Source organism: Lygodium microphyllum, chromosome 9, assembly GCF_053477565.2.
Source record: "Lygodium microphyllum isolate KBCC chromosome 9, Lygodium_microphyllum_v1.1.10, whole genome shotgun sequence".
NCBI classification, from domain to species: domain Eukaryota; kingdom Viridiplantae; phylum Streptophyta; class Polypodiopsida; order Schizaeales; family Lygodiaceae; genus Lygodium; species Lygodium microphyllum.
The window spans coordinates 34,602,284-34,674,372 of record NC_141143.1 but is presented as its reverse complement, the minus strand read 5'-3'; positions in this window follow the sequence as shown (position 1 = coordinate 34,674,372).

Here is a 72,089-nt window from a genome sequence, read left to right as displayed (position 1 = left end):
ATTCCACTATCTCAAGGATATGTGGAGAAGCACATTGTTTACATGTCATGGATTGCTCACTACGAGTCCTGACTTTTCTATTATCTAACTTGAAATAGAAGTTGTAGAGGGGCTCACTAGACATTAATTGGATTTCTTGTCTCAGAAAATAAATGGGCCAATGACTCTCTGCACTGACTACGAAAGGATTATGACCACTCCACAAGATTACCACATCTACGAGCGCTGTATGTGTGTCATCTCGGATATCTTGATCCAAGCTGATCCACTCCCCTCGCAAAAGTCGCCATCTTCTATATCGAAAGCGAACGCACAGAGTTTGTCTAGCAATGAAATACCTGTAATAAAAACAAAAATAATGGTAAGTGATCAATGCGACTAACATAACAATTCATCTAAGCGAGACCTATGTCAATTAAATCAAGGTATGCAAAGTAGTAAAAAAGTTTTACCTGAATGTAATATCAGATTGGTTGACCCTGCACTCAATCGTCTCATCAAAATGTGTTCTTTTGACTTCCCAAGACTCACCCAATAGCTGACTCATCCATTCCTCGGATGGACACTTGCATTGATAAGTAATCTTTGTTTTCTTCAAAACATCACATGAACCAAACAAATGTGCAAACAATGAGAATGGAATAAACCAATTAAGATGCACATCTTTGGAGCCTGTGGTGGGTTTCATAGCACTATTGATGTCAGATTTTATCTTCGACTTGCAAGCTCCTGACAACTCCAAGCTACCAATGAACCATTCACCACTAGACAATGGCGGCAATGGGACATGCTGCAATCTCTGGCTTTCTACCACATACAATGAATTATAAAAAAAGATATTTTGAGTGGCAAGTTGACTTGTAGAGGTATTATCATAGATCAAAGAACCTATCTCTTCATGCCAAACATGTATCTTGCCGCTTAAACATTCCACATTCTGCCATTCATGCAAAGTCGATGGATATAGAGCTGTCAATCAAACAAGACTGAATTAGAATACTGCAAAGACTTTTAAAAACAACTCTGATACAAAAGAATAATCAATGATAAAATTTAACAACTTACTGTTTTGTTTATAATTTGCAATGTTGTTCTCGTCGTGTACAGAGATTTGTTTATGCGTATAAACATGTTGAATCAACACTTCTGTTACTGCACTTGTGCCATTAAACACTTTTCTGAACTCTAGAATTCTACCTTTCCAATGTTTGCTAGGGTTTGCAACATCCTTGCGCTTGACCTTGAAACTCCCTCGAGTACTTGGGTGCATCAAAATCCAATCCAACTTATAATACTTATCACAAATCCAATTACCGCCATTATCTTTCCTATTGAAGACCTCCACTGCAAGTATGCTACTGATATTTTTCCTCCGTGAAGACATCTGTAACAACCAAATACAAAAGTTACCTATTAACATGTGTATAATTTGCAAATGTTATCTCCAAATGAAATTAAATTTAAATGGATCAATTTAAAAAAGAAACATTATACCTGTAATTTCTTTCACAAAGATCCCTAGATATGTTGAACAAGAAGTTGACTTATAGCAAGACCATTGTTCCTTCACTGACAAATTCCTGTAGTACAAAAACAAAAGAAATATTGGGTCAACACATACATATAACTTATATAGGCTTTGTCCAAATGCATTGAAATTTAACCATGGAACAGTAGTAAAAAATGGCAATATACCTGTGGCTTTCTCTGCAAAAAATCCCAAAGATATTGTAGAAGTTGAGTTCTTAATAAATCATTGTTCTTCACCCTCGGAGATTCTTGGAGTAAAAAAACAAAGGAAAGCTCAGTATGCATGTAACTTGTATACATTTTGTCTAAACGAGATAAAATTTAACAGTGGAGCAACAAAAAAACAAGACAATATACCTGTAACTTTGTTTACAGAGAAACCCTAAGATGTTGAAGAAGAAGTTGAGTGTTCAAAATCCCAAAGATGTTGTAGAAGTTGAGTTCTTAATAAATCATTGTTCTTCACCCTCGGAGATTCTTGGAGTAAAAAAACAAAGGAAAGCTCAGTATGCATGTAACTTGTATACATTTTGTCTAAACGAGATAAAATTTAACAGTGGAGCAACAAAAAAACAAGACAATATACCTGTAACTTTGTTTACAGAGAAACCCTAAGATGTTGAAGAAGAAGTTGAGTGTTCAAAATCCCAAAGATGTTGTAGAAGTTGAGTTCTTAATAAATCATTGTTCTTCACCCTCGGAGATTCTTGGAGTAAAAAAACAAAGGAAATCTCAGTATGCATGTAACTTGTATACATTTTGTCTAAACGAGATAAAATTTAACAGTGGAGCAACAAAAAAACAAGACAATATACCTGTAACTTTGTTTACAGAGAAACCCTAAGATGTTGAAGAAGAAGTTGAGTATTCAAAATGTCACTATTATTGACTGTAAGAGACTCCTAGAGCATCAAAACAAAAGAAATTACATGTCAGAGAATGCACATAACTTGCACAGGTTTTCTCCAAACGAGATAAAACTTTACCATAGAACATCTATGGAAGAGAAAAATATACCTGTAGAGTTTTGTGAAGAGAATCTTAGGGCTTTGGTAAAACAAGCTCTGCTCTCATGAAACACATGAATCTCTCTCTGTGCTTGTGTAAATCAAATGAAATTTTACAGGGTTACAGACATGGCAAGAAACAGTGAGGCTGTAAAATTTCGTCAGGAAAGAAGAAGCGGGGAAAGAGATATGACAAATTTGAGTTCCGCCTAAAAAAGAGGGGGAAACTGAAAAGGGGAGAAAAGAAAAGTCAAACATAAAAAATAAGAAAATGAAAATTCGAGGCACAAACTTCCAAGAAGTGACAGCTTTGTACTCCCCTTTTCCCTTATTTTATTGCTGAGGGAAGATTTGGTCCAAGATATGGCTAGAAGATTCATGTTACATGAATCTGGAATCCCAGCTCTCTCATTGGTTAGGCCTATATTTGTTTATTCACTCCTTAAGGGGCAAAAAAGAGAGTCCATAATTCTCCTAATGAAATGTCTGCGAGAAGGGGATGCACAGGGCTGTCACGTCAAAACTCACTTCTGGTAGAGTGAGAAGGGGTTCATATGGAAAAAACACAAAAAATAGAACCGAAAATATATTGAAAATTTAATAACAAAAAATATAGCAGTCAAAATAGGGTGGAGAAAAAAAGAGAAAATATGGGGAAAGACTGGTGGGACACAACGGTCAAATGAAACCAGAATTTCGGTGAAAATAGGGCATGTTCACATGGAAAAGTGTTAAAAATATACACGAAAATGGCCCGAACACGCACAAAAATTAATATCGGATGAACCATGCATCGAAAGGACAGGGCGTAAAAAGGAAAAATTGCAGGGGGAAGATGAAGGATAGGGTTGTCATGTCAGATTGTTGTTCGAAAGCAATAAAGGTACATTCACATGGAAAATCGTCCAATTTACGGGAAATGCTTCAAAAATTAATAACTTAAGAATCGGCAGTCAAAACAAGGGTTAGTAAAAAGGAAAAGTGTACCGTGCAAAGGGACAAATAGGGCTTTAAGGTTGGATGGGGGTCTCGGTGAATGTAGGATACATTCTCATGGAAAATCATCACAATAAGGGATAAAGGGAAAAAGAGAAAGAACGGCCCCAAGGGTGGGTTGAACATGGACGAGTGGATCGGGAAGGGACCTCATCAGGGTAAAATGAGGTCAGGGCATACATGCAGGATTAAAGTAAGGCATATGTAGGGGTTATGCATCATAGATGCACAGGGACTCGTCTCCACACTAAAAACCTTAATGGACAAGGTTAGATGCAGCAACACAACCTAGGACTCGTCAATCGACTGGACGCTGGCATCCCCACACTTAAAACATAATGTACACTTGCAATCATAAGGATAAGGTTAGAAAGACTTGGCCCATTTCGTGTATGGTCGAAGGAACCGTCACTGCTACAAAAGGGTTGGAGTCGGCTGTAGGAGGTACCACGGTTCGCTCCAATGTTCAGCCAACATGGCAAGGACCATGTAGCAACACCCAAGGAGGTAGCTGGTTGATAAATCCCATCGGGGTAGGTGTCGTTGACGAAGGATAGTCACTCAACTCACGGGTACTCAAGAGGATGATAGAATAGTCGCTCACCCCATGACGCACATCGCTCAATGAATAAGCATGAAATCCCATAACTCACGGCCGGTGTAGAATTGAACAAGGGGAAACTAATTTAGAGGGAGTATGCTAGTGTGCGAAATTGATGGTGCATTCATGCGTTCCACCCATATGGCATAGGTGCAAGGAGGAAGACCAGGGAGCCTTGTAGTGCAGTGCACAAAACAAACTGGTGTGTCTTGTGACGATGGCAAAGACCCATCCCATGGGTGCATAGGGAAACAGAAACATACCTAGCGCCAATTGTCATAACGTCCCTCAAGCCTCACCTCTCAATAATTGATTGAAGAAACACGAGTCACACTTAGCCCACCCTCTATCTCACTCTCTGTTGAAAGATACAGGAGGGCAACCCGTTCCTGAAACCCATTGATCTAATCTTTACTATCACTTGTGCAGAGGTTGTATGCCTTGTGCACATTTGATGGTGCAACTGTGCATCCTGTCCTGTGCCGGCATATAGTGCAAGAAGGAAGGCTAGGGAGCTTTATGGTGCAGTGCACAGGAACAAATCGTGCATTGTGCATTGAGAGGCCCATCCCCTGCGTACAACACTCAAGTCACACATCCCACCTCTCTCTTGATTTGAAGGGAAAGACTGGTCACTCAGCCCACCCTTTGTCTCACGCTCACTGATAGATACAAAGGGCAGCCCATACACACATCCCCCATCCTGGTAGGATGAAAGCTCACATCACTCAAGGGGTTGATGATGAAGATCGTGTCGACTCTTGTTGTCATCAGGATATTGAAGACGAAGCATTCCCAAGGAGGCAGCCAACAAGTCTGATACTTCAATGATTTGTAAGAAAGGTCGTCTGTTAAGAAGGGCAGATGGACTGATATTGCAGAGACAGCGCACCAAGGGATGTGGGTTCAAATTACTTGCTAGAAAGGTTCTACTAGTGAGTCAACTATCCTGAACTGCAAGGTGTTACCACCTTTTCCACTGTCAGCTTCCCACCAAAGGGTGTTTCCACCTTTTCTTGAAACGAGGCCTGTTATGACAGGGAATTTCTTCATTTTCTTCCATAACAATTTTTTTTTCTTTCTTTTCTTTCTTAATAAAGAGAATGGTAAAAATACCATGTGTCAGGACCAACCTCACACCGTTGGTGGATCAGACGAGAAGAGAACACGGTAGGGTTGAGAGGTATCTGTGAGGGGCTAGCAGAACGAGACTACCTCATGAGGAAGATCATAAGGGCTATCAAAAGCACAAAGAGAATGACAATGTGACTCCCAAAAGGGAGAGGGTAGGTCGACTGTGATTGTCAAGATCCCCAAGGAGGGAAGTACTTCTTCAAACGATAGCCATTTATCAGAAAGGGATCCTCAAAAGCATCGACAACTTGCACTTGGACAGAGCCATTAGGTTTGACAGCAACTACCTTGTACGGGCCCATCCACCTTGTTGAAGCTTGACAGGAAACTTGTGAATCTCGAATTAGAGGCTAGGATAGGATTACCCTCTTTGAACTCCTTGTGCTTGATGAAACTGTCATGATAAGTCTTGTGTCGTGTTAAAATACTGAGAATGCATGCTATGGAAGATCACTGATGAGCAAATAGACAATCATAATGATGCAAAAGCATTGACAAGGAAGAACTAATATTATCCAAGCATAATGCAAGTACAACTGATTGATAAATGGCTTATTGAATGAGTGTGGGGATGAGTGCCTTTTATAGGCTTACAATAGGTGGTATTGGTAGGTGGAGATAGGTGGAAAGGGACCATGGTATTCAACAACCATGGTTTTAATAAACTGTGCATACATGACCTAGTCTAAGGCTTTATTTGCAATTTGTTTCTTTGCCTTGTTTGTCCCATACAAAGAGGCTATGGTGGATGTGATTACACATTTCTCAACACATCGCGCTTGAGTGGTTTCCATACATTGTAGGGCCATCCTCCAAATCTCATCCAAACATTCCAAGTGCAAGAGATGACATTGCAGTGACTCATCATCTCCCAAGTGTTCTTTAACTGCTACCTGCAAAGAGGGCAATTCCAGCTCAACAGGGAAGATGACTTCTGTACCATACACTAGCTGGATAGGGGTCTATCCTGTAGCTACCTTATGGGAGGTTTTGTATGCCCAGAGGGCCTCTATAAGTCAATCATCCCAATCGTGACGATGTGCGGCAATCGTTCTTGTCAAGATTGAGCAGAGGATGCGATTGGTGACTTCAATTTGGCCATTGGCTCTAGGGTAGTAAGGAGTGGACTTGCGATGGCGGATCTTATATAGCTCTATCAGCTCGTCCATGATTTTGTTAAGGAAATGAGTATCTTTGTCAGTTACCAACTCAAGGAAACTACCAAAACAGATAATAATGTTCTCCTACATGAACAGAGCTACATTGTTACCATCAACCCACTTCAGAGCTTTAGCTTCACACCACTTTGTGACATAATCCATACATACTAAGATGTATCTGTTTTGCTTCCATCTGGTGGGTGGATCAATGGGACCCACAAAATCAATCCCCCACTTCTCAAACGGCTTTAGGGGAAGAATAGTTTGCAGTGGCATGGCACTTGTTTTGGTGGGTTTCCCCATTGCTGACAAGCATCATATCTCTTGCAATAGTCATATGCATCCTTGTGGAGGGTCGGCCACCAATATCCCACCAACAGAGCCTTCCTAGCTGTCACTTCTCCTCCGAAGTGTCCACCACATGGTTTGTCATGGTATGCTTTCAATAATATGCTGATTTCATCTCCTGCAACACATCTTCACAATACTTCAGCTTTGCCTCTCTTGTACAATGCACCGCCTAGCAAAGTGTAGGGGGTTGATTCTAACATAAGCTTCTTCTTCTCATGGCTTGAGATGCCAAGAGGATATTGTTGAGTTTCCAGGAGGTTGGCTATGTCTGCATACCAGGGAGTAACTATTTCAACTAGAAACAAGAAAGCATCAGAAAGGTCTGGATCATCATGTTCCTCTCTTGCAACTTGAGGGATCCGTGATAGATGATCGGCTAGGACATGGGAACGGCCAGGCTTAGTGACCACTTCAAAATTGAACTCCTGGAATAGGAGCAACCATCTCATCAGTCATCCTTTGACATCTGCTTTATTCATCATGAAGGACAGGGCTTCATGATCCACGTAGAACTTGAAATGCGTTGAAAATAGATAGTGTCAAAACTTCTCCAGTGCAAACACCATTGCTAAGCACTCGAGCTCTGTCACTGTGTAGTTCTATTCTCTATCAGTGAACTTTCGGCTTGCATAATATATTGGTTGATCTAATTTAGAGGGGGTCTTTTGACATATGACAGCACCTAGCCCTTCAACTGATGCATCTGTATGCACATGAAACTCCTTCATCCAATCAGGAGGCTGCAAGATAGGTGCTTGGGTAAGGCATTGTTTTAAGGTATTACAAGCTTCTTTGCAGTCACCAGTCCAAAGGAAATCCGCATCTTTCCTTAGGAGCTTGTGCAGAGGGGCTGCCTTGGTTGCAAAATGTGCAATAAATCTTATGTAATAGCCCACATGGCCAAGAAATCCTCTCAATTGCTTGAGGTTTGTTGGTGCTGCCAAGGCGGCAATCTTCTCAATCTTCGCCAGGTCTGTTGTAATCCCTTGTGCAAAGACAATATGGCCCAGAAGGACTCTTGATGAGACACCAAAGACACATTTGTCAAGATTGAGAGAGATCCCATACTCTCGGTATCTGTTAAAGCATTGCTCTAGGTGTCCCCAACGCTCACTGATTAAGCTATAAACATAGAAGTCATCAAGATACACCACAATAAAATCATGCAAATGATTGTGGAAGGCAGCCATCATTACTCATTGGAAGGTGGCAGGAGCATTACAGAGCCCAAATTGCATCACTCTATAGGCATAGGTCCCCCATTCTATGGTGAAGGTTGTTTTGGATTGGTCCTCTTCTGCGATTTGGACTTGGTTATATCCGTTGAATCCATCCAAGAGGGAATAGAGCTCATGGTATGCCACTATGTCCAATAGTTGGTATGTGAAAGGGATAGAGAAATGATCCTTCTTCATCTTCGAGTTCAGCTTCCGAAAGTCCACACATATTCAAAGTTTCCCATTCTTCTTAGGTACTACCACAATGGGCGAAACCCATGTGGGAGCTTTCGCTCAACCGCCAAGACCCAGGGATCGCTTATTACTTTAAGCGTTCCAAGCCGAGCACTAATGGCTACCTCTCACATAGTCGACGCGCCATCCATATCTACGGGTGTAGTGAGCTTACCTCCATGCCGATCGAGTTACCTCCTCTCCCGCGCACTCCGGTAGCTCCACGATCCAAGTGCAAGCTTCAAGCAAGCTCCATCCTCAAGCTCCACGCTCCAAGCTCCATTGCCGCGAGCAAGAGAAGAGAAGAGAAGAGAAGAGAAGAGAAGAGAAGAGAAGAGAAGAAGAGAGGAGAAGATGGAGAACTCCTCCTCCTCGGTCCCTCACCCTCACACACTCACTCCCTCACACTCTCACACTCCCTCTCTCAAGCACAAGCTCAAGCAAGCAAGAAGAAGAAGAAGAAGAAGAAGAAGAGCCACTTTTTGCCACACACAAGAATGAGCTTCTCATTCACTTTTCAACTTTATATACAAAACCCTAAATCCCTTTTGGGCAGTCATCCCCTTTTCCCTTTTTTACATGGCCGACCATAGCCTAGGCCCTTTTTCCCATTGTCCTTATATCTTCCTAGCTTCCTTTCCACCGCCATCTACATTTACAATTTGCACGGTGAGAGCCTGCCGGCGCTCCTTGAATTAAACCGCGGTGTGCTTGCGCTTTTTTACACAAGTTTTTTCTTGCGATTTTCCTGGTGCGCCTTTGCCTTCCATTTCTCTCGCCTTGGCCTTTGTCTTTGTCTTTGTCTTTTATTTTAGCTTTCTGGATTTTCCACTGCCTGGCACTCTTTTACAAGATTTCAGGGTGCACCTTTGTATTTTAAAATGCACCTTTCCCTTTTTTTAGCTACCTTGGACTTTTAAGATTGCCCTTGTGCTTTTGGCCTTTTCTCCTCTTCTTTCTTCAGTCGAGCTACCTTTTTTTCGCCTTTGCCCTGCATCTTTTGTATTTTCTTTTGATTTCTTCGTGTTGGGGTTAACATTATCCCCCTCCTAGACGAGTGCCAGTCCCATGGCACTCATCGTCATAGGTAGCAGGCGGTAGCATGCACCGAAGTCGTGGGTGGCAAGGACGGTTGTGGTCTGCCTTGGGGGAATTCTAAGGGTGGTGCGAATGAAGGTCATTGGGGCACTGGCTGTTCCGAGTGGCTTGGTGATATGATTGTTGTAGGGGACGATAGGGTGACTCTTTGTTGGGAATGGCCACTCATGGCTGGCACGGGGGTTGGTGTGCGTGGGATGCTCTTGGTGGAGTGTGCGCGTGATGATTCTCTGGTGATTGGCATGATGGAGTGAAGGTCGCAAGTTTAGAGTTGAGCGTTGATGTAGAGCTGACGGCGCTTTCGTGGGAGTCTTTAATACCTACAATTGGAAAACCCCTCATGTGGTCTCTCCCTAAGGGGTAGTGCTAGTCTTCTTATCATGCACAAGACATATTTGGATTAGTTTGGGAGACAGGTCAAACTCTAAGCAAGCCTGGAGTATTGTCCTGCACTTGAGGACCCAAACCGTGTATAGGTTATAGTGTGAATATTAAGTGAGTACATGAGCGTATTTGGGTATTATGGCTTGGTTCTGTGTATAGCAAGGGGCTAAGTGGATGGAAAAAATTGTCGATGAAGACAAGGAGTACACTTGAAGATTGCTCGAGACATCATTATGGTCTTGTCAAAGCAATGTAGCATAATTGAGCTCCTTGATGTCTTAGCTTTTGGTAGCTAGTGGCTACTTGTAGTGCTTGAAAAGTATGGTGTACTTTTCCCTTGTCTTTCATGCCTTGCTTACCACTGTTGATTGTAATGGCATTGAGATGGAGTGCAAAAGAATTGTGCAAGTGGTTCAGGGTGACAGGTCTAACCATAGGGGAGGCGATCTCCCTAGGTATATCCTACCCTTGATGTGCCCTGAACAATTGTGGGGGATGTACAAAGGGCTAGGGGATTAGGAATGGAGCCAGCCGACTAAGGCACTGGACGCACCTGATGTGAGGGCCCCTAGGTGCTGTGCTGTGATCATGGGTGCTTTATATTTTTTGTTCTTTTGTTGTCCTCTTTTTTTTTTCTTTTGCCGTAGTACAACCATTGTAATATGCGGAGGCTATGAGCCTCTCAATAGGTCGGGACATGTCAAGCCTCGGAGGCTCAGAAAATGGATATGACCGTGATGATTTGGCCCTAGCCTTGTTGTTAGGGGAGCCATTGTTGCGATATCGGTACGATTGTAGCTCCCCCCATCGTGAGTGTAGAGAGTGACCCAAGAAGAGAGTGTAGCCCATGACTATGCATGGGTTCGTGTGATGTGGGCACTCACAAGGTGATTGTTCGCGTTCAGCAGCATGACTTTGTGGCGATTAGTGCACGGTCGTGGTTTTGTGGTGACCCAGGTGTTGAACATGTTTGCACGAAGACCTGTGTTATCTTGCATCCACTTGTCACGTCGTGAGAGCACATGCTTGATTTCATTAAGTAATTCAACAGATTAATTATGTTAAAACATGACTTTTTGAAATGCTATGATGTTGATTGCAATGCCCATGCGATTGCTTGTCAAAGGTGTGGCATACATTAACGATAGGCAGAAGAAGTTATACAAGTGGGGAGTTGCCCTTTCACCCATCAAAAGACAAAAAGTTAGGATTTGATAACTTGTTAAGCTGCTCATAAATCCTAGGGCTTAGTCGATTTATACTAGGCGGGGCGAGTCCAATTGGTTGGGCAATTGGGCTGGTGCTAGTGCGGGATTGTCATGAGGTCGGGCAAGGCACATGTCGGTCGGGACATGGAAGGTATAGTCTCGGGCCACCACCATTTCCAAAATGCCTTTAAATAATTCTTTGAACTCTGCCTTGTCCCTAGCCACCTTTCCTGCCCTTGGGCATCTGGTGCTTGTGTGCTCGTGGGGGATTTGTGCAATTGGTGTTGCCACGGCTTGCACACTTAGCTGAGCTTTGACTTTCCTGGTCTGAGGATTTTTAGGCCTTCATCCGAGACGGTGCCGTTTAGGTCCACATTTCTTGGCATATCTCTTGAGAGTGGGCACATAGCGCACCGGCAAAGGGGCGCGTGCCGCATGCTCTCGTCGTCCGCAAAGAGCGTCTATGTACGCCAACTGGTTGTTCTCCATGTTTTCCTCCTAAGGGCCTACAAGATGCAATCCAAGGGTTAGGCTTTGATACGGAATAAGATTATTCGCATAGGAGGGATTTCAGTGTGGGTTGTCCAACGCATATGACTAGAAGAGAAGGTGTGAAACATGTTGTGCTCATTGTAGAGGGATGGCCCCCGTAATGGTGTCCCTTTAGCCTCTAGCTACTTAGCAGATCTTGGCTCATGCCGAGTTACATCGATCAGTGGTCCTGCGTTTGGAGGGCTCATTGTCGGAAGGATAGGCCAGGAAGGGAAAAGTGTATAGAGAGGGATTGTACCCTGCTTACATCATCAGAGATGTTGGTCAGGTCTTTCCATGGTGGCAATGCAGAGTGCATGCCCTTTGCCCGGAGGCGGACATGATCTGGTGAATGGGGGACCAAGCCTATTTGCTCCGATTCTTCTGTCTGCGCTTGACTTTTTATTGCTTGTGTGTGTTGATAGTGTCTATACAGGATAACACAAAAATCATTGTTTATATATCTATACATTTTTTCGAATCCCTGTCACTTCACGAGGATAGAAACCAATTGTAGAACTCGGGATTGTAGTGAAGCGTGGCACACGCATCTGGTACACGTGGTAGCTTACTTAATACTGATAAATATTTTGCCACATCGAGTAGCATGGAACCTTGTCCGAGTCTACTGGCGACATGTAGCTCCTCCTCAATGAGAACCTTATCAAGAAAAGGGTTTTCTTGGCTTGGTTTAGCCAAGTCCATCCCCCGAATGGCAGTCAACACACTCAAAGGGAAGTTGGTGCCACATAGGTTGGGTCTCTTTGGGATCTCCATTTGGCCAATCACTCCTCAGAGACTGTCATGATCCGAGCTCCTAACTTGGCCATTGCAATGCAGTTTTCACACCAACGCTGTTCAAATCGACTTCAGCCTTCTGACAGTCGCTTCAGTTGCTCTATATCTAAGAGATTTGGTTGGTAGAGCACCTCATTGAATATGACTGTTAAGCGCAGTTCGTCAGCTTCCTTGCCCGAGATGAGTAGCAAGCGTTCGTGCAGGAGCCTGCTATAGTGCTCGTCAAGATGTTCTTGCTCTTCCCAGGATAAGGGGAAGGGCAAGCATTCTTCGAGCTGCTCTTTAGGGAATGAGCACATGTCTACCAGGACATAGACACATGCGAACACCTTGAGCTTGGCATCCAACTCATCTAGGCATTCTGCGATACTTCTATGTTCAACGAGGGCTTGCTCGATTGCCATCTCAAGCAAGGTTCTAGGAGTTTGCCTGGGCTTTAGCATAGCTAGGGGCTTAGGCCTAGATGAGCAAGATTGGTCAATGCTAGGAGTGCTCATGCTCTTGGGGTTTACATGTTTCTCTTGAGGCTTCGTCATTGCATCATGGTTCTCCTTGGTCATGACTGGTATGAATTTGTCGCACTGTTGTGACAGCGTTATCTCCACTCTTGATTGGTCAAGGGAGTTCTATTGTTGGTGGATTGAGTGTTGAAAGCAACTGTTGATGGCAATGGTTGCTTTAACTTTTCAAAGCACACGGATGTGTCTGAGGTTTCACCGCTATTAGGAGAGACATCAATGGGTTCATTGGTGGATGGACATGATGCTTTATTCCCCAGTTCTCTAGCGCTCTTGGTTTCAATGCTCTTGGGGTCCATGATCACATGCAGCTGCTGTTGTTTGCGTTGTTTTCTCCTCTTTCTCTTGGTCAGTGAAGGCATATCTCTAAATGGTTCAGGACCTTGGACTAGGTCAACCGTTGTTGTGCCTGGTTGGGCCTTAGCATTTCCTTTCTCTAGTGTGTCCTCATAGATCATAGCCACGGCCCGCTGAATAGCCTTGCTAGGTCGAGTGGGTTGGTGCATCATCTCCTTGGCCACACCTTTGAGGGGTTTCTCCTCGAGCCTAGGCTTTAGGTGCTTGGGACGGATTGGAGTTGTCAAGGATACTGATTGCGGCACCTCCTCCTAAGATGAAGGGTTAGGAACACGTTCTGCAAGGGGTGTGGTCACAACCGAGGGTTGTGACTGTTGCGATCCCTGATTGGGAGCAGTGGCGTTTAGTCCAATGGGTTGGTTACTCATGGTGGATCGTAGTGTGGAGTCCCTCGGGCGATCGGACATGGTCATGTCTTTTATTGCCCTCTAAACACTCACCTGTGTAGCTCGATCCTGAGTTGATCTAGTCACATTGGGTCACACGGGAGTATCCTTGGGCCGAGAGCTACGGCTAGTGTCATGTTTCACCTCTTGGGTGTTTGGAAGCTTTAATGGAGACAGAGATTGGGAGTGATCCCCTGCCATTGATAGCTGTCATTGTGCCTCCTGGGTCCATTTGGGAAGAGAGGAGTAGGGGACCTAGGACTCTTAGGTAGACCTGGCACCGACTGAATGATTTGCTTGTGATTGTTGGAGGATTCTGTCGTTAGCTTTGCTGAGCAATCAGCCCTATCATGAGTGATGTTGTGCCTATGTTGCTCCTTATCCCCTTGGGAAGTCAAAGGCTCCTTGGCCACTAGTGGACCTCGTGCACACTCGACAGATCCCCCTGATATCTACTTGCTAGGCACGCGAGGCTGAGGATCTAGTATTTGATGGGTCATGTTCGATTTCTTGATTTCAATCGTAAGGGGCGCAATCACTCCAATATTTTTGGTCCGAGACTCGAATTTTCGTTTAGGGATCCTCCCATGCTTCGTTTCGTTTGACCTAATTTGAGCTCCTGACCGAGGTGGTTTAGCAGGGGGTTTCGGTACCCAAATCCATTGGTTGTCTGCATAATACCCTTGAGCACAAAGCAATGCCTTGGATATCCATCATGGCGTCATGCCAACTCTCCATGGATGCCTTTGTCTATAAGGCTTGGGCTTCTTTCGTGAGCTTCTACGATATTTGTAAGTCCAAGCCCTATCCTTGGGCTTATCTCCTAACTGCTTTGTTTCAAGTATGGCCTCACTTACTGGTTCTCTCCGTTCAACCTGCACTTGTATCAACTCTTTCAACAGCTCCCTACTCTCATTACTAGGCTTGCTTGGTATGTCAGAATGCTCCTTGCCCTTCCCTCGAGGTTTGGTGAGGTCACCCTTGCTAAAAGTCGTGCTTATCCTCACACCTGGTAGTGCTAGGTGTATCCTCTGTGCTATATAGTCGGCTTCACACTTCGTTTCCTTTTTGAAGGGCCTTCCTAGGAGGATTTCCTTTCCACAATTCTCACTATTTGGAGGAACATAGAACAGGACTAGCAAGCTTTCTGTTTCAATAGTTACAAGGATTCTGCACTTCCCTAGAAGTTCTTGTGGGTTTTTCCCGTGAGGCTTAAGAGTTGCATCAGTCGGTTTGAGCTCTGGTTGACCTAGTAGAGTCCATGCTTCGTAAGTCAAGATATTGAAATCTGCTCCTTCATCAATGAGAGCATCAACATATGCTCTCTTTTTACGGTGAGTTTGACCCCAAGATAAGCAGGTGGCACTATGTCTTCATCGTTCGGATCTTGGTTTACAGCTTCAAGCCTTCTGATACATGCCCTTGAGTCCCTAGCTGCACATTCAGACATGGATTCTCTACGGAGATCCTGGGTTGTCTGTGCAGCGCAACTCAGGGTACATCTATCATCCGGACTGTCATGTCTAGTCATCCCCACATTGGTAGCTTGATGATGTTGCATTCTGCTTTGACTAGACATTGTTTGAACACAATGTACATGTGTCCTTGTAGTGTGACCTTTTTACCCTTGATGGCTAGATTGGCCCGTTAAGGTTCTAGGGTCTCTGTTTGCCTCTATTCGGGTGCAGGCTTGTGGTTGCTCCTTTTCAAGTGAGCATCCATGCTCGCGTAGGGCCATTACTGCCCGAGGGTCTAAGTTGGTGTGCCTGTCACGGCGCGTGTTTTCTCTCCAACCTACTTGGGGAAGATGCAGAGGGGGTAGAGCCCCCTCTACGGGGGTCCGGGGGGCAGTCCCCTCCCTGCCCTGCAGGGCCCTTATGGTAAACACCATGCACAGTTTGGAGGATTGTTCAGCCAAATCTTGACCCACTTGCTCGAAGTTTCGGCCCAGTGGTGGATCTACAATGCGCCTTTCGCTCTATGTAGCCTGTGGGGTCAATTTCGGGGTTCAGAGTTTTTCTAATTCATTGCCTCGTTCGTTTTTGGGTCCAATCAGGCTTTTCCACTCAGTAGTTTGTGTCTAAGTTCGTGGTCTCGCAACTGCCTACTTCTAGCTGCTAAGCGGTTGCGCCCTACGATTTTGCCTATTCCATGCACCAGAATCAAGTTTTGAGTGTCCTAAGGGCTTCCGACAATTTGCATTACTGGGTGTTGGCCGGGTCAGGTAAAGTTTTTTGAAAATTTGGTCAAACTGTACACTCGGCCCAACTAGTCCGAATTGCAAGGTCTGAGTACCCAACTCGGCACGTCCGAAGGCCGACTGGGAAGGGCCGTACGTAACTGTCTGAATGCACAATTTGGCTGGTCCGAACCTGGGTGTCCGAGGGCCGAGTGGGCCGAGGCTGGGTCAGGTAGTCGAGTGGGCCGAGGCTAAACTCTAAGGTAGTCCGAGTGCTCGATTCGAACGGCCCGAGTGTGGGCGTCTGAGTGGTAGTGGGTCAAGTCGAGCGGTCCGAGGGCCGAGTCTGGGCCTCGGACCAGAGTCGTCGTTACTCAGCGCGTCTTTTCGTCGACTCTCAGGAAATTCAGCGTGCCAGGTGCTGGAGGCCTTCCCCCTTGTCGAACAGCTCCAGATCCATCACTACAAGGATTTGAGCTAGTAGCGACGCCGATTAGCGACTGCGGATAGCGGCGTCACTATTGGCGTCGCTATTTGCGTCGCTATGTGCGTCGCAAATGCAACGCAAATAGCGACGCTCCACAGGGAAAAAAGGGGGCCTAAACCGAGCGCGGTTTTCATTTCTCGTTTGCGGCTTGTGTGTTTTGAGAGCGAGAGCGAGGGAGAGAGCGACCGTCGTGAGAGAAGGAGAGGAAGAAGACTTGCCACCGCCGCCACCGTTGTTCGCGAAGGAGAGGAGGAGCCTTTATCGCAAAGAGGAGCCTCCCCACGCTCGCCATATCTCATCGGTGAGTCTCCCTCTCTCTTTCTTTTGCTTGTTTAAGGTTTAAATCACTTTCTCTTTTACTTGTTTAGGAGAGGAAATGAGAGAGAAAGAGAGGGAGAGAGAGGGAGAGGGAGAGGGAGAGGGAGAGGGAGAGGGAGAGGGAGAGGAAGAGGAAATGAGAGAGGGAGAGAAAGAGAAAGAGAGGGAGAGGGAGAGGGAGGGAGTGCATTCTCTCTCTCCCTCTCCCTTTTTCTTGTTTAATGTTTGAATCACTTTCTTTTTTGCTTGTTTAGGAGAGAAAATGAGAGAGAAAGAGAGAAAGAGAGAAAGAGAGAAAGAGAGGGAGAGGGAGAGAGAGGGAGAGAAAGATAGGGAGAGGGAGGGGAAGGAAATGAGAGAGGGAGAGAAAGAGAAAGAGAGGGAGAGGGAGAGGGAGAGGGAGAGGGAGAGGGAGAGGGAGAGGGAGAGGGAGAGGGAGGGAGAGTGCATTCTCTCTCTCCCTCTCCCTTTTGCTTGTTTAATGTTTGAATCACTTTCTTTTTTGCTTGTTTAGGAGAGGAAATGAGAGAGAAGGAGAGAAAGAGAGGGAGAGGGAGAGGGAGAGGGAGAGGGAGAGGGAGAGGGAGAGGGAGAGGGAGAGAAAGAGAAAGAGAAAGAGAGGGAGAGGGAGAGGGAGAGGGAGGGAGAGTGCATTCTCTCTCTCCCTCTCCCTTTTGCTTTTGGAGAGTGTTAAGATATATTGTGAGAGGGAGAGGAAGTACAAGAGAAAGAGAAAGAGAGGGAGGGAGAGGGAGAGAAAGAGAAAGATAACATATATTGGAATGATAGTATATCGATGATTATGGTAATGGTATCCACTTTACTTTTTTTATGGGTACCATTACATCGACTCCTTAAGAGGGCTAAAAATTAGTCATACCATTTATAAAGTCTAATTAGGAGATTTAAGATGCACGATAATAGACTTATCGATAATGGTATGCAATGTGCTTTGCCATGGGCCATGTACATTGGTGACTCTTTAAGATGGCTTAAAATTGGTCGTGTCCTTCATAATGTCCAAGTAGGGGATCTAATTGTGATATGCATAATTCATTGTTTTTGTATTAACTTTATAGACATAACAAATTAGAAATCATGCCAACTAGTCAATGGAAGGACTAAAAGAAAATGATACCCTAGCTAATGGTCATTACAGTACTTCATCAAAATGAACCCAAAAGTATTGTTATAAAAGAAGAATCCCTTAAATTGAGTATAGGATATTTTCTCTCAGGTCTTATGACTATGAGTAGAATTGATTGAAATAAATTTTATTACTATAGTTGATAAAATTTATAGATGGCATTAATTTTAATACGCGATCCTAGGACAAAAAAACCACATTTCTAAGATGCTTTTTGTTTAGACTGATTTATTATTAGACTAAGAGATCCTCAATGATGCTCATAAATGGATTACTTATACTAAAAGCCCTCTAGTGCAGTTTTTTACAATAACGAATAATTATCCATCGGGACAAACAAATCCTTGAGCATGATACAGGGCCGAGATATAACATCAATATATCTCTCAACTACTATGTACAATGCAAGATTTATGGTCAACTTGCAACTTGATGTACATCTCCATAAAGCTATCCATTTAAGCCTCGTTTGCTGTAATGTAGATAAGATGGAAAACGAAGAAGGTCTTATTGTTCAAGATCGCGAGACGTATCTTAATCAGCATGTCCCATGTCCTTGCTCTCAATGCAAGTTGGCAATTAGACGAAAACGCCAATTGTCTATAGAACACGTACGACGATTTGGCGAGTTTCAATCTAAGATCATTGATCAGGTGATTGTGGATTTTCAGCAAACGGTGATTTGAAGTTAATATTAATCATGCATTGTACTCGCAAGCTAATTGAAAACCATACACAATAAGATTGGGTCTTGTTGGCAAATTTTCTATCCAGGGGGGTGATGTCTCGACCCAAGGGGGAATGCACCCTTTGCGGCCAATTAGAAGAGTTTGTGGACGTGCGATGGATGGATTGCAGGAGCCAATCCACCACTCGCAAGGCCCATCTATACCGTCAATGCCAGAGGAGACAGACAACCTTCCCGACCTACCTACAATCCTGGAGCCTGAGATGGAGGCAATGATCGATGCATTGATTCCCATGGATGTTGAGATATCTGACCCGCTTAGAGAGGAAGCATCCATACCATTATATGATGGGTGCCAAGTATCGCAGTTGAAGACATTGCTTGCACTCTTAAGTGTGCAAGCAAAATACGGTTGGAGCGATACGAGTATGACCGAGTTATTCAAGTACCTTGCACATAGGCTTCATTGATTATTTTTTTTGACAGTATTATTACAAACATTTGTGCTTTTTCAAGGTGTTTTATGATTTTTTTCAGGTTATTGAAATATCATATATTACCACCTGCAAATACCATGCCTGAGTCTCGTGATGATGCACAATATGTTTTACGGAAGCTTGGCATGGACTACAATAACATCCATCCATGTATCAACGACTGCATACTATTTCGAGATGAATACGAGACTATGGAGACATGTCCAAAGTGTGGTGCTCACAGGTATCGACAGGACTTGCAAGGGTAAACCATCCCTCAAAAAGTTCTCAGACACTTTCCGCTCATCCCCCGCATAAACCACATGTTTCGCACGTCTGACATGGCAAGCTTGACAACGTGGCATGTGCAGAATAGGTCCACGAATGGAGTTCAACGAATATCAGCGGATTCGTGCGCATGGAGCCACATTGACTCTACCTTCCCAGGCTTTGCAGGAGAGCCAAGGAATCTTCGGCTTGGTCTCGCCATGGATGGTGTGAACCCATTTGGTCTGCGCTCGACTTCTTACAGTGTGTGGCCTATAGTGCTTGTCAACTACAACATCCCTCCATGGCTTTCTACGAAGAAATGACATCTCATCCTTAGCTTGCTCATCCCGGGCCGCTACAAAGTAAAAAATATGGACGTGTATCTTTGTCCATTAGTCGCTGAGCTTAAGATTTTGTGGGAGGAGGGGATCACTGTGCAAGATATGAGCAGGCACGATGGTCGGCGGTCAGCCAACATTCGAGCCATTCTCATGTGGACGATGCATGACTTTCTGGGATTGGGAGAGTGCTCAAGTGAGCAGACCTCCTTTCTTGCTGGTAATATCTATATTTTATCTCATTCAATCAAGTATTCACTAGGTCGTGGCTTGCCTTACAGGTCTAGTTACCTTAGGTTATCATGCATGTCCATTGTGTGGGCCACAGTTAGACTCCCGAAGGTCACGGACCATGAAGAAGATGGTATATCAAGGACACGCTGCTTTCTTGCCGGAGGATCATGAACTCAGGGAAGGTTTTCTTGGACAACCTCCAACACGTATGAACACCGCAAGCTGGTACGAGCTGAAAATGGTAAACCCAGAATCACATCCAAATGGAATGCAACAGTTCTCAGTTTTCTACGAGTTGCCATATTGGACCCACTTATAGGTTGATCCCATGCATATTTTCAAGAATGTGGGCAGCTTGCTATGGGACCACATCACAAGAAAGAGAGACACTATAGGGTCATGAATGGATTTGAAGGAGGTAGGTAAGATGGAGGTGCTTTGGCCGCAGTCGAGTGCTGAAGGGGGAGTGCAGCTTCCTCGCGCTCCTTGGGTTTTGTCCACTAAAGAAGAGCGCATTGTGAAGCAAGTAATCAAGTCTATCCGCACTCCGATCGGTATGATACGTTCTCTCAGGTCCGCATTTTCTAAAGATGACCAATTGTCGGGGCTAAAATCCCATGATTGGCATAAGATATGTCAGGTTTGTGAACAGAATGGATTGTAATTAGCATGGGAATTTTGCAATTTGAAAACTGGCCATTATTCATAATGCTTTCTCACTTGTGGCAGTTTGTCCTACCGATCGTGATCGCGCAGGATGCCTTACTCTAGAAATTCACGGGGCCATTTACAAGTTGTCGACTTTGGTGCAATGGATCTCACAGAAAGAGATTAAGATGTCCTCTATTGAATCCGCGAGGCGGGGAGCAGTGGAGCCAGTCTGTCTCTTTGAGAAATATCTGCCCACTAGCATGCTCACGATACAAGTCCACCTTCTTGTGCATCTTGTGGATGAAGTGGAGATTGTTGGACCTATCCATACGCGATGGATGTTCTTCCTGGAGCACTTCATGAAAACCCTGAAAGGCTTTGTGCGACAACGAGCTCGGCTAGAAGCTAGCATGGCGGAAGGTTGATTGGTGTCAGAGGCGTTAGTGCATATCTCACAATGGCTACCAATGGTGGAACCAGACAATGAAATGCTATGGACGCTGAAGGACGATGATAGACTAACTGGAGATGTGGTAGTTGGAAATGGGGTAGAAAAAAGAATGGATGCCTCAATGGAAGAGAAGGTGAATCGCTTTTGTATGTTGCACCATGTCTCCATGGAGACGTGGCTCGCCAAGTACCAGATTGCAAGGCAAGATCGAGAGGAAGCGCGAGCTGAATTCCGATGCAGTACACATCATCGATTGATTTGATATCCCGAAGGCATGGAGGAGATGCTGTGGTTTATTTCAACACGATGGTTGCATGGAGCCTTGACCACAGCATCCAGCGAAGGGACAGAGATCTCAATAGAGGAGTGGGAGTTCTCAAGGGGATGTAGTCCAAAGGTGATGAGGGGTTTAGAATATGTCATATCTAAATCTTATATGCGACATCTAATTTGAGTGTTTCAATATATAGTACAAAATATATAGTGCAGTGTGGTCGCGTGGACGGCATTTTCGCGTGGAGCGTATTGACAAAATGCACTCCACAATGGACTGTGGTGTCATGGCAAGGTTTGAGCAAGAGAGCCGGTGACGAGCAACGGATCCGAACACGGTTGTGGATGAGATGGAGTATTTTGGGAACTTGCAAAGTATTATTGCGGTGGATTACCGTAGCTTCTCCATGATACTATTCGATGTGCAATGGTTCAAAGTGGTACTTGGAGGAGCTGGAGCAACAGTTTGACGAGGTCCATCTGGATTTCTCGAAATAGATTTTGAAAAAAAATGGACGGATTTGCGCGACACCTTTGTGTTGCCGGCCCATTGTGAACAGGTGCATAGAGTCATTTGCTTGCTAATTGTAATACGACATGGTTTATGTCACAATGGTTTGAACTCGCTTTGTACGTGTTTGTGAACAGGTAATCTTCTATCCAAATCCCCGACAACCTCGATGGTGGTATGTTATACCTTCAACTCCTCGAAGTGCGAGAGTATATGATCAAAGCGATGTTCAGGGCATAGATAAAGATAATATGCAAATAGAGGGGTCGATATTACAAGGGGTGGAGGCCGCCGCAAGCTTGGAGCCTGCATTGGCTAACAATGATGGAAATACAGGAGTCTAAGAATTTTTTGAGAACGAGGCAGACTCATTCTTTTGTGGTGACATGTCTATCGACCTTCCAGTGTATGCAGAGTTGTGTCAGGAGATTAACATGGGACCATAGGATACTTCATTCTTGGAGAATTGTATTACTCAATTCGTTGTTTAGATCTTCCATAAAGGTACATAAGATATGCATTTTAAGAGGGATTTTTTAAAAAATGATTTATATTACTGTGCTTTGTATAGTTTAAATTGATTATTCTAACACCATTTTTTATCTGTGCAGGTGACATTTTCAGGATGAGTCGAGGGATGAGCGATGAGGAGTTTCAGGACATGATGGCATTCATGTCTCCAAACCAGCTCAGAGATTTAGAGAGATAGCAGACTAGGAGCTGTCTCGTTCTTCGTTAGGGTGCTCTGCTAGATCTGCTTCAGCGCGATCACATGTTTCAGCTTTGAGCAGACGATCTCGACGCTCACGACTTGGACCAGAGGGAGGGACTGCATCAGGATCAGGGGGATGTTGTTGTGGAGACACGGATGTGGTGTCTCCGTCTCATCGTTCAGCTGGAGCTACATCACCTTCAGGATTTGTCACACCTATGGGGACGTCTACTCCAGTTACTCCGGCTTTTGCGCAGCCGTCAGCAGGTGGCACCCCTTTTGGTGGCACCACTTTGAGTGCCACTCCGAGAGAGGTTACCCCCGTCGGTACATTGGATGTAGAGGGGTCTCCTGGATATGCCCAAGAGTGTGGACGGAGATGGGAGAGGACCCATCTTAGGCAGACTCCTAGGGGTTATGGATATCTGGTTGATAGTAGGTCAGGAGCCATCATCATGAATGATGAGGGGAGGAGGGTGATGGCTCGCATGAGAGAGTTGTGCCAACAAGTTTTTCGGCATGACATCCTGGGTCATTGGAAGAACATACCGGAGGGGAGCAAGGACTATATAGTAGCATCCTTGCACGAGGAGTTTCCGGTGCCAGCCGCAGTAGATAGATTCTCTACGGGCTGGATGATGGATTGCATATGTGCATACATGTCACATAGATTATCCGACGCACGCAAGGCAATCAAGAGTGGGGCTACAAAGCTTGAGTGGTTAGATGCAGACGACTGGCGCCGACTTAGGGAGGAGGCTACAGATTCGCCAGGACGTTGGAGTTAGCAGGAGCGAGAGGCGGCGAGGGCATGACTCGAGGCCAGAGTGGTCCATCATCTTGGGAGTGGCAGCCACAGGACATATTTGGAGGACTTTGTAAGTTTCTCTTTTGTTTTTCTTGTTTGTTTTTTTGAAATATTCTTTGTACTAAAGCTTTTGTTGTTTGTATTTTCGTCGCTTTAAGCGTCGGTATAAGGTCTATATCTTGTAGTGCATCCTACTAATGTAGGGGAAGGTGTAGAGTTACCTGGGATGGCCAAATATCTCTCTGATGCCAAGATTGAAGCGGATCCCCTCACCAAGCTTTCCTCTTCTCTCTTGCTCTCTTGCAACCCCGTAGTGCACAATGTGGCCTTTCTTGCCACTTTTGGCCTTTATATCCCTTTCCAGGTATAGTATTGACGCCCCCAATAACTCACTTGCTGACCTTAGGCATCACAAGTGAGTTTTTTACCACTTTTGCACGATTCCTGCCCTGTTTTGCAACAGAAAACCCTAATTCTTATTTTCTTTGTTTTTCTTTGTCTTCTCCTACTCTAATGTATACAAATCACAAAGTAAATACCTACACTACTCGATCTCACAACATAAATCTCAAAAAGTAAAAAATCTACTTCCCAAGGAGATCGAATACCATCTTCATCCACGATCCAAGTGCAAGCTTCAATCCATCCTCAAGCTCCACGCTCCAAGCTCCATTGCCGCGAGCAAGACAAGAGAAGAGAAGAGAAGAGAATAAGATAGGAGAATATGGAGAACTTCTCCTCCTCGGTCCCTCACCCTCACACACTCACTCCCTCACACTCTCACACTCCCTCTCTCAAGCACAAGCTCAAGCAAGCAAGCAAGAAGAAGAAGAAGAAGAAGAAGAAGAGTCACTTTTTGCCACACACAAGAATGAGCTTCTCATTCACTTTTCAACTTTATATACAAAACCCTAAATCCCTTTTGGGCGGTCATCCCCTTTTCCCTTTTTTACATGGCCGACCGTAGCCTAGGCCATTTTTCCCATTGTCCTTCTATCTTCCTAGCTTCCTTTCCACCACCATCTACATTTACAATTTGCACGGGTGAGAGCCCGGCACTCCTTGAATTAAACCGCGGTGCACTTGCGCTTTTTTACACAAGTTTTGTCTTGCACTTTTCCTGGTGCGCCTTTGCCTTCCATTTCTCTCGCCTTGGCCTTTGTCTTTGTCTCTGTCTTTTATTGTAGCTTTCCATCTTTTCCACTGCCTGGCACTCTTTTACAAGATTTCAAGGTACGTCTTTGTATTTTAAAATGCACCTTTCCCCTTTTTCAGCTGCCTTGGACTTTTAAGGTTGCCCTTGCGCTTTTGGCCTTTTCTCCTCTTCTTTCTTCAGTCGAGCTACCTTTTTTTTTCCTTTGCCTTGCATCTTTTGTATTTTCTTTTGCTTTCTTCGTGTTGGGGTTAACAACCCATTCACTATTAACCATGGGATAAATGAACTTGGCTTCAAGAAGTTTCAATGATTCAGCCTTCATCATTAGAGCAGAATAATTAGGATTCATATGCCTTTGTCTTTTCCTTACAGGTTTGGCATCAGGCTCTAGGTCAATATGATGTTGGCATACTGTGGGATCAATCCCCTTTAGGTCTTTGTATGACCAAGCAAACAGGTCTAAGTTCTCCTTTAGTAGATCTTGCAGGACCACTAGTTCTTCTTTTGGAAGATTGAGACCCACTTTCAGGTGACGTTCAGTACCATTAGTATCCAGGAATATCACTTGCCTTTCACCTTCCACTTCACAGATAAATGTCTCATGGATTGCTTCTGGAATCTTCGGCCTCTGAGGTCTCTGTAGGGCCATCAACAAGATTGTCCGCTATCAGAGGAAATTCTTTATCTACACTTTTGTATCCTACTTCGTTTTCTTCCTCATCATTTTCATCCTCTTCCTCTAGAGGCTCTGCCTCTGCTTCCGCTATCAGAGAAAATTCTTCATCTAAACTTTTATATCCTGCTTCATTTTCTTCCTCATCATTTTCATCCTCCTCCTCTGGAGGCTCTGTCTCTACTTTTGTAGAGGCTCTGTAGGAAAAGAACAGATCCTCCACCTCTATGTGTGTTTCTACTTCTGTCTCTGGCTCTGTCTCTGTTACTGTCTCTGCCTCATTGTCAGAGGTGATTTCAAAAGTTAATTCTAGTTGAGGCAGGAGGTATTCTCCCATGGACAAAGACTTTGCTTCCTTTGGTAGTTGGCTTACAGTGCCCATTGTTAGGGACTATGCCTCTGTTTTCTTGGAAAAGATCTGTTTAACAGCCTCTTCGTCTCCTGATATACCATCTGTTACTTTGTTAGAGAAGTTAGTTATAACTTCAAGGGATGTGGATCCATTGCCTTTTTGCGATCCATACAATTTCAACACCACTTTATTGGATCCTCTGCCTAGGATTAGGGTTCCTTTGAACCAGTCCGTCCTGGCTCTTGCTTCAAAAAGCCAAGGTCTTCTCAACAGCAAAGGGTAAGATGTCCCATAAGAATTTGGTTTAACCACCAGATAGGTCAGCCAGTAAACTTTTCCTGCAAGGGTTATTTTTAAGTATGGGAGGATGCCCAATGGTTTAATTCTGCTTTGGTCTGCCAATCTAATAAGCCACTATGTAGATTGAATTTCTTGCAACCCTAAGTCCTTCATCGTCACATCTGTCATTATGTTTACTAATGAGCCTCCATCAATCAATGCATCTGAAATAAAGCTTCCTTCTATCCATACACTAATCTCTGGGGTTCCAAGATCTAGGAAGGTGTTAGCCACATCTACTTCCTTTATAGGCTCTGGGGCCTTATTGGTCTTGGTCGCTATTGAAGGAGCAATCCTTAGTCCACATCTTCTTATCAAGATGCTTTTGAATTTCTTTCGATAGCTGGGAGACAGCATCAGCAACTGTCGGAATGTTAAGTTTGGTTTAAAAGTTTCTAGGTCTTTTACCAAGTTATATTCATTGATAGGATCCATGGGCTTTTCCAGCCTGCTAGGGAATGGGGCTTCACCCATTTTCATCTTTCCTTTTTCTTCTAGCAATGGCAGCATCGGCACTTCCTTTGTTTTTGGAGGTGCTTCTGTATCGTCTATCTCCTAGACCTTTGGTCCTATTTCTAGGACTGTCTTTGTGACTCTCTGAGGCACTACAGTACTCTGTATTGCACTGTTATGTCATGTACTGCTCTGTCCCTCTGTTGGTAGGCTTAACTTCATAGTCTTGGTAGGAGAGTTGTTCTCTTTCTAGACAATTGGTTCCTTCTTCTTGGTGCGCATGATAGCGGCAACTTCCAACTCCACCAAATTGGAGGCAGACTCTTGTGCCTTTTGTTGGCTATCAGTGGCATTGGCCTTGACAGAGGCTAGACTTGGACAATCTTTTGCAGTGTGGCCTTCTCCTTTGCATTGGCTGCATAAGGGCTTATAATCCACAGATCTTCTAGGGTTTGGACAATTTGGGGAGATGCGATCCTTTTCTCCACATCTATAACATTCCACCTCTGATCTCTGACCACCGCCAAACTGTCGTGCTCTGTAACTTTGAGAGGGAAACCTCCTTGAATCGAAATTAGGACCAAACTCCCTAGGATTTGGTCCAATATCCTGGGTCATCATTTTGGATTCTAGCAAGTTGAATCTTGCATTTTCATCTTTCTATCTTCATTCGTGCATCTCTTTCAAAGAGCAAATATCCTCTATGTGGTTCTTTCGCAAACAGTAGGAACAAAAGGCTCTAGGAATGGTTGGTTTTCGGATACATTTAGTGGCTAAATGTCCTGCTTGATGACACTTTCCACACCATGTATTAGAACGTATCACATCTCTTCCAGCTTCCACAGGAGTAGATATATTAGAGGTATTCACCTTCAATGTCTATAGATACTCTGTAATCATATCCATTAGCTCTCTGTAATCGCATCCATAATCTCTTTGTTGATACTTGCAACTGAGTTGGATAAGTAGTCCTTAAGATTTTCACCTCCTGAGGTACTTGTAGTAGGGTTTTGGGAAGCTTCTCTAATTACTGCATACACTACTTGGGTTGATCCAAAGGGTCCTCTATTCTGGTTCTAATTCAAAGCTCCTGTTGAGACTTGGGATTGTTGATTCTAGTTGGTAGGGGGTTCCACTGTTGTTGAGTCGCCATTGGAGGAACTGTTTGAGGCCACTGTTGTTGTGGTTGAACCCATCATTTGAGGCACTGTCGTCTGTGGCAACCACAGTGGATTAGGTGATTATACTACGACACTGTTTGCATCTGGGAATAGGGGTAGGGAACTATCCCTGGGATTGCATTTGGTGGGTATACCATTTCTAGCATGGGAGGAGGTAAGACTCCTCTTCCTAGAGTCATTGACAGCCTTGCTTCAACTTCATCATACAATCTTGCACCTTCCACTGCAGCTTGCAGATTGACTCGTCTTCTCAATTCCATGAACTTGCGAACTTCTGGTCGTAGGCCTCTCAGGAATACTCCTTTCTAGATACCTTCATCCAAATGATGGTTAGTCCATCTCTTCAGGATGGATTCCATTCACGAGACATAAGCTTCTACTCTTTCTCCAGAGGATTGACTTAGGTTGAACTCTTCTCACATCCGCTCTTCAAAACCTTCACGCCTAAATTTAGTGAGGAAGGCCAACTTCAGGTCATCCCATGTGCCAAACATTCCTGCTACTTGTCTCTCATACCACTAAAATGCCATGCCTTTGAAAGTGGCAGGGAATATCACTAACAATGCTCAGGGGTTCTGGCGTTGTTAGCCACACATGCTACCATAAATTCCGCTACATGAAGATCAGGGTCTTCATTGTACTCTCCCTTAAAAATTGGCAATGAGACTACATTTGTTGGCTTGTCATCAATATTTCCAAGATGAATCTGACTAGGAAGGGGACCTTGAGTCGCCATGGGGACTTCTATAAAGAGTGCTTTTAGGGTGTCAAAGGAGGCTTCTGCTTGCGAGCTCATTCCTAGCCTTGATTCTTGCCTTCTCTCTTCACACGTACCTCTAGACTCGTTCTAATGCTTGCCTCTTGATTGTGTCATTCATCAGGGGCTTGGCTCCAACCAGTTATTCAGTACTCAACAGAATAGAATCAGAGAGGGGCTTCAGTCTCTGGGAGATTCTCTGGCCAACATCTCTTCTACTTTCTTCTTTTCAACATCTCTAAATTCGGCTTTCAAACCACTATAGAGGGGGAGATATTCTGTTCTGAAAGTATCAAAACTCATTCTTCTTAGGATCGCTATTGTACCATCATTATAATAATGCCAGCTTCTGAGGGTTTCAACAGTGTATGTTGTGAAAAACACTCTATCTACCAACTTTCAATGGGTTGCTAATTGGACAAACAAAAGATTGTCAGTGCATCAAGCATCCCATGTATCTTGCTGTTGAGCATCCATGAACAAATTCCAACTCTTTTCCTTTTTGTTTTCGTGAACCTCCATAGACCACGACTTGTGAAGCTTCTTCACGATCTCCCACTTGATGATGTCTGGAAACTTCTCAATGAATACCAAATCTTCCATGGATAGTCATTCTCTCTGCTTCTGCTCTTCAGTTTGTTTCCAAACAATTTTCCACCAAGATGCAAGTTTCTGTTGCTCCAACAAGAAGAGGAAACAGTACACTGCATAGAGCTTGCATCATGATGGTAATATGTTTCCGCCATTGTGGGATGAACTTCTTGTGGAAAGTGGCTTTGATAATGAGAATCTCCAACTCTTCAATGGTGGAAGAAGGAGCTTTGCAAACATCCATTGAATTCTTTTCTTCTTGGCAACCATTTCTTTCAACTTCAACCTCTTCTGATGCTTGTTGATGGCAAGTTTCTCCGGCTGCGCACCAAAAACATGGAGCCCCAAGAGAGACACCAAGGAAAATGGGATTCTACTGCAATAGAATCTATCTTGTAACATCAACAAGCTTTTATTTCATTCTTTTGATGACCAAAACAAGGAAAACAACAAATCTTCATGCAGCATCATAGTAGATATCTCCCACAGATTTGATAGAATCAATCATAATCTTCAACATCTTCACAAATCCATCAATAGAACAAGGAACATAAAAGAATACACCACTTTTGAATGGAAATCAATCACATAGTATTCATCTTCAATGTCTTCATAGTTTTCTCTCTCAATCTCTCATATACAGATACATTGTTTTTTATAGAATTGGCTATCTCTGGCTCTCTCTTTCTCTCTCTATATCGATAATACATCGTCTCCTCACTACAATACTCAATAATAGCACTTAATAATCCCACTTAGGTCGTGGATGCACCTCCCAAGAGGTATGGGAGGTATGAAAGGGCACCAGAGCCACCACAGTGTCTCTTCATAACTCACTACTGTCACTGTCACTTCAGTCTTCTCTTTAGTCTACAGAAGGTCATTAGAGAACAGCAGATCCTCCTAACTCATACTAAAACCATTCCAAACTATCAAAAACTATTCAATAAGCTTTCAAAAAACCTCAACCTTCATCAATCATCAATCCATGCTTCATACAGAAGAAAATCAAAACAAAACAGAAGCTATACAAAAGGGTATCAAAACCAATCAGAACCTCAACAAAACCTATCAGAACATCACACAGCCTCATATTTCTACTAAAAATAATCATGAATTTCCAAAAAAAATAATCAATATCATCCAAAACACTCTCAAAAAATTCCATTAACAACCATACATCACTCTAAATCCATCAAAAATCAACCATTCAGACCTCAAAAATAACAAAATCAATCAAAAATTCAATCTTTTTCTACTCTCAACAAAGCCTCACATGAGGAGTCACCTCATGTATACCTGTTGTTGGTGTACGATTCATGACATACACTACAGTCATTATAGCCTCTTCCCAATATGCATTTGTAGGCTCTTCTTATTCAACATGGCTCTAGCCGATTCCATATCACCCTGTTTTTCCTTTCTACCACACCATTTTGTTGTGATGTGTATCTGCATGTCAATTGCCTTTTAATCCCATGGGCTACCAAGAAGTGATCAAAGTCTTTAGAGACATATTCTCCACCACTATCATATCTCAAGCATGAGATGTATCAAGCCGATTCTTTCTCCACATGTCTCTTGAAATCTTGAAAAGCATCCATGACATCACTCTTGTGTTTTCAGCACACACAATCATGTGTACCTACTATAGTCATCTATGAATGACACATAGTAATGCGATCCCCCAAGACATGCATTCTGTGAGGGTCTCCATACTTCATAATGTACAAGTTGTAATGGTCTAGTGGTAATGCTTACATGCCTCATAAATGGAAGCCTTGATTGCTTTCCAAATTGACAAGACTGACATACAAGTCCCAATTCCACATGCTTGAACTTAGGAAGTCCAAGTACAACTTGCTTATGTTACATATTCTTCAGCTTTTGAACATTTACATGACCGATCCTTTTATGCCATATCTCAATCCCCCTTATTGCAACATTGTCATGTGAGTACACAGCAACATTCAATGCTAGAATTTTTGTATCCAATGTAAACATCCTATCGTTTTTTTTTCCTTTAGCAATGAGTTTGCATCCTTGACCATACTCTTCAATGTAGCATCCATCTCTACTGAATCTAACTTGTAGATTCTATTCAGCCATTTGTCCCACAGAAAGCAAGTTTTTGATTATGGAGGGTACATGTAACACATCATAGAGACTCTTTTTCATGTCACCATGCATCATCAAGGGAGCAGTACCTGTATGCATAATGTCATGTCGCGTATCATCCCCTGTGCAAACATATCCATGAGCACCTTCTACCAATGTGTCAAACCACTCTCCATGAGGAGTCATGTGGTTAGATGCCCCTGAGTCTATATACCATACATCATCCGCTTTTACATCATCCACTTTACCTTGTGCAGGCAACCCTTCCTTCGCATGTTGCATTGCAAACAACCTGTCATCCTCCTACATACCACTAGAAGAACCATAATTACCATATTGCTTCCCTCTTGCTCTCTGATCATTCTGCTTCTTGTAGCAATCCTTAGCTACATGCCTGTATTTGCCACAATAATGGCAATCCTTATTTTCATTTGATTGCTATCCATGAGTCATTTAAGGCTGCTGCCAAGTGCCTCTTCCTCTAGCTGAATAACTCCCTCTTCCACGATCATTTGAGGCACCTCTATTTACTTGAGGCTGCCTATTTTTCCATACAATATCTTGTTGTCCCCATGGGCTGCATATGCATTTCTAGCACCTCTTCTTCTAAATTTTGACCTTCCTCTTCCACCTCTATCCCTTTGATTGGAGTAGAAAACACTGTCCGTGTTGTTTTTAGACCCACTGGAGCTTGTATTGAGTCCAAGTTTCACTTCTGTTAGAAATCAAGCTCACCGTCAGTGTGTCTTTATCTATGACCGATATCTATGACAGCTAGAGTGTGCATCTGTCTACATGTGACTACATTAAATAAGTCGGGTTAGTAGTCAATTAGTGACCTGACTAGAGTTAGTCTATCTAGTCTACACTTACACTAGGTCACTTTATCTTTGTATTGTGTGCTTTTCAGTTTTAGTGTGTGGAACATGAAGAAATGATTTTGAGAGCATGAAGGCTCATGGATATGGTGTTTCCCTGTCTCTCTCTCCTCTTTGAACATGGTATCAGAGCTTTGCTAGGTTGAGCTCTCTGGAGCAGGAGGGAGTCAAGAAGACTTGAAGAAGCTAAAGAACAAGGTTTTTTGAAAACAAAACAGGCTGCCATTACTCTGTCAAGGTATGCATTTGCTCATTTTGGACTCTATGCTTTATCACAGTGGTTGAGGCCTTTCTCGAAGCCTTGGTGGGCATCTTTGAGCATATGTAAGTGCTCATTGAGCCTCATGATGAGGAGGACCAGCTGTCAACCAGATCTGGAAATCAGCGTGAACTGTGCGTGTTGAGCTAGGTGAACTACAACCTGTTAAACTTCAATGGGGCACTTGGACAAGACTCATAGGGCATGTATGCTCACTCTTGAAGGTATCTGAAGTGTACAAGAGGTAAATGCTTGCGTGGAAGCTCTGTTATGAGCTGTAGTAATAGACACAGAACTATAATCAGTTTTGAACTACTATAAATATGAATGGACAGCATGCATTCAGTCATTATTGACATACAGGAGCCTTGTACTACGCTCAGAAGGCATCTTTGGAGCACAAGAATGTGTCAAAGCATGTATACATTGGATCAAATGTCTTGGAGCTGAGATTTCTTGCTCAGAATACTCAGATTTGAAAATCATTGACAGGCTGAAAACTATCATACACAGTCAATGGCAAGCATTGTGTATTACTGAAGCAATACAGGTCATTTTGGGGGTTCCATCATCTATATGAAGTGACCTATACATGTTGAATGTATGGAGGATTGAAGCAAGCAATGAGCATCATTGAAAACTAAATTCTGAAGCTGAAGTAAATGCACTCACACTGTCTTGGTTAATTACAAACAGTTCATGAAGTTTATGCCGTTGGTCAATGAAGACAAGTTGTCTATGCCTACTCAGATGCTCATGTATTGAACTTGCCACTACAAAGTAAATGTATTACACGATTGGAAGACATTTTGGAGCTGCTTGGAGCTTGTTATGCTGAATTTTGGTTGACTGCAACCTGCAACTAAATTTTTTGACACTTGTATGTGCTGGATGCACTGTCTGTGCCTCTATGCTCATGTCTTGAGACTGCCAAATGTACTAGCAGCTATCTAGGAGATTTTGGAACATGTATGACATGATTACCACTCAGTTTTGGACTTGAAATTTCTATTGGTTACTCACAGTTTACAGTTTTCAGACTGCATGTATGTACCTGGCAGTGAGGTTACAGAAGCTTAAGCTAAAGCAAACACATAGCTTATGTATTGACAGTTGTACCTACAGTTGAGACCACTTATTTGTGGGTTGTTTTGGGGTGTCAGTGGGCTGAAATACCCTATTTTTTTCTGCAATTTAGTGCAGAAAACTGTCATAAACTGTTACAGACTGAACTTGGTCAGTCATACTTATTGGTTTGCAGGGAGTCAGGCACTTAATAGACAGTTTATTGCATCATGGCTAATGCACATGGGACTGACAATATCACTCAGATAGTTGTGGACAACAAGAACTTTGCATTATGGAAAATTAGAATGAAAAACTTTCTGGTTGGCAGAGGTTATTGGGATCTATGTACAGGAGATGAGGCTGCTCCTGAGTTGCCTGTACAGAATCCAACAAATGAACAGAAAAGAGCTTACAAGCTATGGAATGAAAGAGCATGCAAGGTGCTGCATTGGTTTTCTTTATGTATATCTGATGCTATGGTAATTCAAATCACTGGATGTGAGACTCCGAAGGATGCTTGGGACATACTGATGAAATTTTATGGAACCATGACACATGCAAGGAAGATCCTGTTGAAACAACAGTTCAACAACATGTCTAGGAATGGCAAGAGCATCCAGGTGTATACCACGAAGATTAAGACCATAGCTGATCAACTTGCTACCATTGGCTCAAGTGTATCAAAAGATGATATGATTGTTGTTGCCTTGAATGGCTTAGGCAAAGAGTACAAAGCTTTTGACACTTCCATTTCTGTCAGAGAAGAGCCCCCTAGCTGGGAAGAGCTAGTTGCCTTATTGCTGCATGAGGAAGTCAAACTTGGTTTGAATGCAGGTTCTAGTACATCTCAGAGTAGAGACACTGTGTTATACTCTAGCCAGTGTGGTAGAGGATCTAGAGGTCGTGGTTCATTTCGAGGTTGTGGTGACACTCGTAATGCTTATGGACAGCAGCAACAGCAGAGTAATTGGCATGGTGCAAATACACAAGGCCAGCATGGATCTGGCAGGTTTAGAGGCAGGGGGAGATCACCCCGAGGTAGAGGTGGTGAATCTGGTTCATGGAAGTCATCTAATCAGTCCAACAGGGACAAGGATTGCCATTATTGTGGCCGGTATGGGCATATTGCAAAGGATTGTTACAAGAAGCAGGGAGATATGTAGGCAAAGGGCAGATAGCATGGGCACTATGCATCTTCCACTGGTGCTCATGATGAGCCAATTGATAGACTCTTTGCCATGCAGCATGTATCCAGAAATGCATCGAGACATGATAGAGATGACAAATGGTACATTGACTCTGGAGCGTCAAACCACATGACACCGCATGGAGAGTGGTTTGATGAGATGGTTGCAGGTACACATGGTCATGTATGTACTGGGGATGGCACCCAACATGACATAAAGCATAAAGGGATTGTTCCTTTTATGATTCCTGATGGCAAGAAGAAAGGCTTGCATGATGTATTACATGTACCTATGAGAAATGCGGGATCTAGAGCATGGCAAAGGCGGCAGCTATGGAGGATGGAAGATGAAGATACTACTCATGTTGACATTGACAAAGAAGACAACTGTTACACAAGTGAATTAGGTTTCAAGATTGAGACTTGAACTCATAAACACAATCTTGTGTAGGACTGACAATGACATAGGGACTTGACACAAAGAGACAAGTACTATTGCATTATCATCATATGAAAGTGATAGTCAAGTACATCATTATATAGGATTTCTTAATAGCACATTTCATCACTGTGCCTATGGGATCTGTCTCTCTTCCTAGAATGAACTGCATCTTCCTAGCCTAGTTGTTCCATACAAAGGCGCATACATAGGGTGTGATTGGCAGATTCTCAACACCCCTCCTCAATCACAACCTCAAAGTACAAAGTGTGTAGAGGCTTTAGTGAGAACCACCTGCAAAGTGTGGGCATACCACAAACATGGCAAAACACCAGAGGCTGTCGCAGAAAAGGCTAAGTGTGGGTACCATAAACATGGTGGACATCCAGAGGCTGTAACAGGGGCCTCACAAAGTGTACAAAGGCTATAGTACAAGGCTACATGAGGAGTTTACAAAGCATATGAAAGGAACATTAAGGCAGGTACAATGCTTTTAAAACAGAAAATGAGAGACAAGGACCGATAGGCCCTTGTGGTATTTTTCAGCATATGATTTCTCTTTGTCAGCATGGAAAATCTTCTTATCTTTCATATTTGGTTCTTCAACTTTGAATGATGTGGTCTTTCGGTCTTCATGGCTAATCTTCTTATTGTCCTTCTTCCTTTGCTCTTTGATCTTATGGTCTTCTTGGTCTGGTTCTTCTTTGAGTTTGCTTGTAACTTTAGTCTTCATGTCCATGTCTTTAGTCTTCATGTCCATGTCTTTGTCCCCCTCAAGCAAAGATATCCTCATTGAGGTAGTGGAAATGTCTTCAAAATCTTCTGATGGATTCATTGATTGAACTTTGATGTAGACAGCTCCATGTCTTTCTGCAGTTAAGATAGCCAAGTCTTGCATGCAATGTAAATGGGCACCAAGAGTAATGTTACTCTTTATAACAGGTAACCACCCAAGAGACTTCATGCTTGGCATTTCCATGATGGAATCAGCTTAAAATTTTTGAAACTTTCCAGCACAAAGTTGAAATCTAATGTGTTAGAAGACACAACAAATGGCAGTGTGAAAAACACACTATGTAGTATCAAAAGATACTATGGTTGAACTGATGATGATTCTTGATGCTTTGATTTTGTTGAAGCTTATCTTCTTAAATCTTTTTTCTTGCTGGGAACTTCAGTAACACAGTGGATCAGAGTGACAGAGAATTGGGTTGAGTGTCAGGAGAGAGAAAATGAAGAATTTTTTAGTTTGAAGGATTTTGGCTATGGTGGATTTTAGGGTTTCTGAGACAAGGGCATGGTTTTTCTCAGATTGCAAAAGCTATACTTGATCATTTTTAAAAAAATTTATATGCCTAGGAAGCTTACTTCATGGGCTATCAAAGCTCTATGAAAATCGTCAAGATCGTGGACTGTATGAAGCACGCAGGCAGCTCGAACAGATTCGGCGCAGTTCAGGACAGCGATGACAAATTTGTGCAATGCCGGGGTCAGGGCGCAGCAATGTGATCAATTTTCATGCCAGGATGAAGTGCCTTGAGTAGAAGAACAACTCCCTAGAAGAAATCAAGAGCTGAAATGGCCTGGTTGAGAAGTTATTGAAGCTCCAAGTAAGGTAGGTCCTGTCTGGCTATGGCAGACACAGAGGAGAGATTGAGAATTTTCACAATGCTGAAGCTATGCTTGCCCAAAGTCAGTGATTAATGTGTCAAGAAGAAGCTTTGGAAGCAGAGGAACACTTTCCTAGAAAGAAACTCCAGGATTTTTGACCTGTAGAGTGAGATATAAGAGCTTCAAGCTGACAGGGTGATGCTGGCTATGCCTGCCATGAAAGCTCTAGTGAAGGTAGAGTTGAGAGATGAAGTCATGGGCTAGAACTGTGGTGACCAGAGTTGAAGAGGAACTGAGAGAGAGCAGAAAAGAGCTAAGCCATGCTCAGCTGAGCTCTGATACCATGTGAGAAATGCGGGATCTAGAGCATGGCAAAGGCGGCAGCTATGGAGGATGGAAGATGAAGATACTACTCATGTTGACATTGACAAAGAAGACAACTATTACACAAGTGAATTAGGTTTCAAGATTGAGACTTGAACTCATAAACACAATCTTGTGTAGGACTGACAATGACACAGGGACTTGACACAAAGAGACAAGTACTATTGCATTATCATCATATGAAAGTGATAGTCAAGTACATCATTATATAGGATTGCTTGGTAGCACATTTCATCACTATGCCTATGGGATCTGTCTCTCTTCCTAGAATGAACTACATCTTCCTAGCCTAGTTGTTCCATACAAAGGGGCATACATAGGGTGTGATTGGCAGATTCTCAACAATACCAACCATAACAAAGAATCTATTGTCTGTGGGTCAAATGGCAGATCAAAATTTGCAAGTGAGGTTTAACAAAGATAGGTGTTTCATTGAGGAGTATGGAAATTTGCTGCAAGTTAATTGCCAAGGGCAGAAGAGATGGCAGGATGTTTACATTGGATGCGACCATTCCGGGACTTAAGGCAGCCATGTTTTCTCATGATGAGAGTGCCATTCGGGATGTAGAGATTTGGCACAAGTGGATTGGACATGTCAATGTACAAAAGCTGAAATCTATGCAGCAAAAGGAAGTAGTACTTGGATTACCTAAATTCAAGTATAATGATTTTGGTCATGTATGCCCTGCATGTCAGTTTGGGAAGCAGGCACGGTTTCCTTTCATGAGACATGTAAAAAACAACACTAGGCCTTTACAGTTGGTGCACTCTGATGTCTGGGGTCCTTCACATAATGCTTCTTTTGGCGGTGCACGGTATTATGTCTCATTCATTGATGATTTCAGCAAGTACACTTGGCTTTATATTTTAAAGCATAAGGATGATGTGTTTGATGCATTCAAAGACTTCAAGAAGCATGTTGAAAATGAATTGGGCTGTTACATATCATGCTTGAGATCAGATCGAGGAGGTGAATATGACTCAAATTACTTTGACAGGTATCTTGCTAAATATGGGATCAGAAGACAGCTCACATGTAGTTATACACCACAGCAAAACGATGTTGTAGAGAGGAAAAACAGGGTTTTTGATGGAGTCAGCTAGAGCTATGCTGAATGAAAAATGTCTACCAAATGGTTATTGGGCTGAAGCAGTGATGACTTTTGTCTATGTGCTGAATCAAACCCCTACAGTAGGGATTCATGATGTCACTTCGTATGAACGGCTGTATGGTCATAAACCTGATATTTCGCACTTGAAGGTATTTGGCAGCATTGCATATGTGCATATACCGAATGAGAAGAGGAAGAAATTGGATCCTAAGGCAGTGAAAAGTGTGTTTATAGGATATGCACAGGAACGGAAAGCTTATAAGTGTTATGTACCTTCTTCGCATGAGACACTCATAAGCAGAGATGTGGTGAGGGATGAAATGATGAACGGGTTGCCTCTTACCCATCCAACCTCCAATCCTCACTAAGAGAACTAAAGAGGGGCACCAGCTAGCCAAAGGGAGGATGGACTAGGACATCCCTTTTCTCAAAGAGAATCAAGAGAACCAAGACAAAAATTTACAAGAGAGAATATATGTACTAGACACCATATTAGAATATGAGAGAGAGAGATGAGAGGAGAGGGAGATAATAGGAGAAGAGATAGAGGAAGCTTGCCATTATGCTACATGGAATGAGAAGATGAGAAAAGAGGGAGATAATAGGAGAAGAGGTAGAGGAAGCTTGCCATTATGCTACATCATAAAAGAACTCACTCATAGCTCACCTCAAAGAGATGGATTAGCATGAGGGTATTCTAGAGTGCTCTCATGGGCTTTTCATTGTCTTACCTTTTTTCTTCATTCTCCATGGGCTCTTTATATAGCCTCCATGAGGGATTAGATTAAGCTAATCTTCTTGATTAACATAATCCTAGATGATGTATGGTATCTTTGAAAATATGGAGAATAGTGGATGGGACAAGTCCCCACCTTGGTCATCATGCAAGAAGCCAAGGGTGGTGGTAGGCAAAATAGAGAAATGGAGCTAGATTACAAGAGGTGGTTTTTCAAAGCACATTATTATAACATATTTACAAGAAGGATAGAGTGGAAAGTTGGTGTGGTGAAAGAGAGAAGCAAATTACATATAGCCAGCAATCTGCACCTTCGTAACTTCAAATCCGTGAAGAATCTGAAAAAAGTTTCTTCTGCAACTTTGTAGACCAGGTTGAAACTGATCGAGCAATGTGCGGGAATTTTCTTGAAATTTGCTTTTTCTTAGGGGTTATTGAGATTGTAAAAAACGGCTTCCAAAAGCTGCTTTGACTTTAGTCCCCCATATATATATAAATACATATAAGCATGTGACAAAAGGGGTCCATGCTTGTAAGATTTTGTGCAAGATCCAAGTGACACCATGATGTGGATATTGACTTGTATGCTAGGGTGAGGTATCCTCTAATGATGGTGATAGATTCCAAATCTTAGTAATGCAGACGGAGCCCATGTGTAGTTGGAGGCTAGTTCTTTGAAAAAATATATGCACTCACTCAACTCCTAGGTGTAATCCATTTTCATCTTCACTAAGATAACCATCCCTTTTACCCTTTACATTGACATGCCTCCTAAGAACTTGTTCCCCCCATTTGCTAGAGTTATTATCATCGAGAAGCAATGTAGCATACCTAGTGCTTGAAGAGTAAACCCAAAGTGATATGGTAAGCTCTTGATAGGGGCTTTGGCCAAATTTTGTGGTAGTAATCCGGGTTGTAAAAAACCCGGATCAGTGGTATTTGATGAGTTAGCATCCTGGTATGGGAATCCTGTTGCAGTGTCTACTAATGGCTCACCCAGTATGAGTCATGCTGAAAATACTCCTGCAGAGAGTACTTCCATGAGTGGTCAGACAGGTGATGTATCATCTACAGTGAGTCCTTGGACAGGACGATTGCGAAGTCGCACTACTGCATCCACTGACACGGATATTCAGTGAGGGGGAGAACAGATAAGGAAAAAGAAAAGGTTTTTGAAGATATAACAGGTCCACTCACTGCAGGTTATGATTCATCTAGCAGTGACACCTTAGACAGTGAATTGGGGATTCCGTCTGTTATGATGCCAGGTGCTAGGCAGAGCCGTTATGTGCTGCCTCATGAGAGGCAAGCTCAATGTGAGCCACAGCTCAGGAGATCAAAGAGGGTCAGACGACCTGTTGATAGATACACTTACATTGGATATTCAGCCCGTCATTATGCTTATATGATGAAAGTAACAGGTTTTAGAGAACCAAGTAAGTTTGATGAGGCAGTTGCAGATGAGAATTGGCGTGCTGCTATGGATGAGGAATATTCAGCTTTGGCTGAAAATGGTACATGGGATTTGGTATAGTTTCCTGAGGGAAAAACACCTATTGGATGCAAGTGGGTGTATAAGGTAAAATGTAAATCAGATGGATCATTGGAAAGATATAAGGCCATGCTGGTTGCAAAAGGGTATGCGCAACAGTATGGCCTTGATTATGAGGAGACTTTCAGCCCTGTAGCAAAGATGGCTACAGTTAGAACTATGATTGTTTTGGCAGCATCTAGAGGCTGGAAACTATGGTAGATGGACGTAAAGAATGCATTTCTCAATGGAGAATTACAGGAAGAGGTTTACATGGAACAACCTAAAGGCTATGTACATCCAAAATTTCCAGCACATGTATGTCGGCTGAAAAATGCATTATATGGGTTGAAACAGGCACCCAGAGCATGGAATGCTCGCATCAGCAATTATTTGTAGCAACATGGTTTCCGATTGGGAGATGCTGATCATAGTCTATTTGTGAAGAAGATAGATAGTGGCTATGTTTTCCTAGTTTTCTATGTTGATGACTTAATCATTACAGGAGATGATGAAAATGGGATTGCTGAAATAAAGACATGTTTACATGCTGAGTTTAAGGTCAAGGACCTTGGAGAGCTGAAATATTTTTTGGGGATTGAGGTTGTCTCTACACCTCACGGCATATGGCTACTATTGAAGCAGTATGCTCATGACATGTTACAAAAATATGGTATGGTTGATTGCAAGCCTATGGATATGCCTTTAGAGCAGAATGTCAAGCTGCAGATTGATGTTGGGACAGAGATTGAGAATGTTACTATGTACAGACAGATGGTAGGCAGCTTGATCTATCTCACGATCACTAGACCTGACTTGAGTTATGTTGTGGGGATGATCAGTCAGTTCATGCAGAAGCCTCGCAAACCACACTTGGATGCAGTTAGGAGAATTCTGAGATATGTAAAGAGTACCACAGATCATGGGTTGTTTTATGCATATGGGAAACCCCTTGACTTGATGGGGTACACTGATGATGACTGGGCTGGTTGCACGTATGACAGGAGGTCAACCAGCGGCTATGCATTTGGATTGGGTAGAAGCATGATAAGTTGGCAGAGTAAGAAACAGCCTACAGTTGCATTGTCCAGTATGGAAGCAGAGTATCGTGGTGTGGCCTTAGCAGCCTGTGAAGCTAAGTAGTTACAGAAGTTGTTGAATGACTTGAGAGTAAACTTGGACAACAAAGTCAAGCTGTACTGTGACAATTTGAGTAGTGTCATGTTAGCAAGCAATCCTGTTTATCATGCAAGATCAAAACACATTGAGGTTCACTACCATTTCATCAAGGAAATGGTTTTAGCAGATCAGATTGACTTGGAGCATGTGAAGACTGAAGACCAGGTAGCAAACATCTTTACCAAATCACTTGGTAAAGATAAGTTCATTCACTTTAGACAGCTACTTGGAGTGATGAAGATGATTTGAGCTTTTGTTTTGAGCTTGAGGGGGAGTGTTAGAAATCAAGCTCACTATCAGTGTGTCTTTATCTATGACCGACATCTATGACAGCTAGAGTGTGGAGCTATCTACATGTGACTACATTAAATAAGTCGGGTTAGTAGTCAGTTAGTGACCTGACTAGAGTTAGTCTGTCTAGTCTACACTTACACTAGGTCACTTTATCTTTGTATTGTGTGCTTTTAAGTTTTAGTGTGTGGAACATGAAGAAATGATTTTGAGAGCCTGAAGGCTCATGGATATGGTGTTTCCCTATCTCTCTCTCCTCTTTGAACAACTTCTTTATGCAATAGAAGTGCCACAAGTTCATCAAAGTCGGGCTGCTCCTAATGCACTGAAATGGAAGTGTCAAACTATTTATATTCCTATCCAAGTCCATGGAGGGTAGTGGCCACTAAATCATCATCCTCAACTTTAGCTCCAATTGAGCCTAGTTGTTCTGCAATGGATCTTATCTCACTAACATAGTCTTCAATAGACCTTCCATTCTTGGATATGTGGCTAAATTTTTTCTTCAGTTGTGTCTTTCTCGCATGAGTGGCATGCCCATAATTCTTCATCAATAAGTCCCAAGTAGCTTTTGGGGAAGTGCAATTTGCAATTTGCATAGCCTTTGTGTCTAACACACATAATGACAACCAATGCAAGACCTTGCTGGCCTTTGCCAACCAAGTCTTGTGTGCCTTTAACTAATCTTGTCTTGGAGGTCTATCCCTCAGTAGCTTGGGCTCATCTTCAAGACCTGTAGCTAAGTCCCAATAGCCTCTTCCAATTAAAAAATTAGACATCCTGAATTTCCATAGAACAAAATTGTTGTAGTCCAGCTTCTCACCAACTATCTAAGTGATAGTATCCTTCTCTCCTGTGTTTGCCATTTCAAAGTTTTCAGCTTTGCAAAACCAATCAATTTCTCAAAATTCCAGCAACAAGCAATGTACTTCAATACTATGTAATGCAACCAATTTTTACTATAAAACTGCAGCAATGACCACTATTGCATGCTTAGCCAATACATGTGCTTCTGCTCCCATTCAATTGCAATTATAATGCATCAACAACTTTGCATTCCAATCTGATATGATGACTGCAATTCTTGGCAAAGAGATTACTGCCTCTCTTGCAAGGAGAACACTGTCTATACATCAATCTTGTATTTGTTGCCCATAAATAGAGTGCCTGTTTACGGATAATCGGGGGGCTACTCTTGATCAAGAGAGCAAAGCACCTTGCAAAGACGCTCTGCCATTCACCACTTCAGTGTTATTACTACTTCGCTTAATACTAAATATGGAGCCAAAGAAAAGAATAACTCACACATGAATCTGAATAACGTTGTGTCTTGCTGTCCAGGCCTACTGTGCAAAGAATAGCTCACAGATAAATCAGAATAATTCACAGATAAAATAGGCTCATGTTCTACTGTCCAGATTGTTCTTTTTAAGGTATTAATGGTTGATGGGCATGAAGTACTGGTAAATAGCAAGTGCTTGAGGGAAAAACTATCCTCCTTTGCTGATTAGTTTCTATGAAGGGATGTTCCTGCAGGCTATCAATGAGTAGAAGAAGATCAACGTTTCTCATCTTATTGTTGTCAGTGAGCTCTCTGCATTCTTCTTTGGGTTCCTCTGCTCTTTCTTCTTCTTCTCCCCAGAAGGCAAAATGCGGAAATTCTAGCTTCACAGCTTCTTAAATGGCCTTCCATGAGAATAGTGCCCTTTGTGCTTACCAGTTTATCCTTTAGAGTTGCTTAAACATTTCCATCGGTTCAAGCTGTCAATTTGAGTTTGATAATATACTCCACCTTTCAATAGGGCGAGTCCTCAACAACCAAGATATCTGTACACATGCTCTTATCATCTGTTTTCCAACCTTCAAGTATTGCTCGATTTTTATTCCTTACGATTTGTGTATCCTGCTATCCCAAACTTGTTAGGAAGCTTCACTATCTCTGCTGGCAAGGAGGCTCGTGAGAACCTTCAAAGTAGTGAAGCAAGTGTAGATCGTGTTTTGTTGCTCCAGGACTTTAGGAGGTACAGCACATCAGCCACCATAACTACTCCATCACGGGAAAGAGAGTGATAACTCTACATGCTTGAGTTGCATTGGTGTTGTCGAAGATGATCTAATTATGATGGTCTTTGTTGCTAAGCACTTAGCATCTCATGAGCTAGCTCTTAATGTGGATGGTTCAGTTGTTAATCCTACAACTTTTCAATTTTTTGACCTCCATACAAGCTCCTGCTTTACGGACTTAAACCCAACTTATCAAATGCAGAACTCACCAATCTTTGCCACCTAGCAAGACCCTTGGCTCCACATTTTGTATTGGGGAGGAATAAAGGCAACCAAGGTCTTCCTGCAGCAATGGTGAAGCTATGGGAGAAGACTCAGCAAGTGCAGTGCCACGAGAGTCACCTATCCAATCTAGTGTAGTTGTAACCATAGAAGCAGCACCTAATGTGAAACCATCCTGGGTACTCACCATTGATATGGAAGAGCAAAATAGGCTCTCATACCATATTAAAATTGAGAGAGAGAGAGAGATGGACAAAAGGCACAAGCTCAAAGGGTAGTAAACATACTCCCTATCATTCCATTTTTTCAACAGTCTAAAGTCAACTGTGTACCACACACATACAAAACCAAGTGATCTAGATCTAATCATGGTTAAGTCATTATGACTTAACCTTATTCAACTAAGATAGACAACTATGAGCTTGAATCTCAACAAAAAAACACTAAAAAGCAAGCGTCCTCTCTTTACCCCCCCCCCCCCCATCACTAATAAACAGGCGTAGAGCATCATGTCTCACACACACACAACAACCCGTGCAAAAGTCTCTTTGATGTTGATGCAATGAAGCTCTGTTGCAATCAGCCTCTCTCTCTCTCCCTCTCTCTCCCTCTCTCTCTACCCCTATGCGGAAGCACTGCTCAAATCCATTAGCTTCTTCCATGGCTTCCAAGAGATGTTGAGATGCTCAGCAAGGTCACACTCACAGAACTCCCCAATGTGAAGAAGTAGTCACTGTTGAAACACACTTGGAAGTTAAACCCGAATCCAGTCAACCCGAATGACAAGTTATTCCACAACAAACTCAGGTTGCGGCTATAAACCGTAATCATGATGGACGGCCAAACGGAGATAATCAAGTTAGTATACATAAGAAAAGGATCACCATTAGTTAGAACTTACTTAAACTTGTAAAAGCATATTAGTATTATCAAATGCTTTTTAGGAAGGAACACGGAAATTGATAAAGGGGATAGATTCTATGCATCACATAAATTGACAAATGTGTTAAAAATGTTTTATGGTTATGACTACTTTTGGATTTGTGAATGACAAGTTATGGCTCTCATGATTCCGAGCTTGCACAGCCAGATGAGTTGTGGATTGTGGCGGTTTGAGACATTGGGGTCCCCAACCCAATGCTCCCTAAACACTCTACATAGTGTGGAAAAACTCACTTGCAAGTGGGGGACCTATGCTCCTAAGGGAGGTAGATGTTTTTGGAAAAACTCACCTGCGGGTGGGGGTCCTATGCTCCTGAGGGAGATAGGTGTTTTTGATATTTGATCACTTGAGCACCCAAGAAGGCAAAGGGCTAAGTGATAAGTGCCCTTATTATGTAGGATGGCTTTGGAGGCTCAAAGAAGCTTAGAGGGGTTCTGTTACCGTGTTTCCCGCAGCACAGAGGAGCGAAAAATGAAAAAAATGAAATAGCGAAAAAGGCACCTTGACCGGTAACCAGACCCTGAAAAATTTAAATGTTCGGGCACGACCCTCAGAAAGTCTCAGTGTCACCCCAAGGCAACAAAAGAGTAAAAGGCGCACCATTAAAAATGGAAGCGCTCCCGAATCCTTGTAAAAGAGCGCCAGGCTCGCTCCTGTGCAAATTGTACACATTAGTTGGGAATAGGATGAAATTAAAGTGGTGGGAAATGGGAAAAAGGGCCTAGGCTATGGCCGGCCATGTGAAAAAGGGAAAAAGGGGATGACCGCCCAAAAGGGATTTAGGGTTTTGTATATAAAGTTGAAAAGTGAATGAGAAGCTCATTCTTTGGTGTGTGGCAAAAAGAGTCTTCTTCTTCCTCTCTTCTTCTCTCCTTCTTGCTTGTGTGTGCTCTTGAGAGAGGGAGTGTGAGAGTGTGAGGGAGTGAGTGTGTGTGGGAGTGAGGGATCAAGAGGGTGAAGCTCTTCACCATCTCCTCTTCTCTTCTCTTCTCTCTCTTGCGCGTATGGCTATGGAGGATGGAGCTTGGAGATGGAGGAGGCATGAGGATGCTTGAGCTAGCATCAAGAATCGTGGAGCTACCGAAGTGCAAGAGAGAGAAGGGTACTCGATCAAGTATCAAGGTAAGCTCACTACACTCGTATGATTAACGGCGCGTCGGCTAGGTGAGAGATAGCCATTAGAGCTCGCTTGGAATGCCTGAAACAATAAGTGGTCTGTGGGTCTTGGCGGTTGAGGAAAGCTCCCACATTTTGGTTCCGTTGCCGGGACACACGGATTCAAGCTTGAGCACTTGTGCGCCTCATATCCAGCATCGAAGTAGGGGATTCATCCCGGAAACGGAGCTTGAGATAGGTAGGAAGTTTGGGTGTTTTTGATCTTCAAAACAAGTAAGTATTTTGGAATATTTTGGTTGTGTGATGATTGGAAAGCATGGAGAATCTATTTCAGTTTTTTGCCTTTGATCTTTGTTGCATTTAGCGTAGGTTAGAGTTAGTAAATTGAACCGGAAAAGGGTAGGGTTTACTGTTTCAAAACAGGGAAAAACAGGGCAAAAATCGTGCAAAATGGGTAAAATGCTCGCTAGTGATGCCTAAGATTGGCAAGTGAGTGATTGGGGGCATCAACGCCACATTTGGGAAGGCATATAAGAGCCAAGAGGCCAAGGGAGAGCTCATTTGTGCCATTCCAGTGTGAGAGAGAGAGAGAGAGATAGAGAACTCTAGCCCGTGTCGATTCGATCGCATCATCGACACACTTACCAGCCCGTTTAGGTATACGAACCTCTCCCTCTAGTTCCCTAGATAGGATCTGGAAGTGCATGATCATGGCGTCGGCCTACATTTGGTAAAACGATCGAAATCGCATTCGTGCGGGTTACGCGCACCGCATTCGGCCCATTCAAGTGGCCTCTCATGGGCCGAGTCCCAGAATCGGCCCTCGGCTCTTGTCACTCGGCCCACTCGGCCGGCCCTCGGACGGCCCTAGGACCATGGCCCTCGAACCGACCGTCCGAGGCAACTCTCCAAGTCAACCCACTCGGCCGTCTGAGTCAAAGCTTTTTGCCACATGGCACATCGTCCGAGTCTCAAATCCGGCCTCGACCCATCCGAGTCTCAAATTCTGCCCTCGGCCACGTCCGAGATTCGGCCCTCGGCCAAGCGCCGTTTGGCCCGTCCGAATCACCCTGTCCAAATTCGCCATTCGGCCCATATGAATCAAATCGTCCGAGTCAAACCCAAAAATTCGACCCTCGCCCTGTGCCTCGGCCAGTCTGAGTGACCTATTCGGACCCTGCAATTCGAACCAGTTGGTCCGAGTGCAACTTTTTGTCAAATCTGTCAAAAATTTGACCTGACCTGGCAAATACGCAGTAGCGCAAACTGTCGAAACCCTTCGGGCACTCAGAACTTGATTTTGGCACACGTGATAAGAGAAATTGTAGTGCGCAACCGCTTAGCGGCTAGAAGTGGACAATTGCGAGACCCAAGGACTTAGACGCGAGCCGCTGAACCGTAAAACCTGACGATCGAAAGTGAACAAGGCAACATATAAGGAAACCCTAAACCCTGACAAAACGGCCAGAAAATGGACCTACAAGCCTATCAGGCCCGAAACAAGCGAGAGTGTGTAGGACGCTGAGGAATCGGTCTGCACTCACATGGAATTTTGACACTTGAAGTACACTTAAGAAAGCTGAAAGCCTGATTGGGCACAAGTGCACGAGAAATGACACACTCACTGAGTGACCATAAATTGAGGTCTACATTCAATAACCAAAGGAACTCACTCAGATAAAACACTCAAGGAACCCACCAATAGGAGAGGACCCAAGATATAGACAAACCAACAAAGCACAGAGTAGGACCAAGCAAGGAATGCCAACGACGAGGATTTGTCAAGTCTATTCAACCTGATCGACAACGTAGTGGAACGCAAGAATTCGACCATGACGGAAGAAAGCTCAGACCATCGGTTTAATGAGGAGCTCGATTTGAGTGTATTTCTAGACGCTATCCAGCAGGTGAGCAGTTACGATGCGCACGCCCGGTACGAGCACCGCGGCAGAACAGCATATGCAATCATTGCAGATCTAGAGGAGGAGAGAAGGCTAGCTTGCAAGGCATTGCAGGGCATAGTCGAGTACAATAGGGATCAGCAGGCTAGGAGCCAAAGGCAAAGCATGGAGCTGCATGAGGTGCAGTAAGTGCTAAACTTGGCTGGCCGAAACCAAATGGACCATGAGAGAGCACTGGAGGGAGACTTGACGTTGGGCGAGCTTCTCATGAAACGGCTGCTCGATAATACAGGAGTAGAGGAGAGTGCCACCGCACTAGCGACATCACTGCTTGCAGGATTAGGGACAAACCAAGGCTCAAAAAGCTAGGCCAAAATACCAATTGTTGCCAAGCAACTCGATAAGTACCAACCACATGACGATCCATGCAGCTTTGTTGAGCAATTTGAGCAAGTCTGTGAAGCCAACGGCCTCAACGACCAAACTCAACATTCGCAAGCATTCAGGCTTTGCCTAGACGACAAGGGTAGGATGTGGTATACAAGCCTGGACACTGTAGAGCAAGCCAACTTCAATAATCTCAAGGATCTCTTCGTCAAGAGATTCGCCGAGCCCGGATACTCCGATAACCTGCTAGTACGCTTGATGAACATCAAGCAGAAAGAGAAGGAGGACATCCGTGACTACGTGACCCATGTGGGGAATCTCTTTAAGATAATCCCTCTAGGCAAGCGACTGACTGACAGAGCAGTTTCGACTATATTCATCAGCGGAATTCGAGACGAGAAGTTATATAAGACTTTGGCAAGCAATTCAAGCTTGTAGCGGGACGTGGTGGCTAGAGTGTTTGAGGAAGCCATCAGAGTCGATGACCAGCTGAAAGAGCAGAGCTCTAGGAGCTCAAATCTAGAAGAGACCAACCTGCGACTTTCAGAGAGAACATCAGCCTCTAGTGAGCGGTCAATCCCATCATCCCAAGATAAGGGGAAGGCCACCGAGACAGACCAAGGCTTGGCTGAGGTCAAGATGGAATTAGCCAAGCTACAAGACATGTTGAGATGACCAACGTGCCCGCACGTCCAATGCGTGTACTCTGGCGGAAACCACTTGCCGACCGAGTATCAAGACCCTAGGTCAATACCTTGTGCTAACTGCAGTAGATTCGGCCATGATGTCGCACATTGTAGATTACCAAGAAGACTTCCATACTCGCAACCCTACGACCAGCCTTACCTAGCGAACAAGCCGCACCCATTCTTCGGAAGGGGAGCCCCATTGGCTATTCCCGCGCCTAACAATATAAAACCAGCTGCCCCTAGAATGGATATAAATCCCACATGCATTCCTAGACTACCTGGTCCTTACATGACCCACCCACCGAGCAACGCTCCAGTATACTACGTGGAGGAGCCGACTGATGAAGAGACCTACATATACCCTTACGTCTCACACGATGATGAGGGCAATGCGGTCCTCATGGATTATCGACCCGTGCCAGTGATGGCGTTGGGATGAGGACGAGGTAGAGGCCTAGGAGGAAAGCCGCAGGATCCAGTCACCTATTGGACTTGCGGACACCCCGGTCATGTCTCATCACGCTTCCCTTAAAGAGAGCAGAAAAACAGGGACAAGGCTGACCAAAGGTGCGCAAAGTGTGGAATCACCCATCTTTTCATAGATTGCCCAAAGCGAAAGCCATCCTCTAGCTCAGCCAACTTGCCATCCGTCCCATTGGGGCTGTTTGGTGTCGAAAACCCCAATGGGGAGGCCACACCTATTCCATTGCGGGTTATGACCCGAGCCCAAACGAAGCAGGCCGACATCTCTCTGCCAGGACCTAGCAATCTTGACGCAACCTCGATAGGAAAGAAAAGTTGCAGGCAAAAAAAGAAGAGATCGCAAGCTAAGGTCGCACTAAAGACCGAGTGCTACAACTCTACCTGTGGGAAAGAAGGTTTCAAATGTGGAGGCAAAGACTTCAGCCCCTAAGATAGTTGAAAAAGGAAGTGCTAAGGTAGCGGAATACCCGCATCCGAAGCAACAATTAGAGGCCATAGAAAAGGTGAAGGAATGGGTGAAGGAGGCTCAACAGCATCTCAAAGACACTGAACCCTTCATAGAGGACGAGATCGATGATCTCTCCAGCATAAGAACGCCAATATCACCGCCTCAACCTAAGTCGGCAGAAGCAACTGCGCCACAAGCAGTGCCGCTAAGACAAAGCCTTGACACGATAGAGCTGCAGATCAACCGTGGCCATTGGCACGGACAGTCTAGGTTAGGGGAAGAAAGAGTATCTAACGATCTCCTGACCACACTAGTGACCACCCTTGTAACACTTAGCCTGGGAGATCTGCTTAAGCAGCATCCTACCTTATGGCAAGATCTTAAGTAGTGGGTCGAAGGATCACAAGAGCAGGTCACAGCAAACCCTCAGGACCAGGATGTAGAAACGCAATTGCCAAGTTTGACGCTGCACTCCGTGCCTAAATCCTTGCATGTCAACGCCTTTTGGGAAGGCTCTGAGATGCACGCGATCCTGCCGGTCCTAGCCCGGGTGACACAACAAGAAAGCGAATCGTAGACATGGGAGCTAGGGTTAGTGTGCTTAGCCACACAATGCTTCAGACTTGGGGAAACCCGCCCGTCGAAGCTACTAGGTTTAATGTCACACTAGCAAACGGTATGAGAGTGAAGCCATTCGGGGTACTGAAAAATTGGCCAGTGAAGATCGCAGGTATCTAGTTCTCTGTCGACTTTATAGTCATGCAAGGAGTGGACTATGATGTCCTATGAGGCCGACCCTAGATACACAATGCTAGAGTCATCGAAGATTGGGGTAACAGCTTGATCTTCCTTGGCAATAGAACGGATGTCGTAAGAATAGAGATGGACACTTGGAAGACCTCACCAGTTGACCTAGACGCCATCTCTGTTATGTTCAAGGGGAATACTCAGGTCAGAAAGCCCTATGGGGCCTTGACCAAGTATATCCCATGCCCAAAGGATGAGCGGGATTGGATGCACGTTCTTGCTGCAATCGACCTGCCATTCTCAGATCATGAGGCATATGATCAGGCCATCAAAACGATCGGCAAGTCCAACGAAGCACTCTCTACGCCAGTCTGCATGATGGCAGGAAGCCACCAAGGAAAACCTAAGCCTGTCAGCTTCCACGTACCTTCCAACAAAAGGGAACTCCAGGGGATACTGGAATACCTAACAAACCAGCTAGCTGGCAACCTAGCTACATATTACAAACCACTCCAGGATCCAAAGTGGCAATGGACCAGGGTGCACGATTTAAACCTCATGTATAACTGGGCCCTGGTTCCTGACCAACGACACGAGGCATACCAAGCCCTAGGAGATGATAAGCAGTCGAATGACAAAGATTCCAGTGACGAATATGAAGACTGTCAATCCTTCAGTGAGGAGAGTGAGGGTGAAGTAGATACCATAGAATATGACACCGAAGGACGAGAAATTGAGCAGATACGAGTAGACGCCAAGTCACAGAAAAGGCAGGTCCTTAGAGTAGAGCGAGGAGTCATGCGCATGGAATGTGATCGCACTTGGTTGGAATGCATAGGAGCCATATACCTTGAGCAAGCAGGCCTAGCCCAGCCAGGAACGACGTCAATACTTAGGACTGAATCACCATCTGAATTGCGGCCACCAGGGGAGACCACCTCTTCTAGTGAGGATGGAGGGTTTGACTCTGAATTGGAAGTTACTTTGGACAGTGATCTAGAGATCCCTAGGCCCCCCATGACCAAACGCACCAAGGGGGACCTACCCGTCCACCTGAGGCACAGACGGTTAAGGGAAGAAAAGGCAAAGCAACCCAAGGATACACGATCAGAAGAACAGCGAAAGCTGCAGGGACCTCCCTAAACGCTTCACGAAATTCAAAAAAGGGGATAGGGTAGTAGTTCTGTTAGGTGCCAAACATCAAAAGCAAACGAGCAAACCAATCAAGGGACTAGCCAAAGTCAAGGAGGTAGACTTAGCCCAGGAAGGGGAAACACCACGACCAGTCTTCATTGCCGACGACTTGACTGGTAAAGCAGAAACGAGTCTTGTCACTCTTTTGCAAGAGTACATAGACGTGTTTTCCTGGTCCTTAGAAGAGCTATAGGGGGTAGATCCGAGTGTTGAGACTCACAACATACCCATGACATCGGGCGCAATACCCATCAAGCAGCGACAGTACCCTATGAATCCAAAACACGCTCATGCGGTCAAAGAGGAAATTGACAAACTGATGAGAGCTGGATTCATTTATGAAATTGAGCACACAGATTGGTGGGTATCACCCATAGTCATTGTGATGAAGAAGAATGGAAAAATCTGAGTGTGCGTCAATTACAAGAAGGTGAACACTGCTACGAAGAGAGACAACTATCCATTGCCATACACCGAGCACATGCTTGAGAGGGTGGCAGGCAAGGAAGTCTACAGTTTTCTGGATGGCTTCTCAGGTGAGTGTCCAAAGATGGATTTAGTCATGGCACTAGAACCTTGCAATCTATTGAGACGTTGTCATTGGGGGTGCATGTTTGCGCAGACTCACAAAATTACAATAGTACTCTTCCAAGTTTAGGCTTGATTGTCGTAAGTTGTAGAATTCATTCATCTTGATTGATTCAAAAGATGGGGGAAGATAACGACTTTTCACAGCTTCTTTGATCTCCTTCCACGTTTGGGACGCTTCTATTACCCCTTTTGTTGAGATATCGAGCTCCACTCGTGATATGCCAGGGTGACCATTGTGCATTTATGTCACCGACTTGTTAGCTGCTGCAGATGCGGTTGGTACACTGCCCATGAATAATAGTTAGATGACAGCTATCCTTATCTACTCTAGTTCGTGGCTTAGTTAGTATGCCACTTTATTTAGTTGAGTTTGGTTTGAGACCCACATATAGGGTTCCTCTATTTCTTTTGTACTTGAGTTCTTTTGGCTTACACAACTAAGAAGAGGAAAACTGTTTTCAGCCTCCACCCTTGTGTGTATTTCCCCATTGTGCAAGCAAGAAAGCTACAAGTGAGACTCCTTCCTTCTCTCCCACAAACTTGACATGGTATTAGAGCCCAGTTCATGGTAAGGAGCTCAAGAAAGCAAACCAAGTTCGCGGCGTTCTGGTAAGAGGACCAGTGTTGCTTTCATTTTTTCAGTTTGGGAGCAAGTCTCTGCAGGTAGCATAGCTAGAAAGTGCAAGAGTGCATTGTCTCAGATTGAGAGACCCTTCGTGGTGTAGCAAGATCGAATCGAGTGCAATTTTGGGGCCTATTTTGGAGGTGGAAGTTTTTCATAAGCACTCCAAAAAAGGCCCTGTTTTTTGCTATGCGACCACTGTTCTACAGGTCGGTGAAAAGTTACTATAGAAATTGTATCGTATGCCTGTGCGCAGAGACATTGGGAGTTACAGACTCATCCATCCTTGTTGCATGTTGATGCAAAATCATCACTAGGAAGTGATTGTGTGGTCAAATACCACTTTCCTCAGTTTTGCAGATTTGCCCTTGTGAGGCTGAAGCTATGTTTTTTGCAGTGTTCTGTAATGGCATCTGATTCTCTTTCACATATTTTCACTGAAAAGCTTGACAAGAACAACTTCCAAGCATGGAAGTTTAGAATGACGAATTTCCTTATGGGAAAAGGATATTGGGAATTTGTTGTAGGAAATGAAGAAGAACCAGTTCTTCCTGATGTTCCCAATCAACAACAAATGCAAGCATTTAAAGGATGGCATGAGAGAGCCAGAAAAGTTATGTACTGGCTGTCTATCAGTATTTCAGACTCTATGATTGTGCATATTCAGGATGCAAGTACGCCAAAGGAGGCATGGGATACTTTGTCAAAAATTTATAGCACAAATACGCAAGCCAGGAAAATGCAACTCAAGCAAGAGTTGCACAATGTGCAAAGAGAAAGTATGAGCATCAATGACTACCACATGAAGGTGAAGAAGATTGCAGATGCACTTGCTTCCATTGGGTCGCCAGTGGAAGATGATGATTTAGTTTCTGTGACCTTGAATGGTCTAGGAAAGGATTATGCACAGTTCCGAACATCGATTTCCGTCCGTGAAAGATTTCCTGATTTTGAGGAGTTGATTGCTATTCTAATTTCTGAGGAGCAGAGAAATGGTGGTGCATCTTCTTCAGGAGGAACTTCAAAAGAAGCTATCTTCTACTCAAATGCTGGAAGAGGTAGAGGCAGAGGTAGAGGAGGCTGATCTGGAGGCCGTGGTAGAAATCAGAATATGCAGCAAACTCAAGAAAACCAGTCCTATGGAGGAGGACGTGGTAACTCTAGAGGTAGGGGGAGCCAAAGAGGTCGTGGTGGATGGCAAAGAGGCCAAAATGAAAATGGCAATGTTGAATGCTACTACTGTGGTAAAATGGGTTATATGGCTAAAGACTACTATAAAAAGTAGAATGACATCATGAATGGAAAATTGCAACAAGGGAATTATGCATCTTCTAGTAGACAGGGTGATGACACAAATGAGCATTTGTTTATGGTGCAACACATGACCAATTCTGTGACAAGTGCAGAAGAAAGCAACGATGTGTGGTATGTTGAATCAGGTGCATCAAACCACATGATAGGTCATGCAGAATGGATGCAGGATGCAAGGAAAATGGAAAAACCAGGATTTGTGGAGACTGGTGATGATACTGCACATCCTATTGTGCAGATTGGAAAAATTCCTTTGTCTATGCAGGATGGGACAAAGAAATACCTATTGGATGTATTTCATGTCCCAAATATCACCAAGAACCTGGTTTTTGTTGATCAAATGGTTGAGCAGGGCTTGCAGGTCAGATTTAATTCTCATGGATGCTTTATTGAGGATATGAAAAATAAAGGTCGCTTGATAGCAAAAGGAAAGAAGAAGGGCAGAATGTTTATGTTGGATGCAGACATGCCTGAATTGAGTGCAACAATGTTTGCACATGGGACCGGTGTAGTTGTAGATATTGATATCTAGCATAAACGCATTGGTCATGTTAATGTACAATGACTTAAATCAATGCAAGCCCAAAATATTGTTGCAGGATTGCCTAAATTCAAGGTTGCAAAAATGCATAAGGTATGTGAAGCTTGTCAATTTGGAAAACAGGCAAGGAAACCATTTCCTAGACATGTTCAAGAGAGTAAGAAGCCATTGGAATTAATCCACTCTGATGTGTGGACTACTAAAGTTGCATCTATTGGAGGTTGTCATTATTTTGTCACTTTTATTGACGACTATAGCAAAAAAAATTGGGTGTACTTTATGAAAAAGAAAAGTGAAGTTTTTGGGCATTTCAAAACTCTTAAAGCTGTGGTTGAAAAAGAAACAGGCCTGCAAATAAAATGCCTAAGGTCAGATGGAGGGGGAGAGTACCTCTCAAATGAGTTTGCAAGGTTCTTACAAGAGCATGGCATAAAGCAGCAATATTCATGTAGTCATACCCCACAACAAAATGGAATTGTAGAAAGAAAAAACATGCGTATTGGAGAGGTATCTCGTGCCATGCTCAACGAAAAAGACTTGCCAAATTTTTACTAGGCTAAAGCAGTTACTCTAGCAGTCTACATAATGAACAAGACTCCCATTGCAGCAATACATGAGATGACTCCAGAGGAGAGGTATACTGGTAGGAAACCAGATATTTCTCATTTGAAGATTTTTGGTTGCATTGCCTATGTTCATGTGCCAGATGAGTTGAGATCCAAGTTGGATCCAAAAGCTGAGAAGTGCATCTTTATTGGTTACTCTCTGCAGCAGAAAGAGTATAGATGCTATAACCCTTCTACTCGTGAGTTTACAGTGAGCATAGATGTTGTTTTTTATGAGATGAGTAGCTGGTATAAACCAGTAAATGTGATTAATGATGTAGATGCACAAAATGGTAATGCTGCACATAATTCACAACATCAATCACAAAATATTAGTGGACCTGGAGTGTCCTCTAGCAGTGGTTTACATTTTTTACCATGGACAGGCAGATTGAGATCAGGAGAATCTTCTCAAAGCAATGCAGATAGTGGTATACACGTATCACAAAAAGGAAAATAGAAGGTAGATCAGCCCATGTTTGATGTGAATGCAGGTCACTCTTATGTGGATGGTGAATCCAGTGGCTCAGAACAGAGCATTGATGATGAGTTGGGTATTTCTTCTACTGTTACACCTGGAGTAAGGAAGACCAGGGATGTTTTGAGAGCACCTGGGAGTGAACCTACTTTGCATAGGTCTACCAGAGCTAGGTATCCTGTGGATAGACTGAAATATGATGGATTTACAGCCATTCACTATGCCTATATGGTCAAAGTGATACATGAACTAGAATCCACTTCTTTTGAGCAAGCCATGGGAAAAGAAAAATGGGAGAAAGCCATGGATGAAGAAATGGATGCCTTGGAAGCAAATGCTACATGGGAATTGGTACATTTGCCTAAAGAAAAGAATGCAATTGGTTGTAAGTGGGTTTATAAGGCGAAACACAATGCAGATGGTTCTGTGAATAGATACAAGGCAAGATTAGTAGTCAAGGGATATGCACAAACATATGGCATTGATTATGAAGAAACATTCAGTTCGGTTGCAAGCATGGCAACCGTAAGAGCAGTCATTGCTATGGCTGCATCAAAGGGATGGTCTTTACATCAGATGGATGTAAAGAATGCCTTCTTGCATGGTGATTTGCAAGAAGAGGTCTATATGGAGCAGCCACCAGGTTATGTGCATGTTGTTCATCCTGTATTTGTTTGCAGGTTGAAGAAAGCCTTCTATGGCTTGAAGCAAGCACCACCAGGTTATGTGCATACTGTTCATCCTGAGTTTGTTTGCATGTTGAAGAAAGCCTTATATGGCTTGAAGCAAGCACCTAGAGCATGGTCTGACAAGATAGGACAGTATCTTGTCACTATTGGCTTTTAGATTTCCAAGGTAGATTTCTCACTTTATATGAGAAAAACAAAGAAATGTATTATGCTGCTTGTCATTTATGTTGATGATTTGATTATGACAGGTGACAGTGATGAAGATATCCTTCATGTGAAAATGCTATTGAAGCAGAAGTTTGAGATGAAGGATTTGGGAGAGTTGCATTATTTCTTGGGCATTGAGGTGATTAGATCACCAAGTGGGATATAGCTCTTGCAGAGGCAGTATGGATTGGACATGCTATCCAAATATGGGATGACAGGCTGTAAGCCTATTTCAGTTCCTTTGGAGTAGAATGTGAAGCTGAGCGTAGATGCTGGTGAGCTTCTAGAAGACCCTACCATGTACAGACGCATAGTAGGAAGTTTGATTTATATGACTATTACCAGGCCAGATTTGAGCTATGCTGTTGGATTGGTAAGTTAGTTTATGCAGGCTCCAAGGAAACCACATTTGGATGCGGCTAGATGCATACTCAGGTATGTGAAGTCCACATTGCAGTATGGACTATTTTATGAGATTGGGGTTCAGATACAGTTGCATGGATACATTGATGCTGATTGGGCTTGTAGTATTTTTGATAGATGATCTACGAGTGGATATGTGTTCTCTTTTGGGAGTGCTGCAGTCACTTGGAGCAGCAAGAAACAGCCTACAATTGCCTTGTCAAGCACAAAGGCAGAGTACAGGGGTGCAGCAATGGCTGCATGTGAGGTAGCTTGGTTGCATAAGCTACTTTATGATATGCATCAGCCTACAGATGGGCCACTTGTCATTTATTGTGACAACATGAGTAGTATACACTTGGAAAATAACCCAGTCTATCATATTAGAATAAAGCACATTGAGGTGCATTATCACTATGTGCGGGAGAGGGTATTACTAGGTCTTATTGACCTAGTTTATGTCAGCATAGAGGATCAGGTAGAGCTGACATATTCGTGAAGGCATTGGGCGCATAGAAGCTGTGCAAGTTCAGAGACCTGCTTGGTGTGCAGGAATTGGGATTGAGCTCGAGTGGGAGTGTTGAGATATCGAGCTCCACTCGTGGTATGCCAGGGTGACCATTGTGCATTTATGTCACCGACTTGTTAGCTGCAGATGCGGTTGGTACACCGCCCATGAATAATAGTTAGATGACAGTTATCCTTATCTACTCTAGTTCGTGGCTCAGTTAGTATGCCACTTTAGTTAGTTGAGTTTGGTTTGAGACCCACATATAGGGTTCCTCTATTTCTTTTGTACTTGAGTTATTTTGGCTTACACAACTAAGAAGAGGAAAACTGTTTTTAGCCTCCACCCTTGTGTGTATTCCCCCATTGTGCAAGCAAGAAAGCTACAAGTGAGACTCCTTCCTTCTCTCCCACAATCTTGACACCTTTATCTCGGCAAAATTGTTTCCACCAAAGCTTAGCTTCACCAATAAGATGAATATGAGTGGTCATGGACCGATTTGCAATAGTAGTTTCAGGGGCTAGGAAAAAGTTGTCCAAATCCTCAATCCAAGCTTCTAGATCTTGCTCCACCTTGGGTCCTTCACCGCTAAACCTAGGTGTTGGTGTCTGCTTGAGAAAAAACTTCTTCTCTTGGAATTTCTTGTATGTTTCATCAATTTGCACCAGTTGGTGATTCTAATTATCTCTGTAACTTATTTGTTACAAAACGAGGCGTCTCTAGGAATCGATAAGGTTTTGGGAGATTGGGATGCTCTAGAATCTCATAAATTTTTGACTTTACACTCCCGATGAGGGAAATCCTATCGAGAGAAATAACCTTTGTATATTGGTCATACACCCATTTATTTCTTATTACAAATTTTCCATCTGTATATTTTGCCTTATCATTTTGAAGAGTATCATGCTTATAAAGTCCTATCAATTTGAGGTCTTCAAGCCATTTCAACAACTTGAGATGGACTTTCACATCTTTGTACAAAGTTGAGTCTAAGTAAAAGTAAGGGTCATCCCTTCCCCAGATTTGGGCTCCAGTTTTAGCCCCTTCATAAGCTTAAACAACTCCATAGACGAGTCTTCTCTAAGATATCCATTACGCTCTTTCTCTTAATTCCAACATGTTTGATTGGCAAGCAGTGGAGTACATGATCTCAAAAATCACTTGTATAAAGCATACTTCATCATTAACTTGTCAAAACAGCTCAACTATCATCATAAGCTCATAACTCATGCTCTTAAAAATAATAACGAGACTTTATTTTTATGAAAAGTATTTACAAAGATGTATTGATCATACTATGATCTACCAATACATCGTCTCATGGATCCTTTCCTCAAGAAAAGTATCAAGGTCTATATTCTCATATCTTGGGGGATTCTCATGTACATAGCAAACAACATAATGTGGTGGCTCTTGGCGATAACCAAAACATTTCGTACCAAAATAAGGCCTTCTTGGCACTACAACAACTCTCTTGGGTGGTACTATTTGTAACACTTTCTGATATACCCACAAGGTTTCAGGTACAGGCTAATACCCAATATTTAGTAATTGTTCAACAAAGTCACTGAACAAAAGATATATCTTAACTATCCTTAGTTGTTTAGCCCATCGAACCCTCCATTATTTATAATGAAGAAGGATGTTATGCTGATAATATATCCCCATATATGACCTATTCCTTGGCCATAAATCTCCCTTGTACGAGTTAGGATGAGGTTGCAATACAATTGGAGGAAATAAAGATAATCTCCACTATCTCAAATATAGCCTCGTGGTATGAGAAATTATTTAACCCTAAGGCTACTTGATAGATGATAGGAAAAAGATCCCGTAAACATGTAGCTTCCTCATCACTAAGTTCTTATGAGCACAATGTGTATGCTATTATTAGTGCAAGATAATCAACAACATTTTTCTTTAAAAAAGTAGGTTATTCTATTAATTCCGTTGATCACTTAACCTTACACTAAAAGCTCTTTTGAGACCTAGCTCCTGTGATACCGTGTAAGGTGCCTTCTTCAACAGACCCAAAGGAGTCCTCTTAGTAGTTGATTGAAATTCATATCCATGCACATCACCATCCCGTCTCCCCATGGGAAACCTTGGACTTAGTTGAACATGGGAATCTTAGTTATACTTCACAGGGGAAGCGTGGATAAGTCACCCTAACAACAATTTAACGCCCACCTAAGAAAGATCACTTTGAAATCAATCAAAGGCAGGAGTGAGGTTAACACCGCACTTGGTTCAAAGAGAGTGAGAGATGAGGGAGAGTGTAACTCAATCTCCCTACCCATAAGGTAAAATCTTAGCTTCGATCCCCTAAAACAGTGTTAAATCTGGTAACTAATCCTATCGGTATTGGGAGAGTCATGATTTAATAAGCTCTAGTGTTGGAAAGTTACTCGACTTATTGGGTCCACCCAACCATAGCCATCCAATCATCTAGGATCGAAGTCTCCCACTTTTCTCGACGGGGTTTGCTTAGTTTGCTAATTAGGAAAGCATACTACCACATTGTTTGGACATATAAAATCATCTTCCTTTTATTACTCTGTTAAATTGGGTTCGTTAAACTCAATCTTTAGCACATAACAAACAATTCAAAAATTAGATACTTTATTTCACAATCACTTTGCAGAGTGATACAAAAATTGTCTTTCTGCAGAAAGACATCGTCTAATGTAAGATAGGATCTTCCAATCCCTCAGGATTGGGCTCTATGTGATCGTAGTCCATCCATAGTCAACAGGGATTTTATTGGCTTAGAGCCTGTGGGAGCTTTCGCTCAATCGCCAAGACCCACGGACCGCTTATTGTTTCAAGCGTTCCAAGCGAGCTCTAATGGCTATCTCTCACCTATCCGATGCGCCGTCGATCCTACGAGTATAGTGAGCTTACCTTGATACTTGATCGAGTACCCTTCTCTCTCTTGCACTCCGGTAGCTCCACGATTCTTGATGCTAGCTCAAGCATCCTCAAGCCTCCTCCATCTCCAAGCTCCATCCTCCATAGCCACACATGCAAGAGAAGAGAAGAGAAGATGATGAAGAGCTTCACCCTCTTGATCCCTCACTCCCACACACACTCACTCCCTCACACTCTCACACTCCCTCTCTCAAGAGCACACACAAGCAAAAAGGAGAGAAGAAGAGAGGAAGAAGAAGACTCTTTTTGACACACACCAAAGAATGAGCTTCTCATTCACTTTTCAACTTTATATACAAAACCCTAAATCCCTTTTGGGCGGTCATCCCCTTTTTCCCTTTTTCACATGGCCGGCCATAGCCTAGGCCCTTTTTCCCATTTCCCACCACTCTAATTTCATCCTATTCCCAACTAATGCGTATAATTTGCACAGGAGTGAGCCTAGCGCTCTTTTACAAGGATTCGGGAGCGCTTCCATTTTTAATGGTGCGCCTTTTACTCTTTTGCTGCCTCGGGGCGACACTAAGACTTTCTAAGGGTCGTGCCCGAACATTTAAATTTTTCAGGGTCTGGTTACCGGTCAAGGTGCCTTTTTTGCTATTTCCTTTTTTCCATTTTCCGCTCCTTTGTGCTACGGGAAACACGATAACATTACCCCCTCCTAGCTAAGTGCAGTCCCATGGCACTGCAATGGGAGTAGTGGCTAGTTAGGTCTGCTGTGAGGCGGAACTGGTGGGTGGATGACACCTCTTCCAAGGTGGTTGTGTGAATGAGAGTTGATGGAGTTTAGTGACAATGAACAGGAGAGGTTCCGGCGTGCTTTAGGCTCCATGAAGATGCTCGGCATCTTTCACACAGTTGTGGCATCCGTTATGTAGCCGGTCGTCCCTTGAGCATTAGAAACGCTTGAAGCAATAAGCAATCCCTTAGGAGGATGGTATTGGAGGGATTTATTCTGGAGAAGCCTCCCCCCCCCGAACTTTGTCTTGACAAAGATATGGTTTGTCTTCATATTGAAAATCTCTATCGTTGATTTGAAGGTCTTTATCTTTGAGTTGAAGGTCTTCAATACGACGTTGAAGATCTTCAACTCTGCATTGAAATTCTTCAGGCTTGTGGAATCAATAAGCGATCCGTAGATCTTGAGGCATTGGGCATGTATCTTTGGAAGATGAGGTTCCAAGATCTATGCCAATGGCAGATCTATCTTGACTTGGTTCAATCATGGTAGCCATTAGCAGGCAGATGGCTGGATGCCGGCACATGGAAAAAAGTTTTGGTCATTAAAGGATGCCGTGGGTGATCCTCTTCAGTGGAGTAGCCATTTCTTGAAACTCGAACATAACCTGTAAGAAAAGTTGTGCACTCCCTAAGGGGTGTGTTTGCCTCTCCGTATAGTGTGTGGTGCCCATGGCAGTGGAACTGGGATTTGGGTTTAACCTTGGGCAAGCCCTTGGTAACGTCCCACACTTGAGGACCCAGTTCGTGCGTCATTGGAGGTGCAGTGCAAGTCTTAGGGTGACAGGTCTGAAAGTCTTGCCCATGATCTGCCCTAAGTGTGAAGTGGGGAGGGGGCTAGGGAAAACCCTAGGTGTAGTGACTGTGGTGTATTTTTTTTTCTTTTTCTCTTTTTTTTGTTATTTTTGTTGTTGTTGTTGTTGTTCTTTTTTTTGAAATGATAAATAGGCCTAATTGTCTTCATTAGAATGAGGAGGAGAAGGGGGTTAGATAGATTTGCTAAAAAACTGGTGACTTTGCATGTAATCTTTCAGATTCATGCGGACATGAAGAGAAGTGGTGGAGAGGAAAGGGTGATTGCACCTAGTGAATTGGCTGTCGTTCATATCTTCTAGGAGGGCTAGCAAAAAGAGGGAAGGAGACTAGCCCTCATCATAAGACGAGCCATGGCGCAGTTGTCTATAGCATTAGGATCAAAGAATAGGGGAGGTAGGCCGCACTCTTGTGGAGTCGGGTCCTGCTCAAGGAGTAGCCTAAGTAAACTAAGATAATTACAAGTTGTTACAAAAGTGGGGTCAGGACATGAGGAAAAATCCACAAGAAAGCACGTCATAGACTCATCTAGGCTTTCGACGGTAAAGAGAAGGGCATGCTCGAAGGATACTGTAGTGGAGTTATAAATAATAGGGAAGTCGTACCGCCCGTGTAGGGTGGCATCAAAATCCACCTCTACCCTTTGAGGGTATGCCATGTAGATAGGGTTGTTCCACTCGAATGGCAGGGTGTTACAAAATGCCATCTAGGTGAGCATGCTGATTTCGCATACTTGCCTCCTCCACAGGGGTTGGATTTTGTAGCCGTGTATAGTATGTGGGACTTCAAAAACTTTATTTTGCTAGTAGTCGGCCGCTTTTGTGCCCCAAGAGGTCGGGGTCTTTTCTCGCTCTTCTAGCCATCTTTGCCCCAACCGACCACCGACCGCGATTACCTCATCCATCACCTTGAGCGGCAGGACCCTCCGCAGACTGTTGTGTAGGAGGAAACTAAAGGTGAATGGATCCTATGGGAAGATCATCAGGGCATGGTGGGAGAGGTGCGGATGATAGCACGGCTGGTTTGGCTCTCAGCTTTTTCCTAGCTTCCTCCACTAGCTTTTTGCGTCTTTCCCTAGAGGCGACTTTTCTTTCCGCAGATGGGTCCTCTTGTGGTGGCTCTTGAGACTGCGGCAAGGGGGGTTGTGGGACTACATCCTCCCTGAATCGATTCATATCGATTTTCGGTTCTGCTTCCTCCCCCTGTCGTTCTGCGTGTGTTGCTTCTTCCTTGAATCCCAGGGCGTCGATTTCTTGGGGGGTCAGGCCGGCCAACAATAGGTATTTCCGTTGCTCATCCAAGCTCAACCTAACCTCCGCAGGTAGGGGTGGCATCTACAGTCCAGCGTGTAAGGCCCTTCGTGCCATACCGAGCTTTCTCGTTTTGCTTCCTCCCCCTGTCGTTCTGCATGTGCTGCTTCTTCCTTGAATCCCAGGGTGTCGATTTCTTGGGGGGTCAGGCCGGCCAACAATAGGTATTTCCGTTGCTCATCCAAGCTCAACCTAACCTCCGCAGGTAGGGGTGGCATCTACAGTCCAGCGTGTAAGGCCCTTCGTGCCATACCGAGCTTTCTCTGCATCACCTTCAATGGCTCTCCTTGCACTGCGTGGGTGGCGTCCAGGATGGTGTCGAGGAAGGCTTTCTGTTGAGTACTGAAGGCCACTTGGGCTGCTTTTGCCTTGCTCTCTGTGATGATTTTCTCCTTCTCTGCTAGAGCAAGGCACCGCGCCAGTGCCTTCACCCTCTTTTCATTGTGCATTTTTACTAGCTCCTGTGTCTCGTTTTCGAGCTGCTATCTCCAGTGGTCCTCCCTCTCATCTTTAGCCTTCATTTCTTGTCTAAGATCTGCAATCTCCCTTTGCTCTACAAGGCTATCATTCTCGTTTTATCCAGTTGGAAGGCGGCCACTGATTCCTTCTCGGCTACCAACTCAGCCCACGACTATCTTGCGTTCCTCCTTAGCTTTCTCCAATTGGGAGACCATCTTGGCGATGTATTCATCGTAATTAGCTGATGGCATCATCATTGTGTGGATGGGCGAGGTTGAGGCTGTCAAGATTTTCGGAGAGAAGGAAGGAGTCTCACTTGTAGCTTTCTTGCTTGCACAAGGGGGGAATACACACAGAGGTGGAGGCTGAAAACAAATTTCCTCTCCTTAGTTATGTAAGCCAAAAAGAAGTCTAGTACAAGGAAATAGAAGAACCCTATATATGGGTCTCAAACCAAACTCAACTAACTAAGGTGGCATACTAACTGAGCCACGAACTAGAGTAGATAAGGATAGCTATCATGTAGCTATTATTCATGGGCGGTGTACCAACCGCATATGCAACTGACAAGTCGGTGACATAAATGCACAAAAGTCACCTTGGCATATCACGAGTGGAGCTCGATATCTCAACACTCCCCCTCGAGCTCAATCCCAATTCCTGCACACCAAGCAGGTCTCTAAACTTGCGTAGCTTCTCTGCGCCCAATTCCTTCGTAAATATGTTAGCTACCTAATCCTCTGTGCTGACATAAACTAGATCAATAAGACCTAGTAAAACCCTCTCCCGCACATAGTGATAATGCACCTCAATGTGCTTTGTTCTAGTATGATAGACTGGGTTATTTGCCAAGTATATACTACTCATGTTGTCACAATAAATGACAACTGGCCCATCTGTAGGCTGATGCATATCATAAAGTAGCTTATGCAACCAAGCTACCTCACATGCAGCCATTGCTGCACCCCTGTACTCTGCCTCTGTGCTGGACAAGGCAACTATAGGCTGTTTCTTGTTGCTCCAAGTGACTGCAGCACTCCCAAAAGAGAACACATATCCACTGGTAGATCGTCTATCAAAAATGCTACCAGCCCAATCAGCATCAGTGTATCCATGCAACTGTATCTAAATCCCAGTCTCATAAAATAGTCCATATTGGAATGTGGACTTCACATACCTGAGTATGCATCTAATCGCATCCAAATGCAGTTTCCTTGGAGCCTGCATAAACTAACTTACCAATCCAACAGCATAGCTCAAATCTGGCCTGGTAATAGTCATATAAATCAAGCTTCCTACTATGCGTATGTACATAGTAGGGTCTTCCAGAAGCTCACATGCATCTGCGCTCAGCTTCACATTCTGCTCCAAAGGAACTGAAATAGGCTTACAGCCTGTCATCCCATATTTGGACAGCATGTCCAATCCATACTGCCTCTGCAAGAGCTGTATCCCACTTGGTGATTTAATCACCTCAATGCCCAAGAAATAATGCAGCTCTCCCAAATCCTTCATCTCAAACTTCTGCTTCAATAGCATTTTCACATGAAGGATATCTTCATCACTGTCACCTGTCATAATCAAATCATCAACATAAATGACAAGTAGCATAATACATTTCTCTGTTTTTCTCACATAAAGTGAGAAATCTGCCTTGGAAATCTGAAAGCCAATAGTGACAAGATACTGTCCTATCTTGTCAGACCATGCTCTAGGTGCTTGCTTCAAGCCATACAAGGCTTTCTTCAACCTACAAACAAACTCAGGATGAACAGCATGCACATAACCTGGTGGCTGCTCTATATAGACCTCTTCTTGCAAATCACCATGCAAGAAGGCATTCTTTACATCCATCTGATGTAAAGACCATCCCTTTGATGCAGCCATAGCAATGACTGCTCTTACGGTTGCCATGCTTGCAACCGGACTGAATGTTTCTTCATAGTCAATGCCATATGTTTGTGCATACCCCTTGATTACGAATCTTGCCTTGTATCTGTTCATAGAACCATCTGCATTGTGCTTCACCTTATAAACCCACTTACAGCCAATTGCATTCTTACCTTTAGGCAAAGGTACCAATTCCCATGTAGCATTTGCTTCCAAGGCATTCATTTCTTCATCCATGGCTTTCTCCCATTTTTCTTTTCCCATGGCTTGCTCAAAAGAAGTGGGTTCTGGTTCCTGTATCACTTTGACCATATATGCATAGTGAATGGCTGTAAATCCATCATATTTCAGCCTATCCATAGGATACCTAGCTCTGGTAGACCTGCACAAAGTAGGTTCACTCCCAGGTGCTCTCAAAACATCCCTGGTCTTCCTTACTCTAGGTGTAACAATAGAAGGAATACCCAACTCATCATCAATGCTCTGTTCTGAGCCACTGGATTCACCATCCACATAAGAGTGACCTGCATTTACATCAAACATGGGCTGATCTACCTTCTTTTTCCTTTTTGTGACACTTGAATACCACTATCTGCATTGCTTTGAGAAGATTCTCTTGATCTCAATCTGCCTGTCCATGGCGAAGAATGTGAACCACTGCTAGAGGACGCTCCAGGTCCACTAATATTTTGTGACTGCTGCTGTGAATTCTGTGCAGCATTACCATTTTGTGCATCTACATCATTAATCACATTTACTGGTTTATACCAGCTACTCATCTCATCAAAAACAACATCTCTGCTCACTGTAAACTTACGAATAGAAGGTTATAGCATCTATACCCTTTTTTTCTACAGAGAGTAACCAATAAAGATGCACTTCTCAGCTTTTGGATCCAACTTGGATCTCAACTCATCTGGCACATGTACATAGGCAATGCAACCAAAAATTTTCAAATGAGAAATATCTGGTTTCCTACCAGTATACCTCTCTTCTGGAGTCATCCCATGTATTGCTGCAGTGGGAGTCCTGTTCATTATATAGACTGCCGTAGCAACTGCTTCAGCCCAGTAAAAATCTGGCAAGTCTTTTTCGTTGAGCATGGCACGAGATACCTCTCCAATATGCCTGTTTTCCAAATTGACAGGCTTCACATACCTTATGCATTTGTGCAACCTTGAACTTAGGCAATCCTGCAACAATATTTTGGTCCTGCATTGATTTAAGTCGCTGTACATTAACATGACCAATGCGTTTATGCCAGATATCAATATCTGCAACAACTACACCGGTCCCATGTGCAAACATTGCTCCACTCAATTCAGGCATGTCTGCATCCAACGTAAACATTTTGCCCTTCTTCTTTCCTTTTGCTATCAAGCGACCTTTATTTTTCATATCCTCAACAAAGCATCCATGAGGATTAAATCAGACCTGCAAGCCTTGCTCAACCATTTGACCAATAGAAACTAGATTCTTGGTGATATTCGGGACATGAAATACATCGGACAGGTATTTCTTTTTCCCATCCTGCATAGACAAATGAAATTTTCCAATCTGCACAATAGGATGTGCAGTATCATCACCAGTCTCCACAAATTTTGGTTTTTCCATTTTCCTTGCATCCTCCATCCATTTTGCATGACCTGTCATGTGGTTTGATGCACATGAGTCAACATACCACACTTCGTTGCTTTCTTCTGCACTTGTCATAGAATTGTTCATGTATTGCACCATAAACAAATGTTCATTTTTGTCATCACCCTGTCTACTAGAAGATGCATAATTTCCTTGTTGCAGTTTTCCATTCATGATGTCATTCTGCTTTTTATAGCAGTCTTTAGCCATATGACCCATTTTACCACAGTAGTAGCATTCAACATTATTGTTTGCATTTTGGCCTCTTTGCCATCCACCACGACCTCTTTGGCTCCCCTTGCCTCTAGAGTTACCACGTCCTCCTCCATAGGACTGGTTTTCTTGAGTTTATTGCATATTCTGATTTCTACTACGGCCTCCAAATCGGCCTCCTCTACCTCTGCCTCTACCTCTTCCAGCATTTGAGTAGAAAACAACTTCTTTTGAAGTTCCTCCTAAAGAAGATGCACCACCATTTCTCTGCTCCTCAGAAATTAGAAGAGCAATCAACTCCTCAAAATCAAGAAATCTTTCACGGACAGAAATGGATGTTCAAAACTGTGCATAATCCTTTCCTAGACCATTCAAGGTCACAGAAACTAAATCATCTTCCACTGGTGACCCAATGGAAGCAAGTGCATCTGCAATCTTCTTCAGCTTCATGTGGTAGTCATTGATGCTCATCCTTTCTCTTTGCACATTATGCAACTCTTGCTTGAGCTGCATTTTCCTGGCTTGCGTATTTGTGCTATACATTTTTGACAAAGTATCCCATGGCTCCTTTGCACCCTTGCATCCTGAATATGCACAATCATAGAGTCTGAAATGCTGATAGACAACCAATACATAAATTTCCTGGCTCTCTCATGCGATGCTTTAAATGCCTGCATTTGCTGTTGATTGGGAACATCAGGAAGAACTGGTTCTTCTTCATTTCCTGCAACAAATTCCCAATATCCTTTTCCCATAAGGAAATTCGTCATTCTAAACTTCCATGCTTGGAAGTTGTTCTTGTCAAGCTTTTCAGTTACAATCTGTGAAAGAGAATCAGACGCCATTACCAAACACTACAAAAAATTCTGTCACTGCAAAAAACACAGCTTCACCCTCACAAGGGCAAATCTACAAAATTGGCAAAAGTGGTATTTGACCACACAGTCACTTCCTAGTGACGATTTTGCATATAGAGGAACCAAGGATGATTCTGTAACTCCCAATGTCTCTGCACACAAGCATACGATGCAGTTTCTGTGGTAACTTTTCACTGACCTGTAGAATAGTGGTCGCACAGCATAAAACATGGCTTTTTCATGAGTGCGTGCATAAAACTTCTGCCTCCAAAACAGGCCCTGAAATGGCCTCAAATCAAAGAAATAGGGTCACCGAGGGGCTAAAGCCCTTGCCCGCAACATACACTGCCCTCTTGCTTCACCGCGAAGGGCGTCTCAACCTGAGACAATGCACTCTTGCAATTTTTGGTTGTGCTACCTACAGAGATATGCTCCCAAAACAGAAAATGAAAGCAACACTGCTCCTCTTACCAGAACACCGCGAGCTTGGCTTGCTTTCTTGAGCTCCTTACCACAAAAAAGGCTCTGATACCATGTCAAGATTGTGGGAGAGAAGGAAGGAGTCTCACTTGTAGCTTTCTTGCTTGCACAATGGGGGAATACACACAGAGGTGGAGGCTGAAAACAGTTTTCCTCTCCTTAATTGTGTAAGCCAAAAAGAAGTCTAGTACAAGGAAATAGAAGAACCCTATATATGGGTCTCAAACCAAACTCAACTAACTAAGGTGGCATACTAACTGAGCCACGAACTAGAATAGATAAGGATAGCTATCATGTAGCTATTATTCATGGGTGGTGTACCAACCGCATTTGCAACTGACAAGTCGGTGACATAAATGCACAACGGTCACCTTGGCATATCACGAGTGGAGCTCGATATCTCAACAGAGGCTTCGACTTTTTGCCTTTTGGGCTCTTGCTTGGACTCCCATTCGTAGTTGGCCTCTTTTGTCATGTAGCCGTGGTTTCTATGCTCTGTCCCTGGCCCATCTCTTTGTTGATGAAATACTGCATCCACGCCACAAAGTTTGACACGTCTGCACTGGTCGAGATGCTAGGGGTGATGGTGGTGGGTTCAGCAGAAGGCACCAGGAGGGTAGGAATCGGATGAATCGGGGCCTTGCCCTTGCCCTCAAGGACTGGAGGTGGCATAAACTCTGGCGCCTGCATGCTAGACCCTGGCCCCTCTTCTCTACGCGGGCTCAGGATCCTTAGTTCGTTTGCTCGGCTCTGTTGCTCGATGGACCGGCGGGTGGCTTCCGCCAGGTCCTCGTCCTCCTTCCTTCGTAGCTCTTCCTCTTCCTCATCTCCCTTTCTCTTCCTTTCCTCCTCCACTTTTCTCTGCTCTTCCTTCTTTTTCCATTTTTCTTCTTTTTCCCTCCTTTTCTTCTCTTCTGCTTCTTGTTTTGACGCCTTCTTTGCTTTCTGTAATTCTTCTTTTTCCTTCTCCTCCTCCTGTCTCTTTGTCCTCTCTCTTCTTTGCTTCTTTTAGTGACTCTTTCTTTGCCCTTTCCAAGTCTTCTCTCTCCTTCTTTCTGCCTTCATCATCCTTCTTCTTCCTCTGCGTCATCTTCTTCTTGGGTTTCCTGGTTGTCTTTTTGCTAGTCTGTCCCTCCCCTTCTTCTTCTGTTTCAGTTTTGTCGGTGGACCTATCCTTGTCCTGGTGAGGAGGCGACCTCTCTGACGTTTCTCCTTCTCCTTCTTCCGCCTCCTGTGCTTCCTTCACTGCCTCCTAGATAAGTGCAATCAAGACTCCTTCATACCCGATGAAGGAGGCTTTGGAGGAGGCTTTCTTTCTTTTCGTAACTTTGGAAGCCAGAGATTCTCCTCTTGTTGGTGCACTTCCCAGGGCCAACGCTTTGGCCACCTGATCAATCATTTTTTGCACGTACCCGTTCCAATCCACTTCGTTTAGGGTATGGGCTGCTACATGCTCTAGCACCGGTACACTAATTCGATGCATTAGTGAATTATAATGCTGGCTGGAGAAAAACACATGTATTAGCTTGGCCTACATCCTGGCTTCTGTGTTAGGGATGTCCTGGATGCTTATGCCATCATTTGTGAGTACCTCTTCCTTCTTCATTTTCAGCATGGCATAAACATCCCTTTTTTGTTTCCTCTCCATCTTTGGTACCAATCCCAAAGCCTTGTCCACCAAGACTGTGTCTAATCGGACCTGTACTTGTTTTACATCTTCTCCTCTGTCCACTGCTACAATACCACATTCTTGGTCTGGGTTTTATGTTCTGAGAAACTCCACGCACTTTAGGCGGTCCGGATCCTGCGAGAATTTTTCAAGATACTTTGTGAGGTTGCATTGTTCCACCACCCTCCTGGCTGCTTCCTCCTTGGCTACCATGACTTCCATGTTGTAGATGGTTCGGAATTTGAGCTGGCTGAAGGTGTGGTTCTCTAGATGGATGTGGTATTGCTCCCTTTCCTTGTCTGTGAACGAGAGTCGATGGGCACGGTCTTGCTGTGACATTTTATGCTCTTGCCATAAATCGTAACTTTCATTAGTATTTTCCACATATCAATTTGCTAATTGCGGGAAAATAAAAACTCTATGCTTTTTGAATGAATTCCTTAGGAAGCCATGTAGATTTTCCTTTTCAAACTTGGACTTTTTCCCTTTACTTCAAAGTTTTTCCTGCCATTTTCCTACCCCGTCTGTTTTTTTAATACTACATGCTTATGCTTTTCACTAACTTTTCTTTAATGTATCCCCTTTGATTCATTTCTCATCTAATTCATTTCACCTTCACCTTACCCCCTCCCCTTCTACCTTGAAAAGAATCCTTCCTAGGATTGAGGGTCAAAAGGTTAAGGTCTCTCGGCATGTTGGGGTAGGAGTTACTTGTGAAGGAGCCAAGTATAGAAATTGGGATTGTATTCCAGTTGAGTTGCGCGGTCCAAATCGAAAGGTCGAATTTCCAGGTGCATGATGTATGTGAGAACATATGTGAGGAGGTCACCAAAGTCGACCTGACTTGCAACGTGGAGTTCTTCTTCTGTTAAGAGGCGATCGAGGTAGGGGTGTCCTTTGAGGTGTTCTTCCATGGATCGGTTCCGAAGAGTGGTTAACACTCTATACGAGGTGGGCGCGACATAAGTGGGATTGTACTCTGCTGTTTTGATGGCACAACGTTGCTTGGTGTTGGTCATTATGCGGCATCCTTCAACTTCCCATTGCAGCCTAAGAGTATACCACTGCCTCAAAAAAGGTGATCCGATGTCAGCAAGGTGTGATAACTTTGCGATCTCTTGGTTAGTGATAGAAGAAGTGGTTCGTGGATTGTATGACGTTATAAGGCATTGTTTGATGGCTTGCTCCTTGGAGATCTCGCTTTTGATTAAATCAGCACGGAGTGAGAAGCTTTTGCAAATGTGAATTCAAAGGTCTCCCAAGAGCAAGGCATGTTGTGCACTTCCGTTGCAAAGGGTTCCTCCAATAGACCTAAGTCCAAGCGGTCGTAGCTGAGGGCTAGCGATATGAAGGTGGAATTGAGTCGTTTAATGCATTCCACTACGTCATCCCCGGTGTCCTCCGCAAGGTCAGCAGGGCTAGTGCTAGGAAGGATTTTCGTTTGTAGGAGGGCGTAAGGCTGACAGGTGGTTGAGGTTTAGCAGAACAAGCATTTTGGACAACAAAGATGGGCGGTTGGGAGTTTCCTTGAGCCTGAAGTTGGGCTGTCTGGAATATGGGTGGATTAGGGTTAGCCTTAATAGATGGACTGCTACA